Here is a 66,024-nt window from a genome sequence, read left to right on the forward strand (position 1 = left end):
TTTAACATAGAATTCAATGGGAAAAAGGGGTCCTTTTCCTTTCCCCACTATCCAAGTGGGCATGGAGTTGGATATAAACCTGTGGCGAGCGTAGCGAGCCACCGAGCCCGAAGCGTGGCGAGCGTAGCGAGCCCCGCAAGGGGACACAGAATACTTTTAAGAAATATGCGTCCCCTCGCCACGCTTCGGGCTCGGTGGCTCGCTGCGCTCGCCACGCTATATAAAATCAACTCTATGCCCACTTGGATAGTGGGGAAATGAACAGGACCTTCTTAACATTGAATCCTATGCAAAATCGCATCGAATCGCATTGCATCGCATCTGATTGTATGCCTTAAGGTAAGGCATACAATCACAAAATCGGCAGCCCAGATACTACATAAGTACCATTGTATTTGTACTGTAAATCATGATTTTCTAGTTTTTTTGGTCACCTATGTATTGTCAGGCGCTGCAGAACCCTTGTGGTGCCATATAAATAAATAATAATCTCTTATATATTTGGTTACATCTGTCACTCAAAATGTGTGAGTGTGTCTATAACGCTGGGTGGAGCCTCTGACTCCGCCCACACACACTCACATAGTGATAGAGAACCAGCCCAGTGAGCCCGCAGTGCCAGGCAGGCGCACACACACACACCCCCCCCGAGACCCCCCCTCCCGCAATTCACGCCACCCCCCTACCGCCCCTCCCCCGTTTCGCGCCCCCCCCCTCCCGCGATTTGCGTCACCCCCCGCGACCACCCCTCCCGCGATTCACAGGCCCGTGAATATGGTGCCGGGACACGGAGCATAGCTCCGCCCCCCCACACCCGACAGTCCCGCCACCACTGGCAGAAGCTGCACAGTGTCCCCCACCCTCTTTAGTCCCCGTATGCCCACACACCCCTATCACTACCCAGCTTCCTGCTCTCCTGAACCGTAACTTCCACCACTGGGGAGTCGCTGACGCTGTTTTGCCCACATGCCCCTATCATGCCTCATAGCCCAGCCTCCTGCTCTCATGCACCCTAACTCCCACCCAGTAGGAGGAGACACTGACTCCTATACTCCTGTGCTGCCACGCTGGACCCTCACCCACTGGCAGAAGCTGCAATACAGGCATCTTTCATACAATTCTAACCATATTTCTCATAATACAAACGTTCACAAATTAAGGGGGCGCAGCCCCTGACGACGGTGTGAAGAGCGCCCGTAGGGCGCGATAAATCACCTAGTAATAATAATAATAAATGTAAAATCTACTGCATTTGAATTCTAATATGGGGCATGGAATGTTTTTGGCCACTAGATGGAGCCATAAGACTTGAAATATCATTTATCCCTCTGGGACTTCAGATTTGAATGATGTGAGTTTTTATTTTGTACAATATTAAGTACTGATAGGGCTGATCTGTGCTGTATACAGCGGCTATCCAAAGCGTAACTTTCCGCAGCTTCCACACAATAGGTGACACATTGCCTATAGAAGTCTATAGTCTTCTTTACACGAAAGTTTATGCTTCAAACTCTATATGACCCCTACATCTCCATTTAAAAATATTAATGGGCACACTGAATCCGATAAGTCTGTGGATGTCAGTAACACATTATCTGCTGCACAATGCGAAACGCGTAATCTCCAGTGGAAGGGGTTACCGCTGCCTGATGACCCCCCATAGTGATACCACTGTGTAACCCATCCACCACGTTGCAGCCAGGTCTCACCTGTACCTGGGACGGAGTGACAGTATCACAGAGGACTCACGCGTTCGGCATTGGGGGAAAGTGAGGTTGGATTGATCCCAGCGGCCTCGTTTCTTCGGTAATGATTCCTCTTATTCCGCCGTAACCTGAGGATTGTTTGACATTTATGGACACACACGAGACCAGTGAATAATTTGCTTGTCCATTATCCTTCATGGTGGCCCTTTATTGATGTAAATGCCCAGGAGGTATCGCTCTCAGATCACTAACTCCCAGCATATACAGAATATCAGCTTTCCTCCAGTCCCGGTGCGCAGTGATTCCTGTCTAATGGTTTACGGTTGAGGATACATTACACCTGTCACTCACCTTTATAGGAGTTACAGACATACCTACAGTACAGGGCTAATAATACTCTAGTCATGTGACTCAGTCACAGAGGAAGTGGAACTCTATTCTGACTTCAGAGACTGCAGGGCCACAGAGAGCATCCGTGGGCCCTGGTACTTAGGGGCGTGGACAAAACCGAAGCAGTGTGGATACGCAGGGCAGCCTAGAGGAATGCCGGGCCCCGGTAAAATTTTGGTGGCACCTCCCACACTTAGGCCACACCCCCAAAATGTTTAGAGGTGGGTAAAAGAAAACTCTAAAAACTGTAATCTCAGACGCAGCACACACCTACAGCATGTGCTGTGCTGACAGCAGGCTCAGCATGACGTCTCACGCTGTCTGTGAGACACTCATGCTGAGCCTGCTGTCAGAACAGCACATGCTGTAGAAGTGTGTGCTACTGGTGATACCCGGGAGGGACGGAGGGGGAAGGGAGGGGTCGAACCAGGGCCCCTGCGGGGCCCCTTCAGCAAGCCTGGGCCCGGGTAATTAGTACCTGCTCCCCCCCTCTCTCGGCTCCCCTGTGGATACGTACAATAAAATTAAAAAAAGGGAATAGCACAGGGGGACGCCAGCACCTGATTATAGGGTGTCTGTAGCTGCAATTAGGGGGTCATTCTGATTTGCTCAGGAGGTTGCGAGCTCGCAGCTTACCGGGCACCAGAGACTCCACACACACACACACCCCGCCGATTCCTCTCAGTACCATGTGAGGGGATTTGTAACAAAAACACATCCTTACACATACCTCTGCTGCAGGAGAAATCATTCGATGGTCCCTGACTTCGCCCCGTTCCGATCAGATCAGAATGAGGGCCTTAATGCTATCTCACACCGATACATATATGCACATATGGGTGTGGATCATTATGTTGACCACAACTGGCCGAAGGTGAAAAGATTGACACATGAAAAAGGTCGACATAGTTTAGTTCGACATTGGCAAAAGATCGACACAAGCAAAAGGTCCACGTGAAAATGGTTGACACAAACAAATGTCCACATGAGGTTTTTTGTGTGTGTCTATGTCGAAATTTGCCGACATGGACACTGGAAAGGTCGACACATAAAAGTCAACTTTTTTTAATGTGTCGACCTTTTTACTGTTGACCAACAGTGGTCGACCATTCGACTGGATTCCACACATATATCATGTTGGTGAATACCGGTTTTTACTAAATATTTAGCACCAGACTATCTTTAAAAAAATAAAAAAATTAATAACTTTATTTACACGAGTCTTCCTCCAGCTCATAACTCTTGATGGGTGCATAACAAAACCTGTTTATGCTATTCTAATTAATACATTTTGTATGGTGTTGAGCACTGTTTAACACCTTCTCCCTCCAGCACAATACTTCCGCAGATGTTACTTTGCTCTTAGATAAAATACATTATAGATGTCCCAGAGCAATGTCCGTCACTCAGAACCTTACTGTCACAGCACAACCACTACCCTTGTGATCACCAGTCCATAAGCCAGGAGCTGGATCTGTCACCAGTTTGGGATACGGTCGCTAGGTTGACACTACATTAGGTCGACAATCACATTTTTTTTTTTCAAAAACAGGCGGTATTTCCATCCACTAGGACCAAGACCACTGGGAACGCAGTATAATTTAATGTAAAATACTCTAGCGCATTACCTTGATCCAGCCTGCATTTACCATATACAGGTCCTGCTCCACCAGGAGACTGCCGATCCCGGAGAGTAACAATGTATAACCTGAGTGCACAGTCCGGAACCTCTACAGGAGAAGATGGGCTCTCAGGCAATGGGCCATACTGGTAATTTCCCTGTTCTCCAGTGAGCCAATCCAACCTTGATCCCTACTCCCATCTCCATAACCGAGGGTGCAGGGAAATAACATTGTACCGTGTGTTCTGACTGCTGCTTGGTCATGTTCCCTAGCTGTCCTGTTGTGGTAGCAAGTAACAGACACAATTATGTTGTTCTACAGTAAGTCATAGGAAAAACATGTAGATGTTAGAAAAGGCTCTTTAACAGGAATAATATTATTATACAGTAAATCTCCTTTGATGGCTTCATATGGACAACTACAAATGACAAATGAAAAACAGAATAGGGATGACTTTGGAAGAAGGAATGTGGAGGGTTTCTTGGTCTAGGTCAGCGACTGCTTCCCATCCCCGTCTTATTATTCCATCATGGCCGTAGGGTGTGGTTGGGGCAGGTGGGGAAGTGCCATCACTCAGTCTAACCCATTCTTTTAGATTTGGAACACAAAATTTGGTACAGTTGGATCATTTACTTTAATATAATTAAGCTGTGTCTGTTATTTGGACTTTGCTGTGAGCTGGAGGATTGCCGCCCGAGATTTACAGTGTCAGAAACCGGAGGACGCAGAATAACAGATAATGTTCCAGTTGTTAAACTCCCGGCTATTAATGGAACAAAACCTAAACAACGGCCGTAAATATTTGTCTCTGCATCTCTTGGTTCCAGCGCCTGGGCGTGATGGATCCTCAATAATTTGGCTGTGAAGTTAAACCTTAAAATAATAGAATTAGTTTGCATTTAAACTCTTAGAGGCATCCACTCCCTTGGGATCTGTATTTGGGCATCTGATGTCCTTTGCCCAACTACAAACCATGTTTTCTATACCCTTCAATTACTTTCATAAGATCTTCAAATTAGGCATTGGATCCAATCCCTACCTCTTCCGACAGGGTATTATCCCTGTTCATGTTCTCTCTCGTCTATCATCGACCACCATAAAGGAGCCATTTCCTTTTGGTATTCTCTACCGTTGACCTCAAATCAACCGGACAAGATTCCAGCTCACCCACAATGAGAACAAGACCTGGATTTATCTTTAGAATCTCACGACTTGTCCTTATTATTTATTTCTGTATTTAAGATGTCCAGCAATATGTCACACATTAAAGTGTCCATTAAGCTACTACACCCTGTTTATTATGGCCCCCTTGCCTATGCTGGCATAGACGTGGGCACTCAGGTAGGTAAGTTTATTTTGTGTGCCTCATTTTTGGTCCCCTTTGGCTGGTGGTAGAAGACCTTATCCTGAAAGTCACTTGGTTGCAGTTATCTTTGTCCCCCGCCATGGCCCTTTTACATATCTTCCTGGACCATCTCCCGGTGTATCACAGATAACTTATTAGCCCATTCTTCTTCTGGTTTGATGGAAACTTTAAACTGTCCCCATTCCTCCTTTTCCAATCCCCCTCCAATTAAGTGGTTTTCCCAGACCCCCATTCCATTATTGTTGCTAGATTGTATTATTGTAATTTAGCCTTATTTACACTTCCTTTTTGTTTTGACCAATGGTGATTTTTCTTTGTCTGTCTCGTACCTGTTCCCCCCCATGTTTTCCTCTTTCTGTAAATAGATGGTCCCTGTTACTATGTAGAAGGAGACTTAGCATGTAGCCCTCTGCTAACAGTGTTGGCGTCCTGGGTCACATGGAGTAATAGGTATTAAGTGAAAGTTCCCCAGGTGATCGCTTTTCCTCCCATAGTTGAAAAACTTATGGCACGGTTCGCCCATAATGTAGATCTCGGACGCTGTTATGAGATTCTACTGTGCATGTGTCTAGGTTGTGTTGCACATATATCCAGAGTACGGGCATACAGGGAAGTATGTATCAGCTGTTCTTGAACGACGACTGGGAGGTGACTAGGCAGATGCCTGCAGATGGTCCAGTGTATAAGTGTGTCCAGCCTATAAGCACATTGGGCTGCTGCCTAGGGCTCCATGATTCTAGAGGCGTTTTGAGCTGCGGAGGGCTGGCAGACAATGATTGGTGGATGCTATTCACCAGTTACAGTGCAGCATTCTCTACCTGCATCCCAGCCTGCAGCCACACACTGAATGGCTCTCAACATGCTGATTGGTAGATGGCTTTAGATATACACCAATCAGAGTGCCGACTGCCTTTCACTGTATGTAAGTATTTGGAGAGATGGAACGGAGCTACATCACGGTAAAGTTATGATTTTTTGTATTTATTCTCCAGTGAATGGGTGGGCCCCTAGTGCATTGCTTTCCCCAGGGCCTAAATGCAGTCAAGTCTGCTCATTCTCCTTGTACATCTTCCAAACCCTCCAAGAGTACCCACATATCTCTCTCCGCCCATCCCGCACCCACCTAGTCCTCTTCAGAAGACACAAAGACAACTTCAGTTGGTTTTTGAGTTTTTTTGGCAATTATTAACAAGACCATGAGAATCTATTACATTATTTACTTACAAAAAAAAATCACTGTTAAACTCGCAAATAGTTAACATTTAAAATAAAAAAAGGGCGCCATCTGCTCCGTCAATGAGACCAAAATAATTTATTGCACGTTTGGTCTATAAGCATCAAATTAGCACAAAGATACTTAGCTTTAATTAGAAAAGAGCAAGAAAACTACAATTTAATTCATCATGTACAAATACATCTACTTTGGAATGAGTCAGTTGTCCTAAAGGTTGGGCACAGTCGCCAGTCTCTAAACACTACGTCAGTTGTCCACATAGTGATTGCAGGACACTTGCCCGCTCTATAGAAGATTGCTGTGTTGTAAAGGCAGGGTTACTATTGCGTTGGATATGGCTGTCATTGTCCCCGAACCTTTGGAGTTCTTGTGTAGACCCACAATGTCCATACTCGCCTGCTCAGCCCGATGCTTTCGAAAGATGCTTCTCATCGTGTTCTGAAAGTTGTTGGTGACGAAACAGTAGACGATCGGGTCCATACAACTGTTGAGGCTGCTCAGAGTCACCGTGACATGGTAGACAATGAGTATGACATCACGGGGCACGGCCAGTTTGGCACAGAAGACCACCTGGCTGACATGAATGGGCGTAAAGCAAACGGTGAAGATGATCAGGACGGTGATTAGGAGCTGCACGGCCTTCATGCGCCTCTCCCGGCTCTGGTTCATTAGCGTGGACCTGGAGAGGGCCCACATAATCCGTAAGGTGTAGAAGGTGATGATTATGAGAGGCACAAAGTACTCAAAGATGGTCAGTGTGAAGAGCTGGAAGAGGCAACACTGCGGGTGACCGATGGTAGTGGTCAAGATGGTGAAAGTGACCACGACGGCAAATATCCAAATAACAATGCAGATGCACTTGGCATGGTTAGGGTTCCGCCACTTGCGCGATGCCTCGGCCTGCACGATAGCCATGTAGCGGTCGACACAGATGCAAGTCAAAAAAAGTATACTGCAATACATGTTGACGAAGTAGGTGAAGCTGTGGACGAAGGCACAGGTTCGGCAAGCCTTGGCGCTGTAGTACATGATGATACGCGTCGGCAGAGAGAGGCCCACCAGGAGGTCGGTCACTACTAGGTTGATGGTGTAGATGACTGATGTGGTCTTTGCTTTGGTTCGAAAGCAAAACACATAGATGGCCAAGCTGTTTAATATTATACCCACCAGGAAAATGAGGGTGTTGATGACCAGCAGTGCAACCCAAAGACGATAAAACTTATTATGTAACACCTCGTCTAAGTCCGTCAGTGGGTTCGACTTCAGCTCTGTGTCGGCCTGAGAACTGTTCTGCTCCATGTCAGCCAAGGTGTGGTTGACGGGGTCACGGTTTTGGCCCAGTAGGCACTCCATGGGCACTCCTCAAATCAATCTGCAAAGGAGATGGGGGATGGGTTAGTGATCAAGCACGTATAATATATCATTTGTATGTTATGACACGATTAAAGGGGTTGTTCACCTTCCGGCCCTTCTGCATCCTTTACTGCCTACCAGGGGCAGACTGGCCCACTGGGAAACCGGGTCATTTACCGGTGGGCTGGTCCAGATTTGGCCGCTTTCCTCCCTGGCTGGGCCGGCCGGCGCTAGAGAGATGACATCATCCTATGGGGAAGATACTTGTGGCCATATTTGTTTTGGGCAATGCCGCTGTCCATCTTAATAATCAGGCTGCGGCTGGTCGCTCTTGGGTGACATCACTACGTCACCCGCAACAGAAGAAGGATAAAGACCTCGGTATACTGTCATGTCCCCACAGAAGAAGGATTAAGGCCTCAGTATACTGTTGTGTCCCCACAGAAGAAGGATAAAGACCTCATTATACTGTCATGTCATCACAGAAGAAGGATAGAGACTTCATTATATGGTCATGTCTTAACAGAAGAAAGATGAAGACCTCAGTATACTGTCATGTCCCCACAGAAGAAGGATAAAGACCTCAGTATACTGCCATGTCATCACAGAAGAAGGATGGAGACCTCGGTATACTGTCATGTCCCCACAGAAGAAGGATATAGACCTTGATATACTGTCGTGTCCTCACAGAAGAAGAATAAAGACCTCAGTATACTGTTGTGTCCCCACAGAAGAAGGATAAAGACCTCAGTATACTGTCATGTCCCCACAGAAGAAGGATTAAGGCCTCAGTATACTGTTGTGTCCCCACAGAAGAAGGATAAAGACCTCATTATACTGTCATGTCATCACAGAAGAAGGATAGAGACTTCATTATATGGTCATGTCTTAACAGAAGAAAGATGAAGACCTCAGTATACTGTCATGTCCCCACAGAAGAAGGATAAAGACCTCAGTATACTGCCATGTCCCCACAGAAGAAGGATGGAGACCTCAGTATACTGTCATGTCCACACACAAGAAGGATGGAGACCTCTGTATACTGTCATGCCCCTACACAAGAAGGATGGAGACCTCATTATAGAAGGATGGAGTCCTCAGTATACTGTCATGCCCCACACAAGAAGGATGGAGACCTGAGTATATTGTCATGCCCCCACACAAGAAGGACATCCCTTACCTTGCGACAGAGAGGCAGCAGTCTACGTCACAGGATCCTGTTTATTAACCATAAGATGAGTTTGTGGAGTTGTACAGTCATAATCAGCACCATAGAGCCTTCATGAAGCCAAATGGTGGGACCCAGTTCACAGCTGGATGTACCTGCAGACAAATACAAATGATGAATGAATACTTACTATATGAACTAATCACTGTATGCTGTTACTAAGATGCTAATTATCTGCATTGTGACAGAGCTCTGCTCCTGCAATATACCTCCAATTAATTCATATGTCAATGTCTGCAATCAAAATATCAACATCTGATTTTAGGGTCAGATTAGGGTCAGAGTTCAGCTGCAATTGGAGTTAGCATTAACGTTACACTGCGGTTAGGCTGCATTAGGAGTAAGCTGCGTATTACATTAAGCTGCGTTAGGGTTACACAATGTATGGAGACCCATGCGTGGGTCCCCATAGCCCCCATATGGATTTACCATCCTCCTGATATTGGATGTCTGGCAGACAGCTAAGGAACTGGCTTGATTGATTGATTTTTCATTGAGTATATATCTTTTATTGACTGTTTATTTTTTATTGATCATTTTTTTTACTATTGACTATGTATATCGTCCAATGATTTTTGGAGCCTCTATTGGATATACATCTTTTGGACGCATTAATAAAATCCCTATTTGAATGTATTGGTGATTATCCTATGAAAGACATTATTAGATGCATGTGTTGGACCCAGTACAGATCTCACACTCTATTTCTTTGGTGTCAATAGTGTTTTGGACTGTTGGTTAATCAGTCAATATAGAGGGTTATTCTGGCTGCACGGAGGGCGCACACAGAAGCACACCTCAGATCTTTTGTTTTTTTTGGCTGTAATTAGGATTAGGCTGCAGTTAGCGTTGGGCTGCAAATAGGGTTGGGGTTAGGATTAGGCTGTGGCTAGGGTGTGATTAGATTAGACTATGATACGGGTTAGGATTAGGCTTCAGTCAGGGCAGGCATGTCCAACTATTGCCCTCCAGCTATTGTGAAACTACAAGTCCCATCATGCCTTGCCACACTTTTGCTATTAGGGAATGCTAAAACTGTGGCAAGGCATGATGGGATGTGTAGTTTCATAACAGCTGGAGGGCCACAGTTTGGACATGCCTGAGTTAGGGTTAGGCTGTGGCCCTCCAGCTGTTGTGAAACTACACATCCCATCATGCCTTGCCACAGTTTTAGCATTCCCTAATAGCAAAACTGTGGCAAGGCATGATGGGACTTGTATTACATTAGACTACAATAAGGGTTAGGACGGCCCCAATACAGAGCCCAGTTGTGTTCCACACCAAAGGATGTCAGCCATAACCTGTGAATATCCCGGTTAGTCTGTGTCTCCCATGATGGGAGAACTGTGCGTCTTCGCCCCGTCACTGCTCCGTTTATCTGCCAGGATTATTATTCCCCATTGTAGAACGTAAATCATAGGAGACCGCTCCTTTAGGTCTGTCGGTGCATCTGATCTGTACTCACACTCACCATATATGGCGGCACAGAGGAGGGAGTGAGGCCACCACCAGGACACAGGGAGATTACTCCTCAGCCTACTGTAAATGATCACAATGAGATCACAGTTCTGGGAACGTCCCTTGTCCCGGGCTCTGTGCATTTTATTTGGAATCTTGTGTAATAGAATGTATGGGGGGAATTTACTAAGATGGGCGTTCTATTCCACATGGGGTGTGGGGGGACAAAATCCTTCTTAGATGGACAAAACCATGTGCACTGCAGGGGGGCAGATGTAAAATGTGCAGAGAGAATTAGATTTGGGAGCGTTATTTTGTTTCTGTGCAGGGTAAATACTGGCTGCTTTATTTTTACACTGCAATATAGATCTCACTTTGAAGTAAAACCCCACCCAAATCTAATTCTCTCTGCACAAGTAACATCTGCCCCACCTGCAGTGCACATGGTTTTGTCCATCTAAGAAGGATTTTGTCAGAAAGAGTGAACTAGAATAAGGGCCTAAATCGTTGTATAACCAAGTAACACTCCTCTGCTGCGAACATAGGCTAGGTCAGGGGGGACGCTGTAATTAGACGAGTGGTCCATCTTTTCCTTATACAGGGACCAGCCAAGCCATTTCATAACTATCGAGTTTGGGGAAGGAGAATACTTGGTATTGGTAGTCCCGTAGACATAGTGGTTATGTACCATATTTCGGATAGTCTCTATGGACGGTATTATATCAGATTTCCATAATTTAGTGATAACAGCCTTGGTAGCTATAAGGACAATGTCCCACAATACATCTGTCTGCTACTGAAAATTGTATTGGGAAAACATGAAGCAGCGCAAGAACTGGGTCAGGAAGAATGGGTTGGTTTAATATCAAACTCAACATCTGAAACACTTCCCCCCCAGAGAGGCCGCAGACCCAAAATATGTGGAAGATGTCCCCGATGTTACCACATTTTCTCCAACAAGTGTTAGAGGACGATGGCCAAATTCTATGCAGCCTCTCCGGGGTGAAATAGACCCTGTGGACAGGGCTGTCTATTCGTATGGGCTTAATGGGCACTTGCCCAGGGGCCCCAGGTGTTTAAGGGCTTTATGCTGATAGCTGAGGATCCCCTTTTTCCAGAGATACCAGAATTTTGAAAATCGACCCTGGGGAACTGGAGATATCCAACTTCAAAGCAGCAGTCCACATCCGACCTGTTAATTGCACTTCCCAGTCAGATTTCGCAGGTTATGTCTGACTTAGAGTTTTTCTGAGAGTATATTCCAAAATCTGGGATTCTCCCCTTTCTGCCGACACTAGAGGCTTGTCTCTATCATGCCCAGAACCAGAGATATCAGCCTTCTAGCAGCCAGTCCCTGCTCCAGCTCCAAACGTCTGGTGTACAGTTTTATATTTTTGTCAATGGATTGCTCTGGCTCAGTCCTGATCTCTGATCCCCAAGTTCCCAGCACCTCCTGAAAGTTGGGACTCTAGGTTTTTATACTATTGAAGGCTAAGAAATCTATTTCCAGATAATGGCGATATCTGCAGTCAAACAAGCTGCCATCCACCGGAAAATGAAGAATATTAAGCCCACTCCATTATCCCACCCTCCCCTGTGTATAAAACACCCCCTACCTCCCTGGAAGTCATTTACAAGGGACCCTTCATTCAGCTCAGTGCCCCCTTCCACACGTTAGTGTTCTCCCTCCCAGCACCTCTGCAGTAAAGGAGTAATTAGCAGAAGTTACTGCTCCAGGTCCTACATGTGTAATGGCAGATAGAGCCCCCCCCTCCCCCCTGTCACCCGTGGGACATCAAAGCTGCTGCTGATAGCACCCCCCACCCCTAGGAGGGGAGAATGAGTAAGGGCCCCAGTGCATTGCTTTGCCCGGGGGCCCACACTGCTGTTAAGACGGCCCTGCTTGTGGATAAGCTTAAAAAACATCTCAGAATGATTTATACATCGAGAGACCTTGAAGCAAGACCTAAAGATATTCTCCCATTCCTCCTCACGAAGAGATCTATCCAAGTCTCTCTCCCACATGGATTGGGAGTTCAGTTTATGTCTTCTACCGATAGAGAGTAAGTGTAAGTACCACCACGATATACCCCCCTATGAGAGTAAGCACTCGCCCTAATGTTAAGGTAGGCAGGGCAAGCTGTTTTTTTAGTAGGTGTAGGTAGATGTGATTGTAACCAACTCCTGGGGGGAGATTCTCTAAGAATCTCCGCCCCCCTTCGCCGCCCATCGCATTTATAATTATCGCATATGTTCTAACATATGTGATAATTATAGCAAAGGACAGCTCTTGCGTTAAGAGCTGTCCTTTGCGGTGAGAGTCGCCGGGTCCCAGCAGGTCCCGGCGGCTCCCCCCTCCCTCACACACCCGGCGCTGCTGCTGCTGCTGTGCCGGGCTCTCCTCCTCCCTGCACCCGGAAGAGGATCAGTGCAGGGAGGAGGTCACAGGTGCGGGCATCACAGAGCTGTGCTGCCCGGACACAGGTGAGGGGGGAGTGGGCGATGCGGGGCGGCGGGGGTCCGTGCGGGGCGGTGGGGGGTCGGCGCGGGGCGGCGGTGGGATGCGGTAGAAGCCCATTGGCTTCTATGGGGCATCGCCAGATTTTTCTGGTGATGCCCCCCGCTGCGTTAACCCGGCGGGGGATGCTTACAGCATCCCAAAATGCGGTAAAAACCCTGATAACGGGGTTTTTACCGCATTTCTTGCTTAGAGAATCTCCCCCATAATCTGTAGATATATGAAGAAGTCTTGTTTGGGGATGTTAAACTTACTTTGTAGATAAGTTAAGGGCACAAAATTATTTTCCACATACAAATCCCCCAGTGCAATTATTTCCTCTATAACCCAACCATCTAATGGCAAATTGGGAATTAAAGATTTCAAAGCCTTTAATGATAAAATCGGAGCCGGCAGGACTGCATTTTCTAAAGATGCCTTCATTTTATACCAGGCATCCAGGGTTGCTTTGATGGATTTGCATAGGGCTGAGGATTTCTTCGTTTCAGTAGTTGGAAGCCATAACAGGTCTGTAATGGGGGTAGGGTGGGAATAAATACTTTCCAAAATCACCCACGGTTTGGGGTCCTGAAGATCAAACCAATATCTAGCCTGATTTAGCATACAAGCAGTGAAGTAAGACTCTATATCTGGGTAGGTGACTCCTCCCTCAACTTTGGACTGTGTTAATATTTTCTTTGCAATTCTAGGCCTAGCCCCTTTCCAAATATATTTAGTAAAAAGTTGGTTAAATTTGTTGAACAGGTTTTTGGGAGGGGATCTTGGGATAGAGCGAAATAAGTACATCAGTTTCGGTAAGATGACCATTTTAGCCGCAGCTACTCTACCAAGCCAAGTGACAGTATCAGGGGGGAAACCCAGGGGAAGGGCCTCTGTTTTACTAGTGTTATGTTTATAAAATGAGACTTCAGAGTAGTCCTGCAGCACCCCGTGAAGAGCAGGAAGAGAATTTTCAGGATCTAAAATACATAATAGGACATCATCGGCAAAAAGGCTACTTTTATGGGATGAGTTACCAATTACCGGGCCTTTAATAGATATATAAGATATATATATTCAGCTAGAGGCTCAACCGCCAAGGCAAAGATTAAAGGAGAAAGCGGGCACCCCTGTCGGGTACCATTAGAGATTTTGAAGTACACCCATTTGCGAATACCTTAGCAGAGGGGTAGAAATACAGAGCTAAGACAGAATCAAGTATCCGGCCATTGAAACCAAATTTTTCTAAGGCTGCTTGCATGAATCCCCAGCGGAGCCTATCGAAGGCCTTCTCGGCATTCAATGAAAGTACTAAAAGGGGAACCTTATTTATCGAGCAGAACTCAATAACACCCAGAACCCTGCGTGTATTGTCCGGGGCCTGTCTGTTCAAAACAAAACCAACTTGGTCGTTTTTTAATAAGGGAAGGGAGTAGGGGGCTTAGACGATTAGCAACCAGTTTAGCATATCATTTTAAGTCTGAGTTGAGAAGTGCAATTGGTCTATAGTTTTGTACTGATGTTTGAGGTTTCCCCGGTTTAGGAATAGTAATGATACGGGATTCTAACATTTCAGAGGGAAAATGTTTTACTAAAGAGGCCTCCTTGAATACTTTGAGTAGCACTGGTGAAAATTGGGATTTGAAGGTCTTGTCAAAGTTCTATGGGAACCCGTCTGGCCCAGGGGCCTTGTCAGATGGTAGGGAGTCAATACCATTTTGGACCTCTTCTAGCGACCATGGTGCGTTAAGAGACAGACAGGACTCCGGGGACAACGCAGGGAGGTAAATTTTATTCAAAAAGCTTTTGATCTTCTCATGGTGGGGTTGGCAAGTAGAAGGGTCATCCCTTAAATGATAGAGTTTAGAATAATACTCTGAGAAGACGTTGGCTATCTCATTCGGGTCGTAAACCTATGATCCATGGTCTGAATAGATCATGTGTATTTTTTCTTTCGCTCTCTTTCCTCTCAGCCTTCTGGCCAACATTCTACCTGCCCGATTCCCAACCAATCAGATATATAAATAAGATAAAATAAATAAGAAGTAGATTCTGATTGGTTGCCATAGCAACATCCCATGTGAAATAGAAACTCCCATTTAAGTAAATTTCCCCCTTTATGTGCAAATCTGTTGTGGGTGTGGTATTGAATTGCTCCCAGTCCCTCCCAGATGCGCAGCACCCATTCGTCATTGGTCTGATATGCAGAGCAGAAGGTGAGACTAGTGACCCCCCCAACCTTTGTCCTCCAGGGGTCACTGTGGTCAATGGTCAGCACAGAGAGCTAGCACCTGTGCAGCAGGACAGTCTCTCCAAAACGGGGTTGGTTGGGATTTCTGCTTGTTCATTGTGTAAAGCTGGGTACACATATATACAATCGTCGGGCCGTTCTTCCGTTCTGGGTTGGACAGCCGTTCAATGGTATAGGTGTGTACGCTGTCCCGATTCCTTCTGTACGATCATTAAAGTCCAAAAACGGTCTTGTCCGTCCATTCTCGGTCGGTCGAAGGTTCAGTGCTGTTTAATATTCATCCTACCGGACGGGCCTATATCAGAACAAAAGTGCAGTGTGTACGCACTTTGTTCAATATATATATATCATATATATAATCATCGCAATTAGATACAAATGACAGATAACAATAATTCTTTGTTATCCTCATTATAAACAGCAGCAATAGGGCAGCCGGCTAAATGTAAATCCAGGGATAGGGAAGAAAGTAAATCGCGGTAGCCGCCGGTTACTGTTAGAAAATGTGTCATTTATGAGGTTTTTATTATCATTTTAAGACAAACATCTTGCAGACTGTGCTGTGATAGACGTCACGCTGACAGCAGTACAGTACAGGGTGACTGAAGAGAGACATGGTGACTGCAGAGAGACATGGTGACTGCAGAGAGACATGGTGACTGTAGAGAGACATGGTGACTGCAGAGAGACATGGTGACTGTAGAGAGACATGGTGACTGTAGAGAGACATGGTGACTGCAGAGTGACATGGTGACTGTAGAGAGACATGGTGACTGCAGAGAGACATGGTGACTGCAGAGAGACATGGTGACTGCAGAGAGACATGGTGATGCAGATAGTACAAGGTGACTGTAGAGAGACATGGTGACTGCAGAGAGACATGGTGACTGTAGAGAGACATGGTGACTGCAGAGAGACATGGTGATGCAGATAGTACAAGGTGACTGTAGAGAGACATGGTGACTGCAGAGAGACATGGTGACTGTAGAGAGACATGGTGACTGTAGAGAGACATGGTGACTGCAGAGAGACATGGTGATGCAGATAGTACAAGGTGACTGTAGAGAGACATGGTGACTGTAGAGACATGGTGACTGCAGAGAGACATGGTGATGCAGATAGTACAAGGTGACTGTAGAGAGACATGGTGACTGCAGAGAGACATGGTGACTGCAGAGAGACATGGTGATGCAGATAGTACAAGGTGCCTGAAGAGAGACATGGTGACTGTAGAGAGACATGGTGACTGCAGAGAGACATGGTGATGCAGAGAGTACAGGATGACTGCAGAGAGTACATGGTGATGGCAGAGAGACACAGTGACGCCAGAGAGTACAGGGTGACTGCAGTGAGTACATGGTGACTGCAGAGAGACATGGTGATTGCAGAGAGACATGGAGACTGGAGAGAGTACAGGGTGGCTGGAGAGAGTACAGGGTGACTGCAGAGAGACATGGTGACGGCAGAGAGACACGGTGACTGGAGAGAGTACAGGGTGACTGCAGCGAGTACAGGGTGACTGCAGTGAGTACAGGGTGACTGGAGAGAGACACAATAACTGGAGAGAGTACAGGGTGATGGCAGAGAGACACGGTGATGGCAGAGAGACACGGTGACTGCAGTGAGTAGAGGGTGACTGCAGAGAGTACGAGGTGACTGGAGAGAGACGCAGTAACTGGAGAGACATGGTGACAGCAGATAGTACAAGGTGACTGCAGAGAGTCGGCACATATTGGCTCAAAAAAACATGAAAAACTGTTTTTGACTGTTGACCTTGCTATTGTCGACCTAATGCTTCTGTCAACCTATTTCAGGTGTCGACCTTCAGTGTTTGACCCAATGCCTGTCGCCCTAAAGGGTGGACCTAGTGACCACACCCCAGGTTACCACAGCTAGAATCTCTGCATCACTATTTCCTCCTACAGGCCCTTATTCAGATCTGATCACAGTACAAATTTGTTTGGAAAATGGGCAAAACCATGTGCACTGCAGGTGGGGCAGATGTAACATGTGCAGAGAGAATTACATTTGGGTGGGATGTGTTGACACTGAAATCTAAACTGCGGCGTAAAAATAATGCAGCCAGTGTTTACCCTACGCAGAAACAAAATAACTCACACAAATCTAACTCTCTCTGCACCTGTTACATCTGCCCCACCTGCAGTGCAGCATGGTTTGGCCCATTTTCCAAACAAATTTGTACTGCGATCAGATCTGAATAAGGGTCACAGAGAGAAAGTCTGGGCTACTATAAACAGAACTGCTGCAGCCGGGACCCAGTTCAGCGCTAGATTAATAAGATCTATACCAGGCCGCCCCTGCCAAAAATAAACTGTTATTTTTATAGGATGCAGCCAGATGGGAAGCTTAAAATCGTTTCTCATGTCATTTATGTAAAAATACCCCGGAACATACATCCTCGCGGAAGTGAAAATGATATCCGAAAATCAGTTGTATTCCTCAGTATTGACAGTAAGCCGTAAACGTGAATCCCGGGGCTGGCGAGAGAGGAGGGATTCCTGGGAAACACTTGTCTCGCGGAGAGAGAGAGAGATCGCAGTGCAGGAGACCGGGACGGGGCCCCTGGGTGACGTTAACGCGCAAAGTCATAAAAATAAAGGGGCTGCCGTCTGGGAACGTGGAGCAGAGAGGGGGGAATGTCACTCCGATATTTTATCCTCGGGCAGTAACTAAAAGTTGGCACGGAACCATTGTTCCATGGGACTCGGAGGCCAGAATGCAACATTCGCTGGGATTTCTGTAATACCAGTTTGGATTCTCAGTGTTCTCAGGGGTCTGTGTAGGACGGGTGGGAAGCTGGATGTCAGGGTGGATTATACAGACACAAGTGTCAGCGTGCGGGATAATACTACAACAATAACGGTTTATTCTGTATATTATATAGGCAGGAGCGTTGGGGAGGGGGTGGCGGCGGTACTGTAATTTGGCAGCACGGGGGGGGGGGGGTGATTTGCTGCAGACAGAAGGTTTTGGATTAGAAATGAGGACCACTCAGACTAATACCCCCCTATTAATCTGCAGGTGGGATATACATTAGGTCGACAATGGGAAGGTTGATAGCCAAAATGTCGACATGATTTTTTTCATGATTTTTGAGCCGACAACCAGCATGTTCCGCTCTGTGATTCTGCAACAGAGGCTCTAGACGAAAGTGACTCTGTGCCAAATACAACACGCCGGGACTCAATGTGATATTTGCCAGGAATGTCCGATACTTGTTGAGATGTCAGCACAAACAATTCAATTATTTTGGTCTTTGACATAATTAAATATAAGTGGATTTAAAATAATGATGCACCACAGCTGCGGCCATTCGTCAGGCATATAGGCCCTTATTCTGGTTGACTCGCAAGGTTGCCATCGAATGATTTCCTCTATGGTGCCTTAGATATGCGGGCGCCTTGTACGGGAATATCTGCCGATGTCACCTGCCCGCCCGCAATTTGCATGGGAACGCCCATGAAACCCCCCACACCCCTCGCCTGGACTTCACAGCACGCCCCACGCCCAGCGGCTGCACATGCACATAAAAACCAATTGCTATCCCGTGCGAATGCGCGGGGGACCGATTGAATCAGAATACCCCCCAGTGGGACTCGCAACTTCCAGAAAGGGTTTGTTCATAATGTTTAAGTGAAAAATACTTAAATCCTAAATGATATCACACATTGGGGTCTAAGCCCCCATTGCACTGTCCGGCGGTGTCACATCCCTGCCATCAGTACAACTGGCAACTCTACATGTGGGCCTGGTGTTTGCCCTCATGGCAGTTCCCACAGTGGCAGAGAATGGGCGCCTCCATCTTGGATACACTGATGGCTGCATCTGCCAATCGGATTCCTGCAGCTATGCTCACATGATCCGCTCAGCCAATAGACACAAGGAGAAACCTATTTAAACCTTCTTCGGTGATATGCTAATCGCCAGAACCACACACTTCTCCCTAAGATCAGTATCCTGGCTCCTGGCGGTTCCTGTTCCAGTCTACAGCCACAGCCGCCGAGAGGGGGAAGGGGGGGGGGTTTTACTAATTACCTGGGCCCGGGTTTGCTGGAGGAAAACCTGGTCTGACCCCCCCCCCCCCCTTCCCCCTCTGTCCCTCCCTCCCGAGCAGCAGCAACAGCACACACCTACAGCATGTGATGCGCTGACAGCAGGCTCAGCAGGAACAGTTCACTGACAGCGTGAGAGCTCATGCTGAGCCTGCTGTCAGCACATCACATGCTGTAGGTGTGTGCTGCTGCCTCTGCTGCAGAGGGGAGGGGACAACAACACAATAACACTCCCCCCCCCTCCACTTTAGAGTGGTTTTTTACCCTCCCCTAAACATTATGGGGCGTGACCTAATCGCGGGAGGTGGCGAGATTAGGCCTCTCGGGTGCCCTGTCCAACATGACCCATTCCATTCAATACACAATGCCCTGTTCCTGGACGTCCCTGGTAATGTATGATTGTCATCACCTGTGTTGAAACACCCTTCTCTTCAATTACCTAGTTCCACACAGGTGCTGGCAATCCTACATTACCAGTGAAGTCCAGGAACAGAGCATTGTGTACCGAATGGAAAGGGTCATGTTGGAGAGGGTATGCCTGTCTACAGCTACATGTATTCACAAGTGCATTTCACATCTGACATCCATTTCAGTTGTCTAGTACCATCATGGCTGTCCTGCACTTCGCACCTTCTCCAGCAGGTGTCCTGCTACATGCTGGTGCACCTATATCTACATCCTGCTTACAGTTATGTGCAGTAGTGACTATCAGCACCCCCTGCAGGCTGCCACAAGTACTACAGGAACTTCACTCTAATATCATCTGCAGCTTGCCTCTTCTGTACTACAACCGAGACCAGCATTATCAGTTCCCAAAATTACGTACCGGATGACTCGATCCACGCTAAATTATGTCATCATAATAGACTATTATATTATTATAATTATTTACATTATTTATTTACATTATTTTTTTATACTCATTCCAGACATAAGCGCGCATACAGTTATTAATTATTATTATTATTTTCTTATGATGACAGTTCAGCCCATAAAAGAGGTGGGACAGCCTATTTGGGGCCCTTATACACAGCGTAAGAGGTGGAGTAAGAGGCGGGACATTGCAGGGCTGCTAATTGACATCTACAATAGCCCCGCTAAAAATACTTAAAAAAAAATTCTCAGGCTGGAAGCCATCATCGCTGAAGTCAGACCCACGTCATAAATGCCTGGACAGGCCTGCGTTGTTTCTGACAAAAATGGCTGGTCATCACCAACAAATGCCACCTTCCTGTCAGTCAAACTGCAGCTACATCGCAATTTCTGGCGCTAGTTCTGCGCGCACTTGTGCAATGCGATTGGTGAGCATGCGCGGTCCTTTGATTTACGAATTCTCCAATTAGCGGTCAAATCTGAATTAGGCCCCGAGTGAGTTTCTACTGGTTCGGGAGTGCTGCTAGTTTTTCAAGGTTGTTCACTTTGTGAAATGGAAGTATAAAAAGGTGGTCAGGAAGGACAAGTAAAGATAAATCAAGCTGCACAGCAGCATATACAGCCCCCAGTATTACATACAGGGAAGTAGAGAGCCTGGTTGGCCCCATGTACTTTTCAGGGGGTGTGGCCTAATCACAAGAGGCGTGGCCATGCAATTTTATATAAAATACACTTGTACTTTAAGCCACACTGCAGCCCAGCACACACCAGCATGTGCTGGGGTGAGGAGATGAGCTGCTGCAGCTCCAGTCCCCAAGTAATGGTGGGAGGTCCAGGGCCCCCACTGGGCCCCTCTGTCAGTCCTGGGCCTGGGTTAATTAGTACCCAACTCTTGGGGCCCCTGATTTCATAAGTATTATAATAAAGACGGGTGTAGTAGTGTAAAAGACGCAAATATCCAGCTGCATCATCTGCTGGAGTGAGGAACCAGGTCGGCTTACCTGGGGGTGGGGTTCTGTAGGTCTGGGGGTGTGGATGTGCCGATCATGTGATCAAAGCTCTGCCCCTGCCATGCAGTGTGGGGGCTGGGCTACAATAATGCAATCAGTACCTGAACACCCCTGGGTCTGCTGGTATGGGTCATTGGGTCGACACCTGAAATAAGTCGACATGGCTAAGGTCGTTAGTGAAAAGGTCGACATGAGTTTCTCAAGGTTTCTTTTTTTATTGGTTTACCTATTGACCGTATTCCCGCCCCCCCCACCCCAATGACATTCTGAGCATCTACCCCTGCAGCACAGCGCACCACAAGACACCCAGCCGCTGCACTGATGTGCAGGCTGAGCGGGACCAGGCTATATATATATATTTCCAGACAATGTCACGGGAAACCAGAGACTTCTCAAACCAACAGTCCCGTCCCCCTGTCCCCCCTCCCAGAGAGACTGGCCTTGTGCTGGGCTCTGGAGCGCAGCCAGCAGATGAATTTCTCATCACTGCAGAACATTGCCCCGGGACGTTAGCTGCCCACAGGATGGGCCGGGCATCTGCCTCTTATCTCGCAGACACCAGATCTCTGGGAGGAAAGTGCCGCAGTGCTGAGTGCTGAGAATCCATTCTCCTCCTGTTGTAGCTGGTAGTAAACAGAATAATCATTGCCCCGGCTCTTCTGTCCTCTCTTCCTGTGCAGGGGGAATGATCCAGCTTTGTTAGCCAAGCAGAAAAAGCAGGCAATTGGGCGAAACCATGCTGCACTGCAGGTGGGGCAGATGTAACAGGTGCAGAGAGAGTTAGATTTGGGTGGGGTGTGTTCAAACTGAAATCTAAATTGCAGTGTAAGAATAAAGCAGCCAGTATTTACCCTGCACAGAGACAAACGAACTCCCCCAAATCTAACTCTCTCTCTCTGCACACGTTACATCTGCCTCACCTGCAGTGCAGCATGGTTTTGCCAACTTGTGTGCTGTTTTACTTTGCTAACAGCTGAATCAGGCCAAGGGTGTCACAGCATAATGTACAGTATTGACAATGTCCCATTACATTTTACGCCACACACCATAATTCCAATGGCATATTATGCTACACACCATAATGCAAATGACATATTACGCCACACACCATAAAAGGCACTACATAATATGCTACACAACGTAAAGCCTATTACATTTATACAACACACCGTAACACCTATTACGCATTATTACACACTCCATAGTGCCTTTAAAACATTATGCCACACACTGTAATGCCTATTGCACATTATGCCACATAACTGTCGCTTACCTACATGCTTGTTGCCAGGAGTTACATACATGTTGCCATGGATTGCTTGCTCGATGCAAGGGGTTACATGCTTGTTGCCTGGGGGTTACATGCTCCTTGCAATGGGTCTTATGCTTGTTGCTAGTGGTTTCATGCTCATTGCCACAGGGTGAGAATTAAATTCTCTTTGCCAGGGGGAGTTACATGCTCATTGCCCAGGGGGGTTACATGCTTGTTGCCATGGGGAATACATGCTCATTGCCATGGGGGAATACATGCCTGTTGCCCAGGGGGAGTTACATGCTCGTTGCAATGGTGGAATACATGATCGTTGCCCATGGGGAGTTCTTGCTCGTTGTCATGGGGAATAAATGCCAGGGGGAGTTTCTTACTTGCTCATTGCCATGGGGGAATACTTGCTCATTGCCATGGGGGAATACATGCTCGTTGCCCTGGGGGGATACATGCTTGTTGCCCAGGGGGAATACATGCCAGGGGGAGTTGCTTGCTCCTTGCCATGGAGAATACATGCTCGTTGCGCAGGGGGAGTTTCTTGCTCGTTGCCAGGGGAGTTACTTGCTTGCTTAGTAGCACCAGGCTGTGGGTCCCCTGCTTTTTGCCATCTGCATCTCACACACAGCATCTGACAGGGGAGGGGATCTGCGTACTCCTCACCAGCGCTCCCCGAATCTGCACTTCCGGGTAGTACCAACGCTCTGCGCCACCCCCACCCTGTCAGACACTGTGTGTGTGAGTGGCGGGGGGGGGGGGGGGGAGCAGCAGGGGACCAAGGATGCGGCTCCGGCGGGTGGCATATGTGGCTAATGATTCAGCGGGCCAGAGCCAGGTCCTCCCCTCTATTAAGACCAGCAGGGCCTGGGACATTTGTCCCCATGGTACCCCCCTGATGGTGGCCCTGTGTATATACACACACACACATATATATATATATATATATATATATATATAAACACTTGCCTTCCTGCAGCAGAGGGAAGAAACGAGCCAGCACACATAGCATTTAGAGTGAAAAAAGTGTATTCAGATATACATTACATATCACAGCAGGTGATAAACAGCGGCTGACCCAACAGCCGTTTCAACTGGCAGCCAGCCAGTCTTCATCAGGGGTACCAGGCAAGTGTTTCTATTTATTCCTTATGTGCCTTTGCACCACTCACCAAAGCCATTCTCGATGTGTGCCACCTTGTGACTCTCATTATATATATATATATATATATATATATATATATATATACTAGTATGCCAGCTCTAAGCTTCGAAAGCTAGTCTGCTACCTACTGTGCTTGTGCATGTGTGAGAAAGAGATGTAGTTTCAGTCTCTGCCAGCAGATGGTGGTGTTTCGAGGACTCACGAACACTAGACATATACTGTAAAATGGCTGCTGCCTTGTAGGAGATAGATGCTAAAGGTCTCACTGGACCTCTAGCGTCTCTCAGGGGAGCGCAGCGCATACAGCATTACCCTGAAGGGCCACATTCTGGGAACACTTGTGAGCCTGCAAAAAAAGAAACCCCTGGCAACAAGCATGAAACCCCTGGCACAACAGGCCATGTGGCCCATAATTCAGCTCTGCATGAATGGAGATGTATCGAGCCTTCAAAAGAGTGAAGTTGCCCATAGCAACCAATGAGATTTGAGATAGCATTTATCAAGTACATTATGTAAAATTATAGGTAAAAGCTGATTGGTTGCTATTAGAAGGCTTGATTATTGTTCAGAGAAGTCCGGAGACGAGAAGGCGGTGGGTGGTGTGTCACACACCCAGGGGCAGGGTTAGGGACATTAGGGGGCGGGGCCAGACATTTCTACTGCTGCTGAGAAATTCTGGATGTTAGCGCATCCCTGTGCAGTGTACATAGCTGAGCCCAGAGGAACAATCCATGTCAGCGCCATGGTGGAAATGGGGGCAGTCCCGGGTCTGAACCAGTTTGGAACCTAGGTTCTACTGTACCTGGGTTTTTGGTGGAAAGGATGTATTGCACACAGGAACAAAAATCTATGTCAACATATGGCCTCCATCTGCTGGGGAACTACCCATCCCAGCATGTTCTGCCACAGTTTTGCTAATAAGGTATAATAAAATGGTGGCAGGGGCCAGGCATGCTTGGATGTGTAGTTCCGCTGTGGGGGTATGCCAGCTCCATCTGGCTTAACCCCATAGGCTTAACCCCATAGAAGCCTATAAGCTTCTCTTCGCAGTGTTGCTGTGTGATACGGATCCCTCCCAGCATGCCCCGCGGCTACCAGCTTCTCTGCGCATGCGGGGTTGGACTTCCCCATTAGAAACGAGGAAGTGCAGGCAGCGGCAGGAATTGCAAAGGGCAGCTCTTATTGGGAGAGATGCCCATTCCATTGCTCAATGCATGAGTGATGAACATCGGCACGATGGACGGTAGGATGTACTGCCAGTATGATGGATGGTAGGATGTACTGCCAGTATGATGGACAGTGGAATGTACAGCCAGTATGATGGACAGTAGGATGTACCGCCACTGCTTTGGTATATCCTGCCCATAATAAGCAGCCACATAGCAGCAGAATGTTGCTACATCGGGCAGCTTCGAATTCCCCATAGAAATTTATGATCGCAGCAGGGATCGGAGACATCTGCTGCGCTTCCCCTTTGGTACATTTGGGTGATACTTAATATTTGCGGCTAACCCCCGAAAAACTGGTGTTTTCAGGGATTTAGCCCATAATTACCTTCCCTCCTGCATTCTGCAGGAGACTCCCTGACATAACAGCAATCTCCCTCTCTCCCTCATTAGTCTAGCAATCTCCCTCATGTCACCTAGCCCATATTACACTGTTACATCATAATTACCTCCCCCCTGCATTCTGCAGGAGACTCCCTGAAATAACAACAATCTCCCTCTCTCCTTGATTAGTCTAGCAATCTCCCTCATGTCGCTTAGCGCACATTACACTGTTACATCATAGTTACCTCCCCCCTGCATTCTGCAGTAGACTCCCTGAACTAACAACAATCTCCCTCTTTCCCTGATTAGTCTAGCAATCTCCCTCATGTCACTTAGCGCACATTGCACTGTTACATCATAGTTACCTCCCCCCTGCATTCTGCGGGAGACTCCCTGAAATAACAACAATCTCCCTCTCTCCCTCATTAGTCTAGCAATCTCCATCATGTCACTTAGCACACATTACACTGTTACATCATAGTTACCTCCCCTCCTGCATTCTGTAGGAGACTCCCTGACATAGCAGCAATCTCCCTCTCTCCCTCATTAGTCTAGCAATCTCCCTCATGTCACCTAGCCCATATTACACTGTTACATCATAATTACCTCCCCCCTGCATTCTGCAGGAGACTCCCTGAAATAACAACAATCTCCCTCTCTCCTTGATTAGTCTAGCAATCTCCCTCATGTCGCTTAGCGCACATTACACTGTTACATCATAGTTACCTACCCTCCTGCATTCTGCAGGAGGCTCCCTGATATAGCAGCAATCTCCCTCTCTCCCTCATTAGTCTAGCAATCTCCCTCATGTCACCTAGCCCAGATTACACTTACATCATAGTTACCTCCCCTCCTGCATTCTGCAGGAGACTCCCTGAAATAGCAGCAATCTCCCTCTCTCCCTCATTAGTCTACCAATCTCCCTCATGTCACCTAGCCCACATTACACTGTTACATCATAGTTAGCTCCCCTCCTGCATTCTGCAGGAGGATCCCTGATATAGCAGCAATCTTCCTCTCTCCCTCATTAGCCTAGCAATCTCCCTCATGTCACCTAGCCCACATTACACTGTTACATCATAGTTATCTCTACTCCTGCATTCTGCAGGAGACTCCCTGACTTAACAGTGATCTCCCTCTCTCCCTCATTAGTCTAGCAATCTCCCTCATGTCACCTAGCCCACATTACACTGTTACATCATAGTTACCTCCCCTCCTGCATTCTGCAGGAGACTCCCTGAGATAGCAGCAATTTCCCTCTCTCCCTCATTAGTCTAGCAATCTCCCTCATGTCACCTAGCCCACATTACACTGTTACTGTACACCATTGCATTCTGCAGGGGACTCCCTGACATAGCAGCAATCTCCCTCTCTCTCTCATTAGCCTAGCAATCTCCCTCATGTCACCTAGCCCACATTACACTGTTACGTTTTAGTTACCTCCCCTCCTGCATTCTGCAGGAGACTCCCTGACATAGCAGAAATCTCCCTCTCTCCCTTATTAGTCTAGCAATCTTCCTCATGTCACCTAGCCCACATTACACTTACGTTTTAGTTACCTCCCCTCCTGCATTCTGCAGGATACTCCCTGACATAGCAGCAATCTCCCTCTCTCCCTCATTAGTCTAGCAATCTCCCTCATGTCACCTAGCCCACATTACACTGTTACACCATAGTTCCTACCCCCCTGCATTCTGCAGGAGTCTCCCTGACGTAGCATCAATCTCCCTCTCTCCCTCATTAGTGTAACAATCTCCCTCATGTCACCTAGCCCACATTACACTGTTACATCATAGTTGCCTACCCTCCTGCATTCTGCAGGAGACTCCCTGATATAGCAGCAATCTCCCTCTCTCCCTCATTAGTCTAGCAATCTCCCTTATGTCACCTAGCCCACATTACACTGTTACGTTTTAGTTACCTCCCCTCCTGCATTCTGCAGGAGACTCCCTGACATAGCAGCAATCTCCCTCTCTCCCTCATTAGTCTAGCAATCTACCTCATGGCACCTAGCCCACATTACACTGTTACGTTTTAGTTACCTCCCCTCCTGCATTCTGCAGGAGACTCCCTGACATAGCAGCAATCTCCCTCTCTCCCTCATTAGTCTAGCAATCTCCCTCATGGCACCTAGCCCACATTACACTGTTACGTTTTAGTTACCTCCCCTCCTGCATTCTGCAGGAGACTCCCTGACATAGCAGCAATCTCCCTCTCTCCCTCATTAGTCTAGCAATCTCCCTCATGTCACCTAGCCCAAATTACACTGTTACATTTTGGGGGGAAAAAGGAATAAGAGACAGATACATTTACATTGCATCATCTGCACCATTTCCCAGCAAGTATAGTATCTCTTACTAACTGCTTTGGGGCTCATCTACATTTGGATATCAGTCATTTTAAATTGCACTCCCACGCTTCTAGGTGCCATGTTCACAATCTCTTTTCACAATCTCTCCATATATGGAACTAGACACGCCCTTTGGGTGGAGCATGACATGCGCCCTCAATGGGCGCTGTGCAAAATTCTACTACCTACTATAATCTCCTTGAAACCAGTTTTCAAAAGTAGGCAAGTATAATTTAGCCACAAATATCATTAGATAAATGCGGTCCTCTGGGAAATGAACCTAAAAATATCATTCTTATTATAAACCCGGGGGAGACGCCAGCAAACATTCAGATCTGCAAAACATACCGGGGGTGGGGGGGGGGGGGGGGGGCATTTTCTAAAGGGGGGTGGTTTTGCAAAGCTGATTATAAAGCAGAATTACTAAAAGTTTTTTTTTATATTATGTTTTAATGTTAAGTGTTAAACAAAAATACAAACCCCCAAATTTATCAAATTCCAGAAAGAGGCGATAGAAGTGACAAGCTGTGCGCTGTATGAGTTATCTGGCCAATCAGAAGGAGGCTAAAGGGACAAAATTATGTAAGTATTGCTGAAATAGGAAATATTATTTTATTAATATAGTAGGGATGGGGCTAAATCAATGTATCATTAATTATTATTATTATTATTATTATTAATAATAACATGGTAGTAATGAGCACTAAATAAATACATTTGACAGTCCACATATTTTATGATTTGCAGCCACAAGCACTGGTTTTGCCTATCAGATTCACCATACTTTTTAAAATTGGTTTTGATCCACAGATCCAAGATCACCCATGCAAGTACCCAAGGCCAACATTACTGCCCTACAGGATCAATTCAGTAAGGTGTGAGTGGGATCCTGTGAGCCAGGTATGTGGAGGTTTAAATGATGTGGGACAGGTGTGTAGAGGTGTAAATGATGTGGGACAGGTAGGTGGAGGTGTAAATGATGTGGGACAAGTAGGTGGAGATGTAAATGATGTGGGACAGGTATGTGGAGGTGTAAATGATGTGGGACAGGTATGTGGAGGTGTAAATGATGTGGGACAGGTATGTGGAGGTGTAAATGATGTGGGACAGCTACGTGGAGGTGTAAATGATGTGGGACAGTTAGGTGGAGGTGTAAATGATGTGGGACAGCTACGTGGAGGTGTAAATTATGTGGGACAGTTAGGTGGAGGTGTAAATGATGTGGGACAGCTACGTGGAGGTGTAAATGTTGTGGAACAGGTATGTGGGGGTGTAATTGATGGGGTACAGATATGTGGAGATGTAAATGATGTGGGACAGGTAGTTGGAGGTGTAAATTATGTGGGACAGGTATGTGGAGGTGTAAATGATGTGGGACAGGTATGTGGAGGTGTAAATGATGTGGGACAGGTATGTGGAGGTGTAAATGATGTGGGACAGCTACGTGGAGATGGAAATGATGTGGGACAGCTACGTGGAGGTGTAAATGATGTGGGACAGGTATGTAGAAGTGTAAATGATGTGGGACAGGTAAGTGGAGGTGTGAATGATGTGGGAAAGCTACGTGGAGGTGTAAATGATGTGGGACATGTATGTGAAGGTGTAAATGATGTGGGACAGGTAGGTGGAGATGTAGTGATGTGGGACAGGTAGGTGGAGATGTAGTGATGTGGGACAGGTAGGTGGAGGTGTAGTGATGTTGGACAGGTAGGTGGAGGTGTAATGATGTGGGACAGGTAGGTGGAGGTGTAATGATGTGGGACAGGTAGGTGGAGGTGTAAATGATCTGGGACAGCTACGTGGAGGTGTAAATGATGTGGGACAGGTAGGTGGAGGTGTAAATGATCTGGGACAGCTACGTGGAGGTGTAAATGATGTGGGACAGGTATGAGGAGGTGTAAATGATGTGGAACAGGTGTGTGGAAGTGTAAATGAGGTGGGACAGCTATGCGGAGGTGTACATAGGGTTGCCACCTCTCCAGGATTTCCTAGATTCTCCCTGAATTGGTGGCAACCCTCCAAGACGTTTTTGCAGTCTCCCGGATTCTGGGATTTTCCCGGAATCCGGGTGACTTTGAAAGCCTCCACAGCCTCCCAACTGAGTGGCATAGGGAGGGTGCTTCCAGCGGAGCATGAGCTCCGGGTGCCAGAAAGGCCACAAGGCGGAGGCGTAACTAGATATTTGTAGGCCCCATAGCACAAGTTTGTAAGGGCCCCCTATTTAGCAACTGATGGTAATAAATGTATGTAAAACATATTACTTAGACAGTAAAGATGGGCCCCCTGAAGCTCTGGGCCCCATAGCAGCTGCACCCCTTGCACCTATGGTAGTTACGCCCTTGCCACAGGGCATGCACAGTGTGTCTCCAGCACTTGTGAGTTGCTGCCTGCCCCACAACTCCCTCTACCTCCAGAAATATTTTAACTGGGCCGCGGGAGAGGAGAGGACGGAGGAGCACTGTATAGCCAACAGCTTAGGATGCTGCAGCAGTGCTTCCACCCAAGCTGAGCCTCAGAGGAGAGGAGATATAAGCCGGCTGCTACTGTGTATCATTCCCAGAGGACCTCTGCCCGCCTGTTCTGTCAGCTGAGGAAGTGGTGAGGCCAGAGTTGAGGGGGTGGGATTTGTGTGTGTGGACGGTTAGTGTTTGGGGGCAGATATGCATGTTAGAGAAGTGAGGGGGTGGTGGAGGTTGCTGTGAAGTTGGTTGTCACTGGTGTCAGGGTGAGGGGAGGATGTATGAGGTATCTCTGTGTAGGAGTTGTCAGTAGGGGAAATTTGTTATTAAATGTAACAATAGGGACTTCAATACAAGTCTGTATTAGTGGCCAAGGCCACTTTTCATGCCCGTTTTACAAAGCCACGTCCACTTTTCCGAGAGTGCACGCGCACATGAAGATGTGTGTCGGGGAATCTCCAGGAATCGAAGATGCCTGAGTTGGCAACCCTAGGTGTACATGATGTGGGACAGGTACGTGAAGTTGTAATGATGTGGGGCAGGTAGGTGGAGGTGCAATAATGTGGGACAGGTATTAGAGGTGTAATGATGTGGGACAGGTGTGAAAGGTGTAATGATGTGGAAAGGAAGGTGGAGGTGTAATGATGTGGGACAGGTAGGTGGAGGTGTAAGGATGTGGGACAGGTAGGTGGAGGTGTAATGATGTGGGACAGGTGGGTTGAAGTGTAAGGACCACATCCTTACACTTCAACCCACCTGTCCCACATCATTACACCTCCACCTTCCTGTCCCACATCCTTTCACCTCCACCTTCCTGTCCCGCATCATTACACCTCCACCTTCCTGTCCCAAATACTTACACCTCCTCCTACCTGTCCTACATCATTACACCTCCACCCACCTGTCCCACATCATTCCACCTCCACCTTCCTGTACCACATCCTTTCACCTCCACCTTCCTGTCCCGCATCATTACACCTCCACCTTCCTGTCCCAAATACTTACACTTCCTCCTACCTGTCCTACATCATTACACCTCCACCCACCTGTCCCACATCATTCCACCTCCACCTTCCTGTACCACATCCTTTCACCTCCACCTTCCTGTACCACATCCTTTCACCTCCACCTTCCTGTCCCGCATCATTACACCTCCACCTTCCTGTCCCACATACTTACACCTCCTCCTACCTGACCTACATCATTACAACTCCACCTACCTGTCCCACATTATTGCACCTCCACCTACCTGTCCCACATCATTACACCTCCGCCCACCTGTCCCACATCATTACACCTCCACCTGCCTGTCCCACATCATTTACACCTCCACTTACCTGTCCCACATCATTACACCTCTAACCACCTGTCCCACATCATTACACCTCCACCTTCCTGTCCCACATCCTTACACCTCCATCTACCTGTCCCACATCCTAACACCTCCACCCACCTGTCCCACATTATTACACCTCTACCTACATGAAGATTCAGATATTCTGATTCCCCCCCCCCCCTTTTTTACTGATTGCGCCTCAGATTTGGAAATCCCCAATTTGTGTATTGTATGGTATTTGTATGGTATTTTGGTGATAGCCAGGGGATAGTACAGCTCACAGGCAGCAGTGCGCCAACACAGGTCATATCCTAAAAAACCTTGTACAGGTGGAGGTGTAATGATGTGGGACAGGTAGGTGGAGGTGTAATGATGCAGGACAGGTGGGTGGAGGTGTAATAATGTGGGACAGGTAGATGGAGGTCTAATGATGTGGGACAGGTAGGAGGTGTAATGATGTGGGACAGACAGGTGGAGGTGTAATGATGTGGGACAGGTAGGTGGGGGTGTAATGATGCAGGACATTAAGGTGGAGGTGTAATGATGTGGGACAGGTAGGTGGAGGTGTAATGATGCAGGACAGGTGGGTGGAGGTGTAATAATGTGGGACAGGTAGGTGGAGGTGTAATGATGTGGGACAGGTAGGTGGAGGTGTAATGATGCAGGACAGGTGGGTGGAGGTGTAATAATGTGGGACAGGTAGGTGGAGGTGTAATGATGTGGGACAGGTAGGAGGTGTAATTATGTAGGACAGGCAGGTGGAGGTGTAATGATGTGGGACAGGTAGGAGGTGTAATGATGTGGGACAGGCAGGTGGAGGTGTAATGATGTGGGACAGGTAGGTGGGGTTGTAATGATGCAGGACAGGAAGGTGGAGGTGTAATGATGCAGGTGGAGGTGTAATGATGTGGGACAGGTAGGTGGAGGTGTAATGATGTATGACAGGTGGGTGGAGGTGTAATGATGTGGGACAGGTAGGTGAAGGTGTAATGATGTGGAACAGGAAGGTGAAGGTGTAATGATGCGGGACAGGAAGGTTAAGGTGTATTTGCGCAGGACAGGTGGATGGAGGTGTAATGATGTGGGACAGGTATGTGGATTTGTAATGAATTAGGACAGGTAGGAGGAGGTGTAAGTATGTGGGACAGGAAGGTGGAGGTGTAATGATGCGGGACAGGAAGGTGGAGGTGAAAGGATGTGGGACAGGAAGGTGGAGGTGTAATGATGTCGGACAGGTGGGTGGAGGTGTAATGATGTTGGACAGGTAGGTGGAGGTGTAATGATGTGGGACAGGTGGGTGGAGGTGTAATGATATAGGACAGGTAGGTAGAGGTGTAATAATGTGGGACAGGTGGGTGGAGGTGTTAAGATGTGGGACAGGTAGGTGGAGGTGTAAGGATGTGGGACAGGAAGGTGGAGGTGTAATGATGTGGGACAGGTGGTTAGAGGTGTAATGATGTGGGACAGGTGGGTGGAGGTGTAATGATGTGGGACATGTAGGTGGGGTGTAATGATGTGGGACAGGTGGGTGGAGGTGTAAGGATGTGGGACAGGTGGGTGGAGGTGTAATGATGTAGGACAGGTGGGTGGAGGTGTAATGATGTAGGACAGGTGGGTGGAGGTGTAAGGATGTGGGACAGGTAGGTGGGGGGTGTAATGATGTGGGACAGGTAGGTAGAGGTGTTATGATGTGGGACAGTTGGGTGGAGGTGTAATGATGTGGGACAGGTGCATAGAGGTGTAATGATGTGAGACAGTTGGGTGGAGGTGTAATAATGTAGGACTGGTGGGTGGAGGTGTAATGATGTGGGACAGGCAGGTGGGGGTGTAATGATGTGGGACAGGTGGGTGGAGGTGTAATGATGTAGGACAGGTAGGTGGAGGTGTAATGATGTGGGACAGGTACGTGGAGGTGTAATGATGTGAGACAGGTGGGTGGAGGTGTAATGATGTAGGACAGGTAGGTGGAGGTGTAATGATGTGGGACAGGTACGTGGAGGTGTAATGATGTGGGACAGGTACGTGGAGGTGTAATGATGTAGGACAGGTGAGTGGAGGTGGAAGGATGTGGGACAGGTAGGTGGGGTGTAATGATGTGGGACAGGTGGGTGGAGGTGTAATGATGTGGGACAGGTAGGTGGAGGTGTAATGAAGTTGGACAGGTGGGTGTGGGTGTAATTATGTGGGACAGGAAGGTGGAGGTGTAATGATGTGGGACAGGTAGGTGGGGGTGTAATGATGTGGGACAGGTAGGTGGGGGTGTAATGATGTGGGACAGGTAGGTGGGGGTGTAATGATGTGGGACAGGTAGGTGGGGGTGTAATAATGTGGGACAGGTAGGTGGGGGTGTAATGATGTGGGACAGGTGGGTGGAGGTGTAATGATGTAGGACAGGTGGGTGGAGGTGTAATGATGAAGGACAGGTAGGTGGAAGTGTAACAAGGTGGGACAGGTGGGTGGGGGTGTAAGGATGTGGGACAGGTAGATGGAGGTGTAATGATGCGGGACAGGTGGGTAGAGGTGTAATGATGTGGGACAGGTGGGTGGAGGTGTAATGATGTGGGACAGGTAGGTGGAGGTGTAATGATGTGGGACAGGTAGGTGGAGGTGTAATGATGTAGGACAGGTGGGTGGAGGTGTAATGATGTATGACAGGTTTGTGGAGGTGTAAGGATGTGGGACAGGTGGGTAGAGGTGTAATGATGTGGGACAGGTGGGTGGAGGTGTAATGATGTGGGACAGGTAGGTGGAGGTGTAATGATGTAGGACAGGTGGGTGGAGGTGTAATGATGTAGGACAGGTATGTGGAGGTGTAAGGATGTGGGACAGGTGGGTGGAGGTGTAATGATGTGGGACAGGTGGGTGGAGGTGTAAGGATGTGGGACAGGTGGGTAGAGGTGTAATGATGTGGGACAGGTGGGTAGAGGTGTAATGATTTGGGACAGGTGGGTGGAGGTGTAATGATGTGGGACAGGTGGGTGGAGGTGTAAGGATGTGGGACAGGTGGGTAGAGGTGTAATGATGTGGGACAGGTGGGTAGAGGTGTAATGATGTGGGACAGGTGGGTGGAGGTGTAATGATGTGGGATCGGTAGGTGGAGGTGTAATGATGTGGGACAGGTAGGTGGAGGTGTAATTATGTAGTACAGGTGGGTGGAGGTGTAATGATGTAGGACAGGTGGGTGGAGGTGTAAGGATGTGGGACAGGTGGGTAGAGGTGTAATGATGTGGGACAGGTGGGTAGAGGTGTAATGATGTGGGACAGGTGGGTGGAGGTGTAATGATGTGGGACAGGTAGGTGGAGGTGTAATGATGTGGGACAGGTAGGTGAAGGTGTAATTATGTAGTACAGGTGGGTGGAGGTGTAATGATGTAGGACAGGTATGTGGAGGTGTAAGGATGTGGGACAGGTGGGTAGAGGTGTAATGATGTGGGACAGGTGGGTGGAGGTGTAATGATGTGGGACAGGTAGGTGGAGGTGTAATGATGTGGGACAGGTAGGTGGAGGTGTAATGATGTAGGACAGGTGGGTGGAGGTGTAATGATGTAGGACAGGTAGGTGGAGGTGTAATGATGTGGGACAGGTGGGTGGAGGTGTAATGATGTAGGACAGGTGGGTGGAGGTGTAATGATGTGGGACAGGTGGGTGGAGGTGTAATGATGTAGGACAGGTATGTGGAGGTGTAAGGATGTGGGACAGGTGGGTGGAGGTGTAATGATGTAGGACAGGTATGTGGAGGTGTAAGGATGTGGGACAGGTGGGTGGAGGTGTAATGATGTCGGACAGGTGGGTGGAGGTGTAATGATGTAGGACATGTGGGTGGAGGTGTAAGGATGTAGGACAGGTGGGTGGAGGTGTAAGGATGTGGGACATGCAGATGTGTCCTGTCACATCCTTTCCTCTATACCATCAGCAGGACAGGTATAGCACCTTACAGTGATGTAGATGAGTGCGGCAGGCTGCGATGTGTTTGCATAGTGCACCGCTATACGCCGCAACAAAGTACCGGGGGGACAACTGTATTGTAAAGACTTCATTTGCTGCCTATAACTAATGGTAACAATCAGCCACTCGGAACCTCTGTAGTCTCTGTATGGATACTCTCAGCCTTCTGTCTGGTCCTGCTACATCAGTCGTCTACTTTTTTGGGATCCAGGAATATGTTCCCACTTTTTCAAGCCCTTATTCCAGGACTTTGGGGGTTATTCTGATTGATTCGCAAGGCTACAAATTCGCAGCCTTGAAAATCCACCAAATCCCACCCGCCGAAAGTCCGCCCCCCTGCCCCCCCTTTGCAGCGCCGGTTCACCCCCACAGGCATAAACATCCATTTGTATGCCGCGAGTAACCGCCCACATCTATCGATGGTCGCCGACCATCGAAAGTTGTGGAAGGTACACGCATATAAAAGTGACTTTCAAGTCACTTCCATATGCGTGCACGCTGGGACGATATGGGCGGGCAGCTGACATCCGGTGATGTCAGCTGACAGCCCCCCGCATCCGCATCACCGCCTCATTACCATGAGAACGCCCAGCGGTGTCATGGGAACGACCATGGAACGCTGGGCGTTCCCATATATTAATGGGGCAGCCTGCCCCATGCACAGATGCGTAACATCGGTCCGCGCGGATTACCGAATGAATAAGAATAACCCGCATTGTCTGCTGAAAAATGTGTGACGTCACCCTGAATCCTGTGAACCATTATTTCTAGCATTGTGCAGATGCCGTCATTGCTGCTGTGGAGAGTGTGCAAGGTTTATACTGTGAGTTCACATTTGCAAACTGGAAACTAAGGGCCTGATTCAGCAAGGCTATCTAGTAGTAGCTAAGCAGCAGTCGTTCGCCCTGAAACCAGGGCCGGATTATAATGGAGGCACAGGGCTCTAGCTAGGGGCCCCCTGTGGTTGGCATGTATTTTTTTTTTTTTAGCTAAAGGTTTTGTGCATGGGCGTGGGGTAGTGCTGCAGCTTCACCTATCTGCCAATGTGACAATGATTAATGGTGCTGAGCATCGGGAGCCAAGGCACACTGATTGCACGAGTGTGCTGTGCATTACTGGGAGTTGACTAAGTCCCATGATACTTTGCACCAGAGGGCAGAGGCTGAGAGGTTTGTGCTGAGCTCTGATTGGTGGAGCTCATTACATGCTTCTCAGGCCCATGGAGAACAGCAGCAGCAGCTTAGTCATGGGAGGGTTTTTAATCAGAGGCAGCACTGGGACTGTGAGATCTCCTACAGAGTAAGGTGCAGAGGGACAAACACAGGCTTTTCATGTGGTATGTGTGTGTGTGTGTGTGTGTGTGTGTGTGTATGTGTATATATATATATATATATATATATATATATATATATATCTCTTATATATTTGGCTACATCTGTCACTCAAAGTGTGTCTGGAGCTGTAACACTGGGTTGTGGACTTCCATCTTAATTTATGATTGTCATCACCTGTTTTAAACAGGGTAATTGATAAGAAAGGTGTTTAAGCACAGGTGATGGTAATCCATAAATTAAGAAGAATGTCCAGAAACAGAGCAATGTGTCCCTCCTGGAGAGGGTCATGTTGGGAGGTATGCACCTCCCGACCTCCCCCCCCCCCCTCAATTAACGGCATCCCCACGATTAAATGGCACATGCAAAACACTGACATGGCTATGGTCGACAATGAAAAAGGTTGACCAGATTTATTTTTCACTTTTTCAATGTTTTCATATTCATTCTCATGTGTCGACATGGACACCAATGAAGTGCCACACTTATGTCAACATTTACATGTGTTGACCTTTCTGTGTTGATTTTTTCTTATGGCAATTCGCGGCACCCCCCCCGCGACCCCCCTCCCGCGATTTGCAGCACACCCCCCGCAATTCGCGGCACCCCCGGTGACTCCCGCGATTCGCGGCCCCACCCCGTGACACCCCCCCTCCTGCGATTCGCGGCACCTCGCGACCCCCCCTCCCACGATTCGCGCCAACCCCCCGGGCCCCCCCTCCCGCGGTTCACGGTGCCCCCCACGACCCCCCCTACCGCGATTCCCTACCCCTGACCCCCCCTCCTGTCATTGCGGCAACCCCCCGCCCCCGCGACCCACCCTCCCGCGATTCACTGCAACCCCCCGCGCCCCCTCCTCCCACAATTCGCGGCACCCACCCCCCCCCCGCGACCCCCCCTCCCGCAATTCACGGCATCCACCCACGACCCCTCCTCCCGTGATTTGCGGACACCCCTCACCTCCTCCCTCCCCCCCACCCCCGCGCGCGATTCACGGCAACCCCAGGATTAAATGGCACATGCAAAACACTGGCACGGCTATGGTCGACAATGGAAAAGGTTGCCATGAGTTTTTGAAGATTTATTTTTCTTTTTTTTAATGTTTTCATATTCATTCTCATGTGTCGACATGGACACCGATGAAGTGCCACACTTATGTCAACATTTACATGTGTTGAACTTTCTGTGTTGATTTTTTCTTGTGGCGATTCGCGGCACCCCCCGCGACCCCCCTTCCCCCGATTTGCAGCACACCCCCCGCAATTCGCGGCACCCCCGGTGACTCCCGCGATTCGCGGCCCCACCCCGTGACACCCCCTCCCACGATTCGCGCCAACCCCCCGGGCCCCCCCTCCCGCTGTTCATGGTGCCCCCCACGACCCCCCTACCGCGATTCCCCACCCCTGACCCCCCCTCCTGTCATTGCGGCAACCCCCTGCCCCCGCGACCCACCCTCCCGCGATTCACTGCAACCCCCCGCGCCCCTCCCACAATTCGCGGTACCCACACACCCCCCCCCCCCGCGACCCCCCCCTCCCGCAATTCACGGCATCCACCCACGGCAGCACCCCTAAGCCCCTCTTTAGTCCCCCGTATACTCACACACCCCTATCACTACCCAGCTTCCTGCTCTCCTGAACCGTAACTTCCACCACTGGGGAGTCCCTGACGCTGTTTTGCCCACATGTCCCTATCATGCCTCATAGCCCAGCCTCCTGCTCTCATGCACCCGAACTCCCACCCAGTAGGAGAAGACACTGACTAAGGGCCACCATCCTGTACTCCTGTACTGCCACGCTGGACCCTCACCCACTGGCAGAAGCTGCACAGTATCTACCACCCTCCTCTTTAGTCCCCCTTATGCCCACACACCCCTATCACTACCCAGCCTCCTGTTTTCCTGTGTCGTGACCTCCGCCAGTGGGGAGCCGCTGACTCAGAAACACCCTACTATACTATTGCACACACACCTAAACAACACGCACACACAGCCCCCCCCCCACACCCACAAATGTCACTGTACCATCCACACTATCAATGTACATCTTACTCTGTAACCGCTTTTTAATTAAACAAAACAATACACACCCCCTTCCACATCATATGCTCTCTATTTAACACATTTCACCTATAACTCAAGTTGCAATACAGGCCATCTTTCATACAATTCTAACCATCTTTTTCATATAAAAATGTTCACAAATTAAGGGGGCGCAGCCCCTTACGACGGTGTGAAGAGCGCCTGTAGGGCGCGATGAATCACCTAGTATATATATATATATCCCCTGCAGTTACCCATTGACCAAGTTTATTCTGCCTTTACTCTGTGTTTTGACAGTGTAATATTCTCCCATGCGCAGTTTGCGGGCAGTAATGACAAGTGCAAGGGGGCCCCCCTGTCTAAAGTACTCCGGGCCCCCTGAAGGCTTAATCTGGCACTGCCTGAAACGCCGCCCGGCCCAACGTCCGTCCCACCGCCAAATCCCCTCATTGCCATGCGGCTGAATGATCACTCTCCCCTTCCGTAATAAAAGTCTAAACTGACTTTTTTTTTTGTCAGAGGCCCAGATTCTCTAAGCTTCAAAAGTGATAAAATAGAGAGTTATAAACAGCCAGCCAATCAGCTCCTGCCTGACATTTTTCAGACACAATCTGTGACATGGCAGGCAGGAGCTGATTGGCTGGCTGTTCATCACTCTCCATTTTATCACTTTTGAAGCTTAGAGAATCTGACTCACAGTCCGACGAAGAGTTGGTGGGGGCTGACGTCATGTGATCTGCATTATACAGGGAGAACCTTATATAAGAAAGGTGTCTGGTTTCTCCATGAAAGATTCAGCAACTCCGTCCGTCCCAAGAGGCTGAAACCAGCCATACCCATATAGCAATGGCCAATGCCAACTCCATGGGGGGGAGAAGGGCAACCCTGTCTGCTCCCCCTGTCCAAATTAAATGGATCTCAGATCCTACTGCACCAAAGCTCACGCTGCGTTGATGAGTCTGAGCACGGCGGAGTGTGCGCGGTACTGCCCCCATTACACATATGCCACTGCTACACATCCCGTCCCCATTACACATACGCCACTGCTACACATCCCGCCACCATTACACATACGCCACTGCTACACATCCCGCCCCCATTACACATACGCCACTGCTACACATCCCGCCCCCATTACACATACGCCACTGCTACACATCCCGCCCCGATTACACATACGCCACTGCTACACATACCGCCCCCATTACACATACGCCACTGCTACACATCCCGCCCCCATTACACATACGCCACTGCTACACATCCCGCCCCCATTACACATACGCCACTGCTACACATCCCGCACCCATTACACATACGTCACTGCTACACATCCCGCCCCCATTACACATACGCCACTGCTACACATCCCGCCCCCATTACACATACGCCATTTCTACACATCCCGCCCCCATTACACATACGCCACTGCTATACATCCCGCCCCCATTACACATACGCCACTGCTACACATCCCGCCCCCATTACACATACGCCACTGCTACACATCCCGCCCCCATTACACATACGCCACTGCTACACATCTCGCCCCCATTACACATACGCCACTGCTACACATCCCGCCCCCATTACACATACGCCACTGCTACACATCCCGCCCCCATTACACATACGCCACTGCTACACATCCCGCCCCCATTACACATACGCCACTGCTACACATCCCGCCACAAGAGAATTTGACAATGTTACCCAGCAGATAAAACAGGACACAGTCCAAATGGTAGCCAATTGGTACAGTAGGTGGACCTTGTCTATGTCGACACCAAAAGTTGACATGCACTAAATCGACAGTGACAAAGGGTGAACATGATAAGGCCGACATTGCCAAACGGTCAACACGAGCAAAGGTCAACATGACAACCATTGAACCAAAAATGTCAACATGGTCCCATGGAAACAGAATTTGAAGGTAAATAAGGTCTCCTCGGCCCATCTAGTCTGCCTAATATCCCAAATCCCTCCTGCTACTCTGTATCCTGTAATACACCTGCAATGTATGTATCTCACGGGAACCTGCCGACGCATGGAATTGCCCCGAGAAAGTGGTGACATGTTAAAAAAGGTCGACTTGACAGTAGCCGACACGCGTATGGCCATTGTAGCCGACGCACTTTCTTTCTTATTCAAAATTTTACATATTTTGGATGCTGACTGGGAATATTAACCGGTGCCGGGGACAGCGCCAGAGGTGAGAGGCCCCTTACCTGGGGCACAGCAAGCGACGTGAGGGACACAGGACTCTAATTGGGGTCACATGTGCTTAAACATACAAAGTGACAACCAAAAATCCAAAAACAAACCTGTGTCGACCTTTTTACTGTTGTCAGGTGTCAACTGTTTCCCTGTCGACTTTTTTCATGTCACCCATAGGCTGTCCATGAGTCTCCCTTTGATCTAATGAACCAAATCCTATCAAGCAAAACAATGATAGAGTCACTGGAGGAAATTCATGCTGAGATGTTGCCCATAGCAACCAATCAGAATCGTTCTAGCACCTTCTAGAAAATAATAGATAGCATCTGATTGGTTGCCCGTAGCAACATTAGGGTTACCACCTCATCCCTTTAATTCCGGACACATATTAATTACACAGGTTCTGTGGCTGATTAGAACCAGGTGAAATGGAGCCCTGAAGTCAGCCAGCCACAGAACCTGTGTAATTAATATGTGTCCGGAATTGAGGGGATGAGGCGGTAACCCTAAGCAACATCTCCTATCTTAGTAAATTTCCCCCAGTGGGCTCAGAAACAGATGCAGGGAACAGGGATAGGGAACCTTCGGCCCACCAGCTGCTGTTTAACTACACATCCCAGCATGCCCTGCTACAGTTTAGCTATTTGGGCATGCTAAAACTGTTGCAGGGCATGCTGGGATATGTAGTTCAACACCAGCTGGAGGGCCAAAGGTCCCATCCCATTTGGACAATTAGCAAATTGTCCAAAACCGTCTGGCAGAATAATATTTAGCTTTATTGTGTATTTTGGGGTGCAATACATCACAGTCTTAGGCACAAATCGTCGAAAATGCACAAAGGTAGAACTGATTCGGGGGGGGGGGGGGGGGTCATATACTATTATCTAGAACTCCCATCATAGTAAATTCCCCACTGGGTGTAATTTACCGGTTACATTGCTCCATTAGCATTGTCACTTATTACCCCAAGTACAGTTGTCCTGTCCATAGGGGGCTGTGACGTGCACCGATAAGGTGACCGCAGGGAGCCTGTAGCCTATTGTTCTCGGTGCAGAGAATAAGCCCCTTTCTGTACATTCATTAAATATGTTTCCATCATTTTGAAAGTGTTAATTATTCATTTTTATTATTTTCTAAAGGCATTTAGTCTGCGCCCTCATGCAATTTTATCTTAATATAGCTTTATATTTCTGGTATTTGTATCTGCTTTCTAGCCTTGTATGTATATCAGTTAGGCTCCTTATTAGATAGATAGATAGATAGATAGATAGATAGATAGATAGATAGATAGATAGATAGATAGATAGATTTTAGATAGATAGATTACATCGCAGCTGAACTGTACCCAGTCACCATTCTATCACCGTTACCTAATAGGAACACAAAAGACTTATGATATAACTACATTGCTGCAAGACCCAGAGAGCCAATGCCATGTCTGCAGGAGGTCAGGTTAAAGTCGCACAGTGGAGGGAAGCACTATGGAGAATGCAGGGATCAGCAGCACGAGATACAAGCCTGTACTTACAGTGAGTGTGAGGAGGGACCAGCCACAGATCTCCCGGCATCCAGACAGAAGTGACTGCAGTTTGCAGCCTGCCAGGATCACAGGGATACAGGAACCAGCCCTCAGTTTACTTTGACTTTGACGTCAGCTGCTCCCCTCGCATCCTCTGCTTGCTTTGGGTTAGGGCAGTCCTTAAAAGACAAAAATAAAATAAATTATTGTAGCTCTGCTTGGATTTAAAGGGAGGGAAGTGCTGGGCTGGGGACTGGTCCTGGTGAGGTTGTGGGGATTTTAGCCCCGGGTAAGTAAATGACTTTGGTGCAAAGGAATGAGTCTAATAGAAAGTTCTATGATGAGAGTTTAGCGCACATTTACTGCGCATTGGGCCCGATTCTGGTTCACTTGCAAAATCAAATGATCTCTTTAATGGACAAAACCATGCTGCACTGCAGGTGGGGTAGATGTAAATGTGTAGAGAGAGTTAGATCTGGGGGAGTTACAGTATTTTGTTTCTGTGCAGGGTAAATACTGGCTGCTTTATTTTTACACTGCAATATAGATGTCAATTTGAAGTAAAAAAAATCCCAAGTCTAACTCTCTCTGCACATGTTACATCTACCCCACCTGCAGTGCAGCATGGTTTTGTCCATTAAAGAGAGACTTTGCTTTTGCAAGTGAGCCAGAATAAGGCCCAGTGTGCAGTAAATGTGCCCTCATCTGTCACTTTGTACCGAAGCCATTTACACACCTGGTCGGCACAACATTTTTTTTGGAGGATTTTCACATATTTCATACAAAACTTTAAAACTTTTGCGTCCACTTTTCCTTGTGTCAGTTTCCATGTCAACCTTACGCATGTTGACCATATGAGGTCATCCAATGGACTGTCTAGCTAATTACTGTACAGCTTATATCGCACCCCTTTTCCCCAGTCAGACCCGCTCCTCTCACCAAGGCTCAGGTGGCGTCAGGGCAGATTGGCACACATCTGCATGGGCACAATGAATACTTGTGCCAATGCTGGGGAGCTCCTGAAAACCAGGTGTCCTTCCCGCCACCTGCAAAGGTGGACAAGTAACATAGTGACATAATAATTAAGGTTGAAAAAAGACGTTAGTCCATCGAGTCCAACCTATCTGACTTGTAACTACTGACTTGAGAAATACCCCTTTCACACCAGCCTAAATTCCCGGGTTGAGTCCGGGAACAACCCGGTACTACCTCTGGTGTGAAAGGTACCCGGGACAAATTACCAGGCTAATTTTTCGGCAATCCAACCCTACTAGGTAGCAGGGTCCAACCCGGGGACCTGGCTGGTGTGAATGGGTAAGGGTATATTTACCTGGGTTGCCGGGTCCTCAGTGTCCTGTCCGGCCGGGAATTGACGCAGGCGGCGGCCGCAAATGTTGGGACAGCTGGTGGATGATGATGACGCAGCTCTCCGGCGGCAATCAGGGCGCCGGAGAGCTGCGTCATCTTCATCTGCCGCCTGTCCCGTCATTTGCGTTGCCGCCTGTGTGGATCCCTGGCCTGTGCGGAGGACCAGCAACCAGGGTGAGTATTCTCCCCACCTCCTGTCCACCTCCGCCGCCATCCCGCCGACTGCCGACGCCATCCCGCCGACTGCCCGCCTCCTCCCCACCTCCTGCCGGCCTCCTTCCCGCCCCCTTCACACACCAGAAAACGCAGGGACATTTCTGGTGTGAATCGGTCCAAACCCGGGAATGTCCCTGCTTGTCCCGGGAACTGAATTCCCGGGTTTGTCCCTGCATTTCTGGTGTGAAAGGGGTATGATTCATATACCCCTTTCTGCTGTAATCACCCCCACCGGCAATGAGTTCCAGAATGTTACTGCTCTAATGGTGAAGAATCCTCTTCTTAATTCAGTACGGCATTTATTTCCCCGAGCCTCAGTACATGCCGCGTGTCCTAAGTATAGGCCTGTTAGTGACCAATCATCTCCCAGTTCCATATGATTCCCAATCCTGTATGTGAACATACCAATCATATCACCTCTCAGCCTCCGTTTCTCCAGTGAGAACATATTCAGCCTGGTATAACCTATCTTTGTATTCTAGTGATTCCAGACCTGTTACTAGCTTAGTCGCCCTTCTCTGTACCTGTTCCAATTCATTTATCTCCTTTTTAAGGTGCGGTGCCCAGAACTGAGCACAGTACTCCAAGTGTGGTCTCACCAATGCCTTGTAAAGAGGCACTATCACATTGGCATCCCTTGAATCCATTCCCGGCATCTTCCCCACAATTGCCCCTCATCGCCCCAATCACCCTCGACTGCAGTGATGAATTCCACCGTTCTCAGATGGGGCTAAAAATGATGCCCGCCCCCGGCCCTTCCCTTCCCAAGGTTCACGCATGGTCTATGTAATGACTGAAGCTGATTTGGTTATTATGGGCAACGTCTTCCCTTTATCTCTCTTTAGGGGTCCGATTTCCCTGAATAATAGATTTTTAAAAAGCCTTTAACATTCTGTTTTTCTTAATTGATGAGTAAGGGGTAAATCTACTTCTAAAAGTGAAAAATGGGGATGTTCTCCATAGCAACCAATAAGATTCTGTCTGTGCCAACTGCCGGATGAAAGGAGCTGGCTAGTAAAATAGAGATATTATGACAGCAGCCGGATAGCAGCATCTGCCAGCCTCGTGTGTACCCATTGTTCTGTAGGAACTAGGAAGTAGGGTAGGGAGTGGCGGGTGGGGGGGAGATGTTGGGCGGAGATGTTGGGTGTACGGTATGTTCCTCCGTTATACACCAGTGGCCTCTTCTGATGGGCTGGGGGGACATCTGTCATTTGCATAATATTCCCGGTGTGGAGAATGAATTAAACATCCTCATCCTGTTGGGAACAGATCACAGCTCTGCGGCCATGACGACATGTGTGCCGGCTCCTGCTGACCTGCACTGAATGCCGACACCATTTTTGTGGCTGCAGTAAGTGGGAGCAGAATTCAGGTTGGAGACTAATTGGGTATCAGGATGACAATAGGACGACACCATACGGTTGATATGCATCGGATCTGCAGATTCAAAAGGTTGACGTGGATTGTTGACACACAAATGGTCAACGCATTTTTTGTGGGGTTTAATACAACATTCCCTTGATTTAATATTTACGTTGACTGCTATGGGGAATAGTACCCTGGCCGAAACGTAGTGAACCCGCGGGGTCTACAGTTCTGATGCAGTCGGCAGATCGACAAGAAAAAGGTTTACAGACAATAGGTAGACCACTATTGGTCGACAGGCCATAGGTCAACACAAGATAAGGTTGACACACCTCAGGTCAATATGGTCCAAAGGTTGATGCATAGGTCGACATAAAAAAGTCGACATAAAAAAAGGTTGAAATTAGTTTTTCATGTTTTTTTTCCAGAACAGGTGTTTTTTTCATACTTAACTACTAATAAAAAAAGATTCTAAGGGGAAATTTACTAAGATGGGAGATCTCTTTCACATGGGATGTTGCTATGGCAACCAAACAGAATCGAGTTATTTATTTAGCACCTTCTAAAAGATAATAGTGTCAGATTGGAAGTCAACATAGACACAAAAAAGTGTTTTTCATGTTGACATATTTCTTCTGTCGACCTTTCAACCATGTCAACCTTTTTAATGTGTCCAACTATGGCCTGTCGACCAATAGTATTTGACCTAATGATTGTTGCCCTTAATTAGAAAAGGCACTTTTGGAACAGGATCTGCTGTCATAGGATGTGTGGGGTTTACTGCTCTGCACCTGTCTCGGCAGCCCTGCACCTCACGCCTAGTGCACCTGTCTCGGCAGCCCTGCACCTCACGCCTAGTGCCTGGTTCCTCTGCTGCCCCTGTGCGTGCGAGAGGGCTGTAACTTTCTCTGCTACAATTACTTATTGCGGTGCAGTTGGGCCAGTGCAATGCTCTGCAGGTCTCTAGAGAGCCAATTATGTAATATCATCTGCAGATTACCAGCGCAGAAAGGAAATAGGCTGCCTGCTGACAGAGAACACCGGGGGTTAAATGGGGCCAATGCATGCATTATATGTACTACAGAGAATTTACACCACTCAGAGGAACAACCAATAAATGAGAGAAAGGAAAACAAGAGGAGGCTGTGAGAGGAGCGGTCTGCAGCGGTGGAGCTGTGTTGGAGCTTCCCCAGGACAAGCACCGGCCATTTCCTCTGGTGAAGGCCGCGCTGGTTTCCTCATGTCTCCAGCAGCGGCCGCAGTGGGTAAGGAAGGATGTAACTGAGGGGAGAAGAAGGACGCAGGCACCCAGAGAGAACAGGTATCCGGTCGGCAGGTCGACACTGGCTAGTTCGACAGGGAGTAGGTTGACACCTAAAAATGGTTGACTTTTTCTTTGTGTGAACCCTCTGTCAACACAAGATGGAATAAATAAAAACATAGATTTAAAACTTGGACAATATATACTCATAAAATAACAGTAAAAAATTGCTGGGCAACAATTAAAGTTTTTTAATCATGATTAATCGCATTGTTAGACACATAAGCGCCGCTTGCCTACATTCTCATTGCCAGGGGTTCCATGCTCATTGCCAGGGGGATTGCTGGCTGTGTGCTGTCTCTGGTAGCAGAGGAGTAGTGTGCGGTCAGGAATCGGGCCCCTCTGTGTCTGACCGCTGGCTGTGTACTGTATCCGGTAGCGGAGGAGTAGTGTGTGGTCAGGAATCAGGTCCCCCTGTGTCTGGCCGCTGGCTGTGTGCTGTCTCCGGTAGCGGAGGAGTAGTGTGCGGTCAGGAATCGGGTCCCTCTGTGTCTGGCTGCTGGCTGTGTACTGTCTCCGGTAGCGGAGGAGTAGTGTGCGGTCAGGAATCGGGTCCCTCTGTGTCTGGCCGCTGGCTGTGTGCTGTCTCTGGTAGCGGAGTAGTGTGCAGTCAGGAATCAGGTCCCTCTGTGTCTGGCCGCTGGCTGTGTACTGTCTCCGGTAGCGGAGGAGTAGTGTGCGGTCAGGAATCGGGTCCCTCTGTGTCTGGCCGCTGGCTGTGTGCTGTCTCTGGTAGCGGAGGAGTAGTGTGCGGTCAGGAATCGGGCCCCTCTGTGTCTGACCGCTGGCTGTGTACTGTATCCGGTAGCGGAGGAGTAGTGTGTGGTCAGGAATCAGGCCCCATTGTGTCTGGCCGCTGGCTGTGTGCTGTCTCTGGTAGCGGAGGAGCAGTGTGTGGTCAGGAATCAGGTCCCCCTGTGTCTGGCTGCTGGCTGTGTACTGTCTCCGGTAGTGGAGTAGTGTGCGGTCAGGAATCGGGGCCCTCTGTGTCTGGCCGCTGGCTGTGTACTGTATCCGGTAGTGGAGTAGTGTGCGGTCAGGAATCGGGTCCCTCTGTGTCTGCCCGCTGCCTGTGTACTGTCTCCGGTAGCGGAGGAGTAGTGTGCGGTCAGGAATCGGGTCCCTCTGTGTCTGGCCGCTGCCTGTGTACTGTATCCGGTAGCGGAGGAGTAGTGTGTGGTCAGGAATCAGGCCCCACTGTGTCTGGCCGCTGGCTGTGTACTGTCTCTGGTAGCGGAGGAGCAGTGTGTGGTCAGGAATCAGGTCCCCCTGTGTCTGGCTGCTGGCTGTGTACTGTCTCCGGTAGTGGAGTAGTGTGCGGTCAGGAATCGGGGCCCTCTGTGTCTGGCCGCTGGCTGTGTACTGTATCCGGTAGTGGAGTAGTGTGCGGTCAGGAATCGGGTCCCTCTGTGTCTGGCCGCTGGCTGTGTACTGTATCCGGTAGTGGAGTAGTGTGTGGTCAGGAATCGGGTCCCTCTGTGTCTGGCCGCTGGCTGTGTACTGTTTCTGGTAGCAGAGGAGTAGTGTGTGGTCAGGAATCGGGTCCCTCTGTGTCTGGCCGCTGGCTGTGTACTGTCTCCGGTAGCGGAGGAGTAGTGTGCGGTCAGGAATCGGGTCCCTCTGTGTCTGGCCGCTGGCTGTGTGCTGTCTCCGGTAGCGGAGGAGTAGTGTCCGGTCAGGAATCGGGTCCCTCTGTGTCTGGCCGCTGGCTGTGTACTGTATCTGGTAGCGGAGGAGTAGTGTGCGGTCAGGAATCAGGCCCCACTGTGTCTGGCCGCTGGCTGTGTACTGTCTCCGGTAGCGGAAGAGTAGTGTCCGGTCAGGAATCTGGTCCCTCTGTGTCTGGCTGCTGGCTGTGTACTGTCTCCGGTAGCGGAGGAGTAGTGTGCGGTCAGGAATCGGGTCCCTCTGTGTCTGGCCGCTGGCTGTGTACTGTCTCTGGTAGCGGAGGAGTAGTGTGCGGTCAGGAATTGGGCCCCTCTGTGTCTGGCCGCTGGCTGTGTACTGTCTCCGGTAGCAGAGGAGTAGTCTGCAGTCAGGAATCTTGCCCCTCTGTGTCTGGCCGCTGGCTGTGTACTGTCTCTGGTAGCGGAGGTGTAGTGTGTGGTCAGAAATTGGGCCCCTCTGTGTCTGGCCGCTGGCTGTGTACTGTCTCTGGTAGCGGAGGATTAGTGTGCGGTCAGGAATTGGGCCCCTCTGTTTCTGGCCGCTGGCTGTGTACTGTCTCTGGTAGCGGAGGAGTAGTATGCGGTCAGGAATTGGGCCCCTCTGTGTCTGGCCGCTGGCTGTGTACTGTCTCTGGTAGCAGAGGAGTAGTGTGCGGTCAGGAATTGAGCCCCACTGTTTCTGGCCGCTGGCTGTGCACTGTCTCCGGTAGCGGAGGAGTAGTGTGCGATCAGGAATCGGGCCCCTCTGTGTCTGGCTGCTGGCTGTGTGCTGTCTCCGGTAGCGGAGAAGTAGTGTGCGGTCTGGAATCGGGCCCCTCTGTGTCTGGCCTCTGGCTGTGTACTGTCTCCGGTAGCAGAGGAGTAGTGTGCGGTCTGGAATCTGGCCCCTCTGTGTCTGCCCGCTGGCTTTGTACTGTCTCTGGTAGTGGAGGAGTAGTGTGCTGTCTCCGGTAGTGGAGGAGTAGTGTGCGGTCAGGAATCGGGTCCCTCTATGTCTGGCTGCTGGCTGTGTGCTGTCTCCGGTAGCGGAGAAGTAGTGTGCGGTCTGGAATCGGGCCCCTATGTGTCTGGCCGCTGGCTGTGTACTGTCTCCGGTAGCAGAGGATTAGTGTGCGGTCTGGAATCGGGCCCCTCTGTGTCTGCCCGCTGGCTGTGTACTGTCTCCAGTAGCGGAGGAGTAGTGTCCGGTCAGGAATCGGGCCCCTCTGTGTCTGGCCGCTGGCTGTGTACTGTCTCCGGTAGTGGAGGAGTAGTGTGCGGTCAGGAATCGGGTCCCTCTGTGACTGGCCGCTGGCTGTGTACTGTCTCCGGTAGCGGAGGGGTAGTGTGCAATCAGGAATCGGGTCCCTCTGTGTCTGGCCGCTGGCTGTGTACTGTCTCCGGTAGCAGAGGAGTAGTGTGCGGTCAGGAATCGGGCCCCTCTGTGTCTGGCTGCTGGCTGTGTGCTGTCTCTAGTAGTGGAGGAGCAGTGTGCGGTCAGGAATCGGGTCCTTCTGAGTCTGGCCGCTGGCTGTGTACTGTCTCCAGTAGCGGAGGAGTAGTGTGCGGTCAGGAATCGGGTCCCTCTGTGTCTGGCCGCTGGCTGTGTGCTGTCTCCAGTAGCGGAGGAGTAGTGTGCGGTCAGGAATCGGGTCCCTCTGTGTCTGGCCGCTGGCTGTGTACTGTCTCCGGTAGAGGAGGAGTAGTGTGCGATCAGGAATCAGGCCCCTCTGAGTCTGGCCGCTGGCTGTGTGCTGTCTCCGGTAGTGGAGGAGCAGTGTGCGGTCAGGAATCGGGTCCCTCTGTGTCTGGCCGCTGGCTGTGTGCTGTCTCCGGTAGTGGAGGAGTAGTGTGCGGTCAGGAATCGGGCCCCTCTGTGTCTGGCTGCTGGCTGTGTACTGTCTCCGGTAGCGAAGGAGTAGTGTGCGGTCAGGAATCGGGTCCTTCTGAGTCTGGCCGCTGGCGCCGTGCTGTCTCCGGTAGCGGAGGAGTAGTGTGCGGTCAGGAATCGGGTCCTTCTGAGTCTGGCCGCTGGCGCCGTGCTGTCTCCGGTAGCGGAGGAGTAGTGTGCGGTCAGGAATCGGGCCCCTCTGTGTCTGGCTGCTGGCTGTGTACTGTCTCCGGTAGCGGAGGAGTAGTGTGCGGTCAGGATTCGGGTCCCTCTGTGTCTGGCCGCTGGCTGTGTACTGTCTCCGGTAGTGGTAGGAGTAGTGTGCGGTCAGGAATCGGGTCCCTCTGTGTCTGGCCGCTGGCTGTGTACGGTCTCCGGTAGCAGAGGAGTAGTGTGCGGTCAGGAATCGTGTCCCTCTGTGTATGGCCGCTGGCTGTGTACTGTCTCCAGTAGCAGAGGAGTAGTGTGCGATCAGGAATCGGGCCCCTCTGTGTCTGGCCGCTGGCTGTGTGCTGTCTCCGGTAGCGGAGGAGTAGTGTGCGGTCAGGAATCGGGCCCCTCTGTGTCTGGCTGCTGGCTGTGTACTGTCTCCGGTAGTGGAGGAGTAGTGTGCGGTCTGGAATCGGGTCCTTCTGAGTCTGGCCGCTGGCGCCGTGCTGTCTCCGGTAGCGGAGGAGTAGTGTGCGGTCAGGAATCGGGCCCCTCTGTGTCTGGCTGCTGGCTGTGTACTCTCTCCGGTAGCGGAGGAGTAGTGTGCGGTCAGGAATCGGGTCCCTCTGTGTCTGGCCGCTGGCTGTGTACTGTCTCCGGTAGTGGTAGGAGTAGTGTGCGGTCAGGAATCGGGTCCCTCTGTGTCTGGCCGCTGGCTGTGTACGGTCTCCGGTAGCGGAGGAGTAGTGTGCGGTCAGGAATCGTGTCCCTCTGTGTATGGCCGCTGGCTGTGTACTGTCTCCAGTAGCAGAGGAGTAGTGTGCGATCAGGAATCGGGCCCCTCTGTGTCTGGCCGCTGGCTGTGTGCTGTCTCCGGTAGCGGAGGAGTAGTGTGCGGTCAGGAATCGGGTCCTTCTGAGTCTGGCCGCTGGCGCCGTGCTGTCTCCGGTAGCGGAGGAGTAGTGTGCGGTCAGGAATCGGGCCCCTCTGTGTCTGGCTGCTGGCTGTGTACTCTCTCCGGTAGCGGAGGAGTAGTGTGCGGTCAGGAATCGGGTCCCTCTGTGTCTGGCCGCTGGCTGTGTACTGTCTCCGGTAGTGGTAGGAGTAGTGTGCGGTCAGGAATCGGGTCCCTCTGTGTCTGGCCGCTGGCTGTGTACGGTCTCCGGTAGCGGAGGAGTAGTGTGCGGTCAGGAATCGTGTCCCTCTGTGTATGGCCGCTGGCTGTGTACTGTCTCCAGTAGCAGAGGAGTAGTGTGCGATCAGGAATCGGGTCCCTCTGTGTCTGGCCGCTGGCTGTGTACTGTCTCCGGTAGTGGTAGGAGTAGTGTGCGGTCAGGAATCGGGTCCCTCTGTGTCTGGCCACTGGCTGTGTACTGTCTCCGGTAGCGGAGGAGTAGTGTGTGGTCAGGAATCGGGCCCCTCTGTGTCTGGCCGCTGCCTGTGTACTGTCTCCGGTAGTGGTAGGAGTAGTGTGCGGTCAGGAATCGGGTCCCTCTGTGTCTGGCCGCTGGCTGTGTACGGTCTCCGGTTACGGAGGAGTAGTGTGCGGTCAGGAATCGGGTCCCTCTGTGCCTGGCCGCTGGCTGTGTACTGTCTCCGGTAGCGGAGGAGTAGTGTGCGGTCAGGAATCGGGTCCCTCTGTGCCTGGCCGCTGGCTGTGTACTGTCTCCGGTAGCGGAGGAGTAGTGTGTGGTCAGGAATCGGGCCCCTCTGTGTCTGGCCGCTGGCTGTGTAATGTCTCCGGTAGTGGTAGGAGTAGTGTGCGGTCAGGAATCGGGTCCCTCTGTGTCTGGCCGCTGGCTGTGTACTATCTCTGGTAGTGGAGGAGTAGTGTGCGGTCAGGAATCGGGTCCCTCTGTGTCTGGCCGCTGGCTGTGTACTGTCTCCGGTAGTGGTAGGAGTAGTGTGCGGTCAGGAATCGGGTCCCTCTGTGTCTGGCCGCTGGCTGTGTACGGTCTCCGGTAGCGGAGGAGTAGTGTGCGGTCAGGAATCGTGTCCCTCTGTGTATGGCCGCTGGCTGTGTACTGTCTCCAGTAGCAGAGGAGTAGTGTGCGATCAGGAATCGGGTCCCTCTGTGTCTGGCCGCTGGCTGTGTACTGTCTCCGGTAGTGGTAGGAGTAGTGTGCGGTCAGGAATCGGGTCCCTCTGTGTCTGGCCACTGGCTGTGTACTGTCTCCGGTAGCGGAGGAGTAGTGTGTGGTCAGGAATCGGGCCCCCCTGTGTCTGGCCGCTGGCTGTGTACTGTCTCCGGTAGCGGAGGAGTAGTGTGCGGTCAGGAATCGGGCACCTCTGTGTCTGGCCGCTGGCTGTGTAATGTCTCCGGTAGTGGTAGGAGTAGTGTGCGGTCAGGAATCGGGTCCCTCTGTGTCTGGCCGCTGGCTGTGTACTATCTCTGGTAGCGGAGGAGTAGTGTGCGGTCAGGAATCGGGTCCCTCTGTGTCTGTCCGCTATCTGTGTGCTGTCTCCGGTAGCGGAGGAGTAGTGTGCGGTCAGGAATCGTGTCCCTCTGTGTATGGCCGCTGGCTGTGTACTGTCTCCAGTAGCAGAGGAGTAGTGTGCGATCAGGAATCGGGTCCCTCTGTGTCTGGCCGCTGGCTGTGTACTGTCTCCGGTAGTGGTAGGAGTAGTGTGCGGTCAGGAATCGGGTCCCTCTGTGTCTGGCCACTGGCTGTGTACTGTCTCCGGTAGCGGAGGAGTAGTGTGTGGTCAGGAATCGGGCCCCTCTGTGTCTGGCCGCTGCCTGTGTACTGTCTCCGGTAGTGGTAGGAGTAGTTTGCGGACAGGAATCGGGTCCCTCTGTGTCTGGCCGCTGGCTGTGTACGGTCTCCGGTTACGGAGGAGTAGTGTGCGGTCAGGAATCGGGTCCCTCTGTGCCTGGCCGCTGGCTGTGTGCTGTCTCCGGTAGCGGAGGAGTAGTGTGCGGTCAGGAATCGGGCACCTCTGTGTCTGGCCGCTGGCTGTGTAATGTCTCCGGTAGTGGTAGGAGTAGTGTGCGGTCAGGAATCGGGTCCCTCTGTGTCTGGCCGCTGGCTGTGTACTGTCTCCGGTAGTGGTAGGAGTAGTGTGCGGTCAGGAATCGGGTCCCTCTGTGTCTGGCCGCTGGCTGTGTACGGTCTCCGGTTACGGAGGAGTAGTGTGCGGTCAGGAATCGTGTCCCTCTGTGTATGGCCGCTGGCTGTGTACTGTCTCCAGTAGCAGAGGAGTAGTGTGCGGTCAGGAATCGGGCCCCTCTGTGTCTGGCCGCTGGCTGTGTGCTGTCTCCGGTAGCGGAGAAGTAGTGTGCGGTCAGGAATCGGGTCCCTCTGTGTCTGGCTGCTGGCTGTGTACTGTCTCCGGTAGTGGAGGAGTAGTGTGTGGTCAGGAATCGGGTCCCTCTGTGTCTGGCCGCTGGCGCCGTGCTGTCTCCGGTAGCGGAGGAGTAGTGTGTGGTCAGGAATCGGGCCCCTCTGTGTCTGGCCACTGGCTGTGTACTGTCTCCGGTAGCGGAGGAGTAGTGTGCGGTCAGGAATCGGGGCCCTCTGTGTCTGGCCGCTGGCTGTGTACTGTCTCCGGTAGTGGTAGGAGTAGTGTGCGGTCAGGAATCGGGTCCCTCTGTGTCTGGCCGCTGGCTGTGTACTGTATCCGGTAGTGGAGTAGTGTGCGGTCAGGAATCGGGTCCCTCTGTGTCTGGTCGCTGGCTGTGTGCTGTCTCCGGTAGCAGAGGAGCAGTGTGCGGTCAGGAATCGGGTCCTTCTGAGTCTGGCCGCTGGCTGTGTACTGTCTCCAGTAGCGGAGGAGTAGTGTGCGGTCAGGAATCGGGCCCCTCTGTGTCTGGCCGCTGGCTGTGTACTGTCTCCGGTAGAGGAGGAGTAGTGTGCGATCAGGAATCAGGCCCCTCTGAGTCTGGCCGCTGGCTGTGTGCTGTCTCCGGTAGTGGAGGAGCAGTGTGCGGTCAGGAATCGGGTCCCTCTGTGTCTGGCCGCTGGCTGTGTGCTGTCTCCGGTAGCGGAGGAGTAGTGTGCGGTCAGGAATCGGGCCCCTCTGTGTCTGGCTGCTGGCTGTGTACTCTCTCCGGTAGCGGAGGAGTAGTGTGCGGTCAGGAATCGGGTCCCTCTGTGTCTGGCCGCTGGCTGTGTACTGTCTCCGGTAGTGGTAGGAGTAGTGTGCGGTCAGGATTCGGGTCCCTCTGTGTCTGGCCGCTGGCTGTGTACTGTCTCCGGTAGTGGTAGGAGTAGTGTGCGGTCAGGAATCGGGTCCCTCTGTGTCTGGCTGCTGGCTGTGTACTGTCTCCGGTAGCGAAGGAGTAGTTTGCGGTCAGGAATCGGGTCCTTCTGAGTCTGGCCGCTGGCGCCGTGCTGTCTCCGGTAGCGGAGGAGTAGTGTGCGGTCAGGAATCGGGTCCTTCTGAGTCTGGCCGCTGGCGCCGTGCTGTCTCCGGTAGCGGAGGAGTAGTGTGCGGTCAGGAATCGGGCCCCTCTGTGTCTGGCTGCTGGCTGTGTACTCTCTCCGGTAGCGGAGGAGTAGTGTGTGGTCAGGAATCGGGTCCCTCTGTGTCTGGCCGCTGGCTGTGTACGGTCTCTGGTAGCAGAGGAGTAGTGTGCGGTCAGGAATCGTGTCCCTCTGTGTATGGCCGCTGGCTGTGTACTGTCTCCAGTAGCAGAGGAGTAGTGTGCGATCAGGAATCGGGCCCCTCTGTGTCTGGCCGCTGGCTGTGTGCTGTCTCCGGTAGCGGAGGAGTAGTGTGCGGTCAGGAATCGGGTCCTTCTGAGTCTGGCCGCTGGCGCCGTGCTGTCTCCGGTAGCGGAGGAGTAGTGTGCGGTCAGGAATCGGGCCCCTCTGTGTCTGGCTGCTGGCTGTGTACTCTCTCCGGTAGCGGAGGAGTAGTGTGCGGTCAGGAATCGGGTCCCTCTGTGTCTGGCCGCTGGCTGTGTACTGTCTCCGGTAGTGGTAGGAGTAGTGTGCGGTCAGGAATCGGGTCCCTCTGTGTCTGGCCGCTGGCTGTGTACGGTCTCCGGTAGCGGAGGAGTAGTGTGCGGTCAGGAATCGTGTCCCTCTGTGTATGGCCGCTGGCTGTGTACTGTCTCCAGTAGCAGAGGAGTAGTGTGCGATCAGGAATCGGGTCCCTCTGTGTCTGGCCGCTGGCTGTGTACTGTCTCCGGTAGTGGTAGGAGTAGTGTGCGGTCAGGAATCGGGTCCCTCTGTGTCTGGCCACTGGCTGTGTACTGTCTCCGGTAGTGGAGGAGCAGTGTGCGGTCAGGAATCGGGTCCCTCTGTGTCTGGCCGCTGGCTGTGTACGGTCTCCGGTTACGGAGGAGTAGTGTGCGGTCAGGAATCGGGTCCCTCTGTGTCTGGCCGCTGGCTATGTGCTGTCTCCGGTAGCGGAGAAGTAGTGTGCGGTCAGGAATCGGGTCCCTCTGTGTCTGGCCGCTGGCTGTGTACTGTCTCCGGTAGCGGAGGAGTAGTGTGCGGTCAGGAATCGGGTCCCTCTGTGTCTGGCCGCTGGCTGTGTGCTGTCTCCGGTAGCGGAGGAGAAGTGTGCGGTCAGTAATCGGGTCCCTCTGTGTCTGGCCGCTGGCTGTGTGCTGTCTCTGGTAGCGGAGGAGTAGTGTCCGGTCAGGAATCGGGTCCCTCTGTGTCTGACCACTGGCTGTGTACTGTCTCTGGTAGCAGAGGAGTAGTGTGCGGTCAGGAATCGGGTCCCTCTGTGTCTGGCCGCTGGCTGTGTACTGTCTCCGGTAGTGGAGGAGTAGTGTGCGGTCAGGAATCGGGTCCCTCTGTGTCTGGCCGCTGGCTGTGTACTGTCTCCGGTAGTGGAGTAGTGTGTGGTTAGGAATCGGGTCCCTCTGTGTCTGGCCGCTGGCTGTGTGCTGTCTCCGGTAGCGGAGAAGTAGTGTGCGGTCAGGAATTGGGTCCCTCTGTGTCTGGCCGCTGGCTGTGTACTGTCTCCAGTAGCAGAGGAGTAGTGTGCGGTCAGGAATCGGGCCCCTCTGTGTCTGGCCGCTGGCTGTGTACTGTCTCCGGTAGTGGAGGAGTAGTGTGTGGTCAGGAATCGGGTCCCTCTGTGTCTGGCCGCTGGCGCCGTGCTGTCTCCGGTAGCGGAGGAGTAGTGTGTGGTCAGGAATCGGGCCCCTCTGTGTATGGCCACTGGCTGTGTCCTGTCTCCGGTAGCGGAGGAGTAGTGTGCAGTCAGGAATCGGGCCCCTCTGTGTATGGCCGCTGGATGTGTACTGTCTCCGGTAGCGGAGGAGTAGTGTGCGGTCAGGAATCGGGTCCCCCTGTGTCTGGCCGCTGGCTGTGTACTGTCTCCGGTAGCGGAGGAGTAGTGTGTGGTCAGGAATCGGGCCCCTCTGTGTCTGGCCGCTGGCTGTGTACTGTCTCCGGTAGCGGAGGAGTAGTGTGTGGTCAGGAATCGGGTCCCTCTGTGTCTGGCCGCAGGCTGTGTGCTGTCTCCGGTAGCGGAGATGTAGTGTGCGGTCAGGAATCGGGTCCCTCTGTGTCTGGCCGCTGGCGCCGTGCTGTCTCCGGTAGCGGAGGAGTAGTGTGTGGTCAGGAATCGGGCCCCTCTGTGTATGGCCACTGGCTGTGTCCTGTCTCCGGTAGCGGAGGAGTAGTTTATGGTCAGGTATCGGGCCCCTCTGTGTCTGGCCACTGGCTGTGTACTGTCTCCGGTAGCGGAGGAGTAGTGTGCGGTCAGGAATCGGGGCCCTCTGTGTCTGGCCGCTGGCTGTGTACTGTCTCCGGTAGTGGAGGAGTAGTGTGCGGTCAGGAATCGGGTCCCTCTGTGTCTGGCCGCTGGCTGTGTACTGTCTCCGGTAGTGGTAGGAGTAGTGTGCGGTCAGGAATCGGGTCCCTCTGTGTCTGGCCGCTGGCTGTGTACGGTCTCCGGTAGCGGAGGAGTAGTGTGCGGTCAGGAATCGTGTCCCTCTGTGTATGGCCGCTGGCTGTGTACTGTCTCCAGTAGCAGAGGAGTAGTGTGCGGTCAGGAATCGGGCCCCTCTGTGTCTGGCCGCTGGCTGTGTGCTGTCTCCGGTAGCGGAGAAGTAGTGTGCGGTCAGGAATCGGGTCCCTCTGTGTCTGGCCGCTGGCTGTGTGCTGTCTCCGGTAGTGGAGGAGCAGTGTGTGGTCAGGAATCGGGCCCCTCTGTGTCTGGCCGCTGGCTGTGTCCTGTCTCCGGTAGTGGAGGAGTAGTGTGCGGTCAGGAATCGGGTCCCTCTGTGTCTGGCTGCTGGCTGTGTACTGTCTCCGGTAGTGGAGGAGTAGTGTGTGGTCAGGAATCGGGTCCCTCTGTGTCTGGCCGCTGGCGCCGTGCTGTCTCCGGTAGCGGAGGAGTAGTGTGCGGTCAGGAATCAGGTCCCTCTGTGTCTGGCCGCTGGCTGTGTGCTGTCTCCGGTAGCGGAGGAGTAGTGTGCGGTCAGGAATCGGGTCCTTCTGTGTCTGGCCGCTCGCTTTGTACTGTCTCCGGTAGTGGAGGAGTAGTGTGAGGTCAGGAATCGGGCCCCTCTGTGTCTGGCTGCTGGCTGTGTATGGTCTCCGGTAGCGGAGGAGTAGTGTGCGGTCAGGAATCGGGTCTCTCTGTGTCTGGCAGCTAGCTGTGTACTGTCTCCGGTAGCGGAGGAGTAGTGTGCGGTCAGGAATCGGGTCTCTCTGTGTCTGGCAGCTGGCTGTGTACTGTCTCCGGTAGCAGCGGAGTAGTGTGCGGTCAGGAATCGGGTCCCTCTGTGTCTGGCCGCTGGCTGTGTGCTGTCTCTGGTAGCGGAGGAGTAGTGTGCGGTCAGGAATCGGGTCACTCTGTGTCTGGCCGCTGGCTGTGTGCTGTCTCCGGTAGCGGAGGAGTAGTGTGCGGTCAGGAATCAGGTCCCTCTGTGTCTGCCCGCTGGCTGTGTACTGTCTCCGGTAGCGGAGGAGTAGTGTGCGGTCAGGAATTGGGTCCCTCTGTGTCTGGCCGCTGGCTGTGTGCTGTCTCCGGTAGCGGAGGAGTAGTGTGCGGTCAGGAATCAGGTCCCTCTGTGTCTGGCCGCTGGCTGTGTACTGTCTCCGGTAGCGGAGGAGTAGTGTGCGGTCAGGAATTGGGCCCCTCTGTTTCTGGCCGCTGGCTGTGTACTGTCTCTGGTAGCGGAGGAGTAGTGTGCGGTCAGGAATCGGGCCCTCTGTGTCTGCCCGCTGGCTGTGTACTGTCTCTGGTAGCGGAGGAGTAGTGTGTGGTCAGGAATTGGGCCCCTCTGTTTCTGGCCGCTGGCTGTGTACTGTCTCTGGTAGCGAAGGAGTAGTGTGCGGTCAGGAATCAGGTCCCTCTGTGTCTGCCCGCTGGCTGTGTACTGTCTCCGGTAGCGGAGGAGTAGTGTGCGGTCAGGAATCGGGTCCCTCTGTGTCTGGCCGCTGGCGCCGTGCTGTCTCCGGTAGTGGAGGAGTAGTGTGCGGTCAGGAATCGGGTCCTTCTGAGTGTGGGCATCATCAGATCTTCAATAGAAGGGAGCCTGAATATAAGAACACTGTGGTTATGTATCAAGGAGGTGGCACAGTTGAGATAGGGAATAATGGGGCAGATGTATTAAGCTTTTACAAGAGATAAATCCAAGTGTGATAAGGAGAAATAAATGCCCAGCCAATCACCTGCTAACTGCCATGTTACAGCCTGTGTTTGAAAAAAGTCAGTAAGTAGCTGATTGGCTGAACGTTTATCTCTCCTTATCACTCTTGCATTTACCTCTTGTTAAGGCTTAATACATCTGCCCCACTGATCCCTCCGGACCTTGCATCTGTGCACACGCCTGCATACCTCCCAACTGTCACGATTTTAGAGGGACAGTCCCGATTTTCGGGTCCTGTCCCGCTGTCCCACCCGCGGCAGGCATTGTCCCGCTGCGGGGGGTGGCAGTTGGGAGACCCCCCAAACTAGTAGAATAGACGCTGTGCGCATGCGCACAGCGTCTTTTCTCGTATGAAAATGAGGCTGCGGCTAATTAGCATAAGCCGCGCCCTCAATTGCATACGCCCGCCCCCTTTTCGGGCTTCGCTGCGCGAGTGTCCCTATTTCTTCAGGTCAAAAGTTGGGAGGTATGCGCCTGCAGTTCTATAGTTTTATGTCCATGCACCTTTCAGGGGTGAGAAGTATTATTACGTAGCGCGTTATATTTGCACCAGGACAATAGAGGATGTGTTTGCCTGAAGGGTTCCGGTGTGTGCTTAATATCCAGATAAATGAAAGTCTGTTCCTCTGTATTTAGGAAAACGACAGTGAGTTATGAAAACATTTATCCCAAGGTGATGTATCGGCTGACACTCCTCTCTGCAGGAATGCACATTAACATGAGGGACATAAAATAACAGACTGAGCAACGCCAAGGCCTGGTGACGTTACTGGCAGCGGCCCGGCCAATGGCTGTACCCCGATTCTCAATCATAACCAGGGTTAGGTTTATATGGTGCATTCAATCAATCACCCGCCTTCTGCTCGCCATACTCTGCCTCGCCATTGGCTTGTTACGGCAAAGCCGCAGTCAGGCTGAGAACCTTTGTAGCAGGACTTCTATTTCCGTCCCATAAATATTGTGTGTGGACATTTCCCAGTGCGCTGTATTATCCCAGCTCATGGTTCTGGCTTCCGAGCATTCCAGCTCCGACACACAAAGAATTTCTCTTCAAAATGTTATTCCTATTATTCCAAATAATGTACAAATAAGAAGGGCGTTCGAATACACCAAAACATCCAACGGTTAAACCAAAAATACTATACATTAGACAATAAAGCCGGGCGCCTGCTAGCACGTAAACTCAAGGGCCTCAGAGCTAAAGAGGGCATCCAGGCCATTTATAACTCTTCCGGCAACAAATTAGTGGACCCCTTTGATATAGCGGACACTTTTGCGGACTATTACGCGGGTTTATATAACCTAAAAAACGATCCCAATACCCCCCAACCAAACTCTGCAAAAATCGCTGAATTCCTAGAAACCCTCCCTTTGAAATCTAGGTACTTGTGTATTTTGGCGGCGCCCATCGCATCGCATACCATAACGCATACGATGGTATGCGATGCGACGCGATATCTTACGATACTGCACGATGGCATACAATTTTCAAATTGTATGCCATTGTACATGGCATACAATGCCATACGATGCGATGCGATTAAACATTGTATAAGCACCCTAATGGGTGCTTACAATGTTAAATGCACCCCCACGCCACCCCCCACTATAAACGTGAACCCGAAGCGTGGCGAGCGCATCGGTACGCGTCCTACGACCTTTTCATACCCCCATTATCCACGTCGGCGTGGAGTTGAGAATAGAATAGTGTGGCGAGCGCAGCGAGCCACCGAGCCCGAAGCGTGGCGAGCGCAGCGAGCCCCGCGAGGGGACGCGGATACCTGTGAAGCCTGCGAAGGGACGCGTTTACCTGTGAAGGTATCCGCGTCCCCTCGCGGGGCTCGCTGCGCTCGCCACGCTTCGGGCACGGTGGCTCGCTCCGCTCGCCACACAATTCTATTCTCAACTCCACGCCGACGTGGATAGTGGGGGTATGAAAAGGTCGTAGGACGCGTACCGCCGCCCCTCGCGGGCTCGCTGCGCTCACCGCGCTTCGGGTTCACGTTTATAGTGGGGGGGGTGGCGTGGGGGTGCATTTAACATTGTAAGCACCTGTAGCACCCCAGAAAGAAATACTGGGACTGTTTTTTTGAAGCAATATACAGGAATGTGTATGAATATTTGTTGTTTTGTTATGGAAAACATCCATGTGCTTTATTTATTCTGCTGCCTCATTTCAGGGGCACTCTGGGTACTGCAGAGGTTAACTTAACTGTATAGCATGCACTTCCTAGTGCACGGATTGGCTCAGAGTCAGGAAGCTGGCTACACATGCACAGGATGAGGTGAGGAGGTTTTTAGAAAGTGAAAGTAAAGAGAGGACAGAGTCAGCCAGCATATGGAGAGAGCATGGTTGCTGAGTGATAGCTGCTGGAGCATTACAAGGAGCAAGGGCACTGACCTCTCATGAAGATAGCCTGCTAAGCTGCAGAGAAAGACTTTGGGAGGCCCTGGAGTTTATGTGATCCCTCCATAGCCACAGTGAGTGAAGCTATAAGGTAGTGCTGAGAGAAGATGAGCACCCTGGCTGCTGTGAGTAAGTAACCAGTGATGACCAGGCATTTGTTTGTGATACAGACCCAGTAAGTAAAGACATTCCCAGTAAAGCAGCTGAAGCAGAACTTATATATGACTAGTCTGTGTTTGTCACCCAGCATTTGCAAGTTTCAGCTACTGCTGTTTGTGTTATAGTGCTACAAAGTTTAGTCCTAATACTGCAAAAGCAAGGATTCAGAGCCTTAATGACAAAGAGACTGTTTAACTGTCCAAGGGCTTCTTTAAAGAGACATACAGACTAATGCAGACCTCAGAACCTGTATTCTAAGTAAATGGTGACAATTGCTATTATTTCTTGAAGAAGCTGAAATTGTAATAAAACCCCCTTTATTTTACTGTCACCTGTTTAACTCCTGCCTCTCTGTGAATAATTCTGAATTGCCACTGAAGATGTTCCTGAAAGGTAAATCTCTGTAACCTCAGGCCCGAGTGTTACAATTGGCGTCCTACGAACAGGATACAAACACAATATCAACATGTCATCCAATGAACAAGCTGCGGGAGATTTTTCAAATACTGTTCCAACCATGACCAACATAAACCCAATAATGCTGCCCTATCACTTTGGGGTCACATGGCTCCCAGTTTATAGTGGAGAAGCTTCAGAGGCAAATACCTTAACAGACTTTAAAAGAAAAATAGAGTCGATGTTTATGCTGTACACATTATCAGACCAGCAACAAGTGGAGATCTTAATTGGGCAGTTGAAAGGCACAGCCTTAGAAGAGGTGACTTCATGGCCAGAGGAGCAAAGAAAAACAGTCGACCTGATCCTACAACGAATAGCCACAACGTTTGATACAAGAACATTGTCTGAACTGAAGGTGGCCTTTTACACAAGAAAGCAGCAGCCAGGAGAAACACTGCGTGATTTTGCCCTCGCATTACAGAAGGCACTTAGAACACTTCAGGCCATTGACCCAACAGAAATCCGACCAACAGACAAAGTATTGATAAATCAATTTATAGAGGGTTCCCACGGTGAGATGGTGAAGGTGCATTTACGCCTCCTTCAGTTACAGTTATCTACAAGCTCCTTTTCATCCTTCAAAGAATCTGCCATTAAAATAGTAGGGAAATTAAACAGTCAAGAACTGTCCTGTCCAGAAATGTTGGGGTACCAAGAAAATAAATATGCCCCAAAGAATGCAAAGATGGAAATCCTGGATCTGCATACACCAAAAGGAGCGGCTGCACAGGGTGCTCCGGCCATAGGTCCTGATCCATTAAGTACTATAGAAGTGCAAGTGGCTGAACTGAACCACGGAATCACCGAAATGTCACAGCAATTGCGATACCTCATGCAACAAGAAGGGAAGTGCAGAGGAGAGACAAAATGGCGCACCAAAGAAGAGCAGATCAGAGATGTGGATATCCATCCTATAATCCAAAATCAAATTAAAGTGGTTACCACACCAGCTACAGACCCAGAGTGTGAAGTCACTGCAAGAAGAGTTAGGGGAAAAGTTATTTGGTTTAACAGGCAATATGGCTATGGCTTCATAAATCGACACGACATGAAGAAACAAGTGTTTGTTCATTATACAGACATCCAGAGGTATAACCCTAGAAAGTATTTTCGTAGCCTGGGAGATGGAGAAATTGTGGAATTTGATGTTATCATTGGAGCTAAAGGTCAACAGGCTGTAAATGTCACCGGTCCTAATGGTGCAGCAGTTCAAGGCAGCAGATATGTAACACATCACAGACGGTATTGGCGCTATTCACATCACAGAGGTCCTCCACTTGACTACCAATGCAATGTAGGTGGAGAGGGGCGCACAGGAATGGAAAATGTGACACAAAGTGCCAATCAGAGATCATATGGACACAGATTGTTTATTCGGGACCTTGAACCTTACCGTTTTGCATGAGGACATGCAACCTTTTAGTGTGGGAGTTTGTAGCACCCCAGAAAGAAATACTGGGACTGTTTTTTTGAAGCAATATACAGGAATGTGTATGAATATTTGTTGTTTTGTTATGGAAAACATCCATGTGCTTTATTTATTCTGCTGCCTCATTTCAGGGGCACTCTGGGTACTGCAGAGGTTAACTTAACTGTATAGTATGCACTTCCTAGTGCACGGATTGGCTCAGAGTCAGGAAGCTGGCTACACATGCACAGGATGAGGTGAGGAGGTTTTTAGAAAGTGAAAGTAAAGAGAGGACAGAGTCAGCCAGCATATGGAGAGAGCATGGTTGCAGAGTGATAGCTGCTGGAGCATTACAAGGAGCAAGGGCACTGACCTCTCATGAAGATAGCCTGCTAAGCTGCAGAGAAAGACTTTGGGAGACCCTGGAGTTTATGTGATCCCTCCATAGCCACAGTGAGTGAAGCTATAAGGTAGTGCTGAGAGAAGATGAGCACCCTGGCTGCTGTGAGTAAGTAACCAGTGATGGACAGGCATTTGTTTGTGATACAGACCCAGCAAGTAAAGACATTCCCAGTAAAGCAGCTGAAGCAGAACTTATATATGACTAGTCTGTGTTTGTCACCCAGCATTTGCAAGTTTCAGCTACTGCTGTTTGTGTTATAGTGCTACAAAGTTTAGTCCTAATACTGCAAAAGCAAGGATTCAGAGCCTTAATGACAAAGAGACTGTTTAACTGTCCAAGGGCTTCTTTAAAGAGACATACAGACTAATGCAGACCTCAGAACCTGTATTCTAAGTAAATGGTGACAATTGCTATTATTTCTTGAAGAAGCTGAAATTGTAATAAAACCCCCTTTATTTTACTGTCACCTGTTTATCGTATAGGGGGTCAAAATCGCGTCGCATCGCATGCCATCGGGTACATGGCATGCAATGCGATACGTTCATTGTACAACGGACATCGGGGGCGCCGCCAAAATACACAAGTACCGAAATCTATAACCCCAGAGGCGTCGAATTTTCTGAACTCCCCATGGACTCTCCAAGAAGTGGAACTAGCCATCTCTAAACTACCCCTTAACAAAGCACCCGGCCCTGACGGTTTCACTACTAACTTTTATAAACATTATACGAAGTCCATTGCCCCAGTCCTTTTAAATCTCTTCCGGGACTCTAAGACTCTCTTCATTCCCAAAGGAGATGCTGGAGTCACGTATCGTTACAATCCCAAAACCAGGGAAACCTCCCACAGCAGTACAAAATTACCGCCCCATTGCCCTGCTGAATGTTGATGTTAAAATATTTGCGAAAATTATTGCAAATAGGCTCTCTCCCCTTTTACCCAATATCATCAATCCAGACCAAGTAGGATTTGTGACTGGCAGACAGGCATATGACAACACTAGACGGGTCCTGAATATTATCGAACACTGCTGCAGTTCCAGTCAGCCTCTTCTATTACTTTCGCTTGACGCTGAAAAAGCGTTTGACAGGCTGCACTGGGACTATATGCACCAAACGCTACAGAAATTTGGCATTACAGGCACCTTTTTAAACTCCATCCTTGCCTTATACTCATGCCCTTCAGCCAACGTGTTCGCTAACGGCTGCCAGTCCACAAATTTCGAGTTAACCAACGGCACCAGGCAAGGATGCCCCCTCTCCCCGTTATTATTTGTCCTTGCCATTGAACCCCTAGAAGAACATATTAGAAACAACCCTTTAATATCTGGCCCACATATTGGAGGGGCCCAACACAAAGTATGCTTATTCGCTGATGATATTTTAGTCTGTCTCACAAACCCAGAATCGTCCCTGTCCCATTTACAATCATCCCTCGACCTCTACACCCACATATCTTATTATAAACTCAACTCCAATAAAACAGAAGCCCTTCTCTTCCATATCCCTTCAGATTCTGTCCGATCTATGAAATCCCACTATAATTACGCTTGGCAAACCAAATCCCTCAAATACTTGGGGGTGCATCTCGCTAGAGATCCCAACCTAATGATATGTAACTACAACCCCTTACTTAGAGCCTTCGAGACTTTAACTTGAGAGTGGTTGTTACTATTGGAATATGTGCAACAGACTGTGGGTTTCACTCATATGCATATACATGTGTATGTACACTGGAGGGACAGTAGATGGCGATATACTGTCATATGTATTGTTTGTCTGCTGTTATATTCCTGTATCTCTCTGATGTTTCCTGTTTTGTTGTTGTCTTAAGAGAAGGAATGGAGAAGCACATGTAGCAGACATCTTGTGTGAACAAGATACCACTGAATGCTGATCTTATGTAATGTTATATTGATCCTGTTACTCAGTTATACATAAAGAAGTTATACCTTTACAAGACTCATTCTATCTGATTGCAAGGAAACACCTGTGACCATCTTTTATGTGAAGCTGACCGCTGCATACATCATTGGTAGATTCCATCGCAGAAACGCCAACAGGTTATGGGCCCAGACTGGAGTCAACACAAGCTGAAGCATATACAAGATAAAAGAAATCCGGAGTGTATTGCAAGTCAGAGAAGGCGCAGCACTACAAGTCCTAGCAGACGCTGACAGCAGACTGTGTAAAAATACACAAGAATCACCCAGGAGAATCTCTGAGGAAAACTGTGAGTACAAACAAGTTTAATACTACAGAAGAATAGAGAGATTCATGCAAAAGGGGATATGGCTAATTACACAGATCTCAGACTAGCTGCAAGCAAGCTTTCTAATGAAAACTATCAGACATGGAAGTTTAAAGTAGAAATGCTGTTAACAAGGAATGATTTAAGGGAAGTCATAAGTGCAGACAGACCTGCAGG

General features: G+C 50.1%; 1 protein-coding gene and 1 long non-coding RNA gene across 4 annotated transcripts; one reads left to right on the forward strand and one right to left on the reverse strand.

Annotated features, from left to right (window-relative positions):
• Positions 1 to 6,381: 6,381 nt before the first annotated feature.
• GPR20 (G protein-coupled receptor 20) lies at positions 6,382 to 42,332 on the reverse strand. 2 transcript variants are annotated; one of them, XM_083186427.1, is made up of 3 exons: positions 42,245 to 42,332; positions 8,852 to 8,994; positions 6,382 to 7,690 (listed from the first exon to the last, which is right to left on the reverse strand). In XM_083186427.1, the coding sequence occupies exon 3, from the start codon at positions 7,669 to 7,671 to the stop codon at positions 6,604 to 6,606; it is 1,068 nt and encodes a 355-aa protein (XP_083042553.1). In that variant the 5' UTR covers positions 7,672 to 7,690; positions 8,852 to 8,994; positions 42,245 to 42,332; the 3' UTR covers positions 6,382 to 6,603. The 2 variants fall into 2 exon arrangements, with proteins under 2 accessions (XP_083042553.1, XP_083042554.1); XM_083186428.1 differs by lacking the exon at positions 42,245 to 42,332 and adding an exon at positions 40,824 to 40,892.
• Positions 27,886 to 42,361, forward strand: LOC146079783 (uncharacterized). 2 transcript variants are annotated; one of them, XR_014474750.1, is made up of 3 exons: positions 27,886 to 27,969; positions 28,198 to 28,287; positions 42,094 to 42,361. It is a non-coding gene; the product is annotated as an uncharacterized LOC146079783 (long non-coding RNA). The 2 variants fall into 2 exon arrangements; XR_014474749.1 differs by lacking the exon at positions 42,094 to 42,361 and adding an exon at positions 40,315 to 40,543.
• Positions 42,362 to 66,024: the final 23,663 nt, after the last annotated feature.

This window comes from Crinia signifera, chromosome 5 (assembly GCF_055691185.1).
Source record: "Crinia signifera chromosome 5, ASM5569118v1, whole genome shotgun sequence".
Classification (NCBI taxonomy): Eukaryota; Metazoa; Chordata; class Amphibia; order Anura; family Myobatrachidae; genus Crinia; species Crinia signifera.

Coding starts and splice junctions, on each gene's coding strand:
- GPR20 (XM_083186427.1), bottom strand. CDS start 7,671: ATGGAGTGCCTACTGGGCCAAAACCGTGACCCCGTCAACCACACCTTG.